Source organism: Accipiter gentilis, chromosome 15, assembly GCF_929443795.1.
Source record: "Accipiter gentilis chromosome 15, bAccGen1.1, whole genome shotgun sequence".
NCBI lineage: Eukaryota > Metazoa > Chordata > Aves > Accipitriformes > Accipitridae > Astur > Astur gentilis.
This window is the reverse complement of record NC_064894.1, coordinates 17247316-17319404: the sequence shown is the minus strand read 5'-3', so window position 1 is coordinate 17319404 and position 72089 is coordinate 17247316. Positions and strand designations below refer to the sequence as shown.

The 72089-nt window shown below is 39.2% G+C and overlaps 1 protein-coding gene across 1 annotated transcript; it reads left to right on the top strand.

Annotated features, from left to right (window-relative positions):
- The first annotated feature begins 16542 nt into the window (after positions 1-16542).
- Positions 16543-56748, top strand: MCHR2 (melanin concentrating hormone receptor 2). Its single transcript, XM_049818015.1, is given in 9 exon segments — positions 16543-16585; positions 19115-19296; positions 20441-20665; positions 34227-34433; positions 42594-42810; positions 53282-53337; positions 53339-53467; positions 55464-55583; positions 56424-56748. Coding segments are annotated over 6 exon segments (1029 nt in total). The 5' UTR covers positions 16543-16585; positions 19115-19296; positions 20441-20665; positions 34227-34251.
- Positions 56749-72089: the final 15341 nt, after the last annotated feature.

The following is a 72089-nucleotide window of genomic DNA, read 5'->3' as shown; positions in this document are numbered from 1 at the left end:
GGAATCTAATTCAGTTTACCATTAAAATGGTATCTTTATATTAAAACTACGATTTTTCAGAAAGCCCTTACCTGTAGTAAAATACACAAAAAAGTGATCGGTTACAGAATACCTTAAAGGCACTAGTCTGAGCTGCTAAGGAAGAATTGTAGATAATGGAATGCCAGATCCCAGTCAATAATTAAAAGCAAATTTATCCTTCTGAGTAAAATAGTTAGTCCATTTCTAAAGCTACTATAAAAAATTTAGTTTCTTAATTTAAGCACAGAAATGATTATGAGCATCCTTCAAGCAAATAGCAAGACAAAAGTAATTTGTTGCAAGTGATATCATTTAACCACATTCTCAAGAATTAGGCATGACATTGTATATATCTGAAACCTGGGTGCTGGTGTTTTGTCTACTCATTGTTTTCTGAATGAATTTCCTGATGCAGAATGACATGAAAGAAAGAATTTTTAAAGGACAGAAAAAAAAACAAAACTAGAAAAGGTACTGCTTAAAAAGGCATCCCATATACACACAGGATCTTATGTAAAAATGTGCGTGGAGGCATTCAGTCCACTGAAACATTTTCCATATTGCCTGTTTTCTGTCTTCAGTATCAAAGATTTGGAAATACCCTCTTCTTTCAGAGTAATTATTGCTTCACTGGGAGGCTTTTCTTTTCCTACTGATGCAGTAGTCAGCAATTTATAAATGCAGTCTCTTCTCTTCTGGAACACTTAGCCCTTGTGTTGCTGTCAGTCACTCTGAGCTGCAAAAGAAAAGTAATTCAGAAGGGACCAAATAGATAATGTGCAGCTTACCTGGTCATCCAGTGTGCACAAGGAATCAAGTATGTTTTATTCAAACAGCATGTAATGCAAAGCCATCAAACTATTTCAACTTAAATTTGAAATCTTTTAGAAGAAACAGGTATGACTGAGCAGCAGTGTTGTAAAACCCCATTTTCAAAAGCTTAGTACTATCAGATGAAAAATACCATTTGGAAATTTCCAATGGTTATTGTCAGTCCAAAGACTTGGAGTGTGTGTTTCTGAGAATAGTTGGTAAAAGTCTATTCATTTATCCTAAGACAAAGTGTTTTTCAGCTGCTTTTCATCTCCTGCCTTCCAAATTCCTCTTCCCAGTGAAATGAAGTACTGTCATCTGTCAAAAAAAAATGGCCAATACATCTTGATAGATGAAGTAGAAATAAGAGGAGGAGCTCACACAACACAAGGTGGCTGGAAGCATGAGAGAATTGCTTATCCAAAATGAGGAGAGAGGGTGAAAGAAGTAATTCTGGTTTGTTTAAAGAAAAGTGGTTGCATAACAAAGCAATACGCCTCTGAAATTTAATCCATATGCACAGTATTATTTTTGCTGAAAACTGTTGTAGTAACCTGTGCATTTCTGCCAATTCTTATGAAAGATATGTGGGATATATGTCATACTATTAAGTGTAAACTTATAGAGTTATACAAAAGAATTCCTAGTTTGCTTCTTGTTGCTGCTATTGTTGTTGGTTTCTACTAACTGAAATGGTAGCAGATCAAAACCAGGCTGAAAAAAATAGCTCTTTTTAATGCAGGTTCATTATTTTTAGATTCTGAATTATACCTCTACAGATCTTGGTAGTTGAAGGTACCACATAGTATGTATCCTTGTCAATACTAACAAAAATGTTACTTATTCTTCAGTAACTCCTTTTGGCCCACCTCCTGCAATTTGAAAAGCAAAAGCAACAAAAGTGTCCTCTGCTCAAAAGAAGGTGGGTACAAGATTATTGACTACTACTATGATCATTCCAGTCTGCAGACAGGATATGTGACCTTGGCATGCCAGACATTATTAAGTTGGCCATTATCTAGATGATTTGTGCCACTACACCGATGAAGAGGAGATGGCAGAGAAGGTAATACTAGGACACAAGCTGCTGCAAAGTCAGTTATCTTGTCTGAGGAGGTTCAGCTCTCTCTAAGGTCAGAGAGAGACAGAGAGATGAAGGGAGCATCCTGTAAGGTAACTCATTTAATCATAAAAACAGTATCTAAGATAGGCATTTCCAGAGAAATTTCATGTGGCTAACCAGCTTCAACTTCTCACCTAATTTTCACCTGGTGAGAATTAAGCAAGGCGGCAGTCAGTCTACCTGTACAAGCTTTCAGTGTAATTTACTTTAGCTAGGGTGTGCTGAAGCCTGTAATCCCTCATGTCACTTATTATTTGGGACAGTTAAAGCTTCTTCAAATATGTATGTACATCTTGCAATCAGACATGTAATTGCAGCCTCATTCTGTCTGATGCAGACCCAGGTGAGATAAATTTCAACAGCTTTGTGAAAGAGACCATTCCAGTAATCTGATTGGAACTGATGCTGTATTTAAAGGGAAAATAGTCCTTTAGAAATGAGAACAGCACCTGGTGTTTGTGTGACACTTTCAGAAATGGTTATCCTGAATAAACAAAGTCTGAAAATATTTGAGTAGGCTGATAATTTGGCTGTTTCTACCAGCCCAAATAACACTTAGCCAAGATTCCTGGAGGTACTGAAAACAGTCTTCTGAGCTGTTAGGAGGATAGAATTAATCATTAAAATATAATTTACACTGGAAACCTGGAAGGTGGCCAATAAGTCCTTGCTCTTCCTGTGAGGTATTAATAATCAGTTTTAGAATTGCAAGGGGCATACTCAAGCCAGGGAGAAGAGTTGAAAAAAAAAAATCGTTAGTGACTTTCATACAGCACACAAAATATCTGTAAGAATCCATGGTTAAATGAGTGAATTTTCTGTTTTCTCTGTTATGTTTTCCAGAAAACAATATTCAAAAGCTCTAGAAAGGCCTATGGAACTACAAGTCGTTGTTAACAAAGCCAGTGCTCCACAGTTAGACAAATCCCGTGTGGCAGAAGGGACATAAACCTTCAGCGTGCCTTCAGGATCTGCCCTTAAATCTGTGGAGGAAGCAAAAGCAACTGTTTTTTTCTGGTTGAGTATTTCAACCATCTTTGCTAATCTCTGTCATGCATTCACCAGTGCTGTCCCTCTCTTTGAATATAGGGTTTCTGTATCTCTAGGAAGCCATAGATACGCCGGTAATATAGACCATTCAGATATGAAGTCTAAAACATATTAAGCCAACTGAATTCCTTGAATACGTGCTTACTGTCAAGATACACATACCCACCTGGAAAGTGCTGCATCCACCATGCTGCATCTCTATTGCTGGCTAATGAACTTCACCAATGCAGGGAACACACCTGGGGTTTGTGAATATTGTACAGACATGCAGAGACCCCTACAACAACCACACAGCCAGAATCCTCAGTAGTTATCCAGAAATCCTCAAATTCTGTCTCATTAAAGTTTCTAGCTGGGCATAAAAGTTGATTCCATTGAAACAGAGACATAGTAGCCCTCTCTGAACATTAGTCAGTGCAGTGCTGTGATAAGATTCTATAGTGTGCACATTGATGTTAATAGCAAGAAAACGTTAATAAATAATATGTTAATAAATGTTAAAATGTCATGTTAATATTAAATAAATATTCTGCATCAGCAATTCCTTGCTATTATAAAATAGCTCAATTTTTATCTTATTTTTAAAATTGCAGCATTGGCCAATATTGGCTAGATGAATAAACTGCAGGTAGAAAACTTCTTTGTTATTGATTGCTGTATTTTTCTCCAACTTTATAGAAAACTAATGAGCTGTGACAGTTCTGTTGTTTCTCTCCCCACTCCCAATGCAATTTGAGTGTTTTAATGTTCAGCCTCTTTTTGCAATTTAAACTGTTACCTTTACATGAAGTGCCTGAGTGGGTCCGTACAGCATCTCAGGCTAGTTTATATCCTCTGGCAATTACTGACTCCCAAAGTTTCATACCAGTGTCAAATTTCTGTAACACTTTCTTTTTCAAGCCACCTTCAGCTATAAGGAATTCATAATATATTGTAGAAGGCCGTTAATTTTAAGTGTGGTGACTATTCAGCCAGCCTACTTACTGGTTGCAGCAATTCTAAACCGATATTTTATCAGGAGAAAATAAATCCTATTCCTCTCCACTTTTACAGCATTATGACCTAAATGCAGGGGCAGGACTGTAAATTCTCACATGACTGCAACCCTGCTCTCCGTGAAGACGTGTCCTAGAACTTAGTGGCAGAAAGAGTCCAATTTGTGGGGTGACATCTTGGCCCCATTAAAGACAGTGGCAGAACTCCCGCTAGATTCAGTAGGGATTTTACTGATACAGTACATTTCCTTGTCAATGTGGTAGTTCTTATTACTCTATAGGCCACAAGGCATCGTCCTTCATACAGACCCAGACCACACACCATTTTCCTAGCATAAAAAACATGGCCCATTAGTTCCTTTTTACTTTTTTCTTTACTGCTAGCCCACATATATCCGTACTCATCTTAGAAGGTATAAATAAAAGGCAGGAGAAGACAGAGGATGGCAATAGGACAGTGGAGCACAGCTAAGTCATGGCACACCTGGTTGACCTCTAGGTTCCTACTGCCTATCAGATCCTAATCAACTTTGCACATTGTAGCAGCCTTGCCCAAAGGGCACTATACTTTCTTCTTCAGCCTAATACAAGCCTAAATTCTTGTAATGCTGTCTCAGCTCCTATCTGTAGTACGTGACTTAGTTTTTGGTTTGTGTCAAGCTGTAGGTATACTTGAAGAGCCCATTATCATCAGGATTTCATTAGATGAAATAAACAGGTGCCTATACTGCACATTTCTGAGGAATTAAAGTCGTAGCTATTTGGAGAGAGAAGAAGAACTTACTCAGATGCACCTTGATACACATATGGAAATATTTAGCTACTCGTTGTCACATAGGCATATTCTATAGATTTGCCATAATACACAGTAGTAAGATTGCAGCATTTCATAAAATCTGCAAGTATGTTCAAAATATTTACAGGACATATATTTAAAACTGCCAGGAACAGAAAGTCTAGGTCTCAATATTTTGTTTGCAGGTTTTTTTGTAATTGTGACCTTTTAAAGCAAAGTATAAATTCAAGATGAACTGATGTCATAAAGTTAGCCAAGTAAGGAACTAATTTATATAAACTCACGTACTAGATATCAAGCATCTGGCTCTTGCTGTAAAATGCATAAAAAGCACCTAAAACCAGTATTTATGTTGGACACTAGAGATTCAGTTATCAGGCTTTACAGTGATTGCTGTCACTTTATTTTTAGCTGCTCTTTATTATATATCCTCCGCTGAGTACTTATTTTCCCCAGGTAGCTGGAATTCCAAGATTTTTGTCATCAATCAAGTCCTGTGGAATGATAGAAAATAAAATAGGACTCTTTTTGAGGCAGCTGATATATATCTGATTTCCTGCAGTTCTCACATAAACAAAATTTCTTTAAACAGATAAACAGACTTAAGCAGGAGAAGTAGAAGTTAAGAATTGCAGCTGTGGTCCTACAGTGAGAACTCTGTGTGAGATCATGGCAAGAGTGGAGCCTCACTCATAAAATCTTTGGAGTAAAACGATACAATAGAATTGTCAGTAAGGATACAACACTGAGCTAATCTCTAATGGTGGAGCTGGGAATTCATTTTACACTGCTCACATTTTTAAGAATGCACTCTGTGAATATTCTTCAGAGATTTAAATAATTGCCAAGATGTCCATCATGATAAAATATCTCTCTCTGTTGGTTTGGGGTTTTTTTTTGGTAACTTTGAAATGGAGGAATTAGTTCATTTATATCCATTTATCTAATAGCCATAAATGTGAGCAAAATATAATTTGCTACAAATCCTTGATAAAAATCTTTTTGGTAATTATGTCAAGTAGTCATATTATTCTAACTTTGTCATTTTCTGTTATTTTATATATGCTGCACCTGTAGAGTCATCTTCAAGAAGATGTTATGAGGGACTGTGCTGAATTGCTGACTCACATTGCTGCTGCCTCAATGTCCTGCTGTTGTAGGGGAGTGCGCACAAGACGTCCCCGAAGAAACCACCACGCCTGCGCCTGCCAAGCTGTGCTTGCCCGATAGGGTAATGAGTTCTGTGGAAATGGGTGGACTTTTCTGAAAAATTGTGGGGACTGGGACAATAAGAGAACTGCATACTCCCCTCTCACGGACGGAAGACCCGAACCTGGAAAACATCAGAAGGACTGTGACACCTGGCTCTGAAGGAGAGACACCTGACTGGCAGCAGAGGAACCCGACCCTCCATCACCGGCATCGGAACCGACTCGGCGGGACGTTGCTGGCTTCGTGGTGGTGGTAACTAGTCTTGCTACCTCTCTTCCGTTCTCTTGCTTAGGTCTGCCTCTTTTTCTCCTTCCTCCCTCTGTTCTATCGCAGTTATTGGTTGTTGTAGGAAATAAAAGTTGTAAGGTTGTACAGCATCTGACCTCGTTTGTGTCTTAATCTCGCTCTCGGGATCATTTAACAACCCTCCCTGGTATTGGATCGGGACAGATGTGGCCCAGAATTATTTTGCTTCTTCATATAACTATTCCACTGTATAGTAACTGCTTTCAAAAATTTGATGCAAAAAATTAAATGGTTTTAAGAATTCATCCCTGCCTAACACAAACTTTTAAAATAATAAAAATAACCTTATTAGAATATATGTTTGCGTTTTAAATGTAGGCTTAATGTCTAAAGGCGATGCAAGTTACTTCATTATACTTTTACTGCCCAGGCAGTGTACATAGCTATATTTTTTAGAGATTTATGTCTTCTTGTACATCCCACTTCCAGCTATTTGTGTCCAGATTGTGTTCACCAGAACCAATTAACTGGCAACACCTTAAGCATGGGTTTTCCAAAATACATACATTTCTCAGCTTCCAACACTAAATGCTTAGAGACAACTTATTTCTCAACAAAACAAGTGTGCTCCAACACCGTCTAAAAACTTCTGGCTATTCTGCCAGCATGCATTCTTTAAACACTCCTAATGGAGCAGATGATATAACAACTAATACCTGGCGTGTCCCCACGCTCTCTGTTTCCTGGGAAAGAAGTTATGAGCTCAAACAGCAACAATGGAGACTTAAGTGAGGCATGAGGAGAGTAAAAAGTCTAATCCAGGAGTACCCACGTATTGTAGCAGGCGAGTGGTGAGCCTGTGGGGTGCTAAGTGAAGGATGTAGCTTCAGAGGTTGGAACTGCAGGTTGTCTGTCAGTCATGCAATTAGTAGTCACTTGGAGATACTGTCATAGCAGAAAAATTAGTTTCACAGATGACTGGCAAGCATGTTCCCCTGGAAAGAAAGAAGATTTGAGTTTCAGTCCCTTCTCTAGTAAATAACTGATGGCGTATCTTATGTAAAATGGACACTACATTTAAAAAATTATGTCATTCAATTAGAGTATGGGCAATTGTCCTTACAACAAAGATAATTTGCCCATTTTGCCAACTGTCTTGGAACTCATCTCCAGGCATGTTCTACCATAAGCTAAGAAGACTTATTCTCCATTCCTACTTCCTTGTAGTCCAGAATCACAATTTATTATTTTGGGACTGTCCAGTGACCCCAGCTGAAACTTCTCTTTTAGCCAAAAAAGGACACATTGCAAATAGAAATCTTTTCCATCAACCACTCTGCTGAATTGTGCATGAAAACTAATTCCAGTTAAAATATGGAAAGATTCAGGATCAATGTTCCTCTACTGGTAGAACATCCAAGAGAGAACAAACAGTGTAAATCATACTGCAAAATTTGTCCCTCTATGATGTTATCATTTCTTTGGGGCAAAATGATGTAGAAAGAAATTAGGTACTACCTTAGTGCTGACTGACCTTGGTTCTGACTGGCCATAGTCTCATGGGTTTTACACAAAGGAGGCAGAATCTGGTATGAAAGAGCACATTGCCTCAAAGGACCATTCATCTCAAACACGTCTCAACCATCTCAACTGCATTAATCTACAACCATTGCAGCCAGCTATAATGGGATTCTTCAGACAGTGAATGGATCACAGGGGATCTTCAGAGGATCATTCAGCTGAAGACAGTCCAGAAGTTTTTGAGGCAATGCACCTAGATTTTCTCAGACCAGTTCAGCTTTCTTGACCCATCTGTTCTACTACATCTAATTAACTCCATTTCAGTTCATTAAAAGGGGATCCCTAAGGTAGGAAAGAGAACTGAGGACACCTTTGGATAACCGGTTGTCTGGAAACAGCCAAAAGTGTCAGAGGTTATGCACTTGAATTATGTTCTGCCTTATTGACCAACACTAAGCATTTTAAATGATAGGCATGTTATCTTGTGTAGGCGCATGGCTGCAGGGTGACGCAATAGGTCATTGTTCTTGGCACACTACTACAGCAAGCCTCCGAAAGCGTATGTCAGCTTCTGGCTGTAGCTTATTCTGGTCTGGTCAATACAACTGTTGCCATGAATCTTCTTAGAAGATACCCAATCCTCACACTAGAATGGCTAGACTTTTCACTTAGAAATTCAGAAGCTGCTTCTCCCTTCTGTGTCTGGCTGATTGTGCATTCACTGTTCCAAGAGGATGGTTGCCATCCTTGCTGACCCGCCTGTGTCTCAGCCTACCAGTACATGTTCATTGATGAGCTCACCTCCATTTTGCAGTAACAGCATGAAGCAAGTCTTGAAGAAGAATCCTATCTCTAGGTGGACTTTCTACTAAGAAAGTTTCTTTTTGTCTCTTTTCAGCATATATTTTTTGCCCTGTTCTCCATCAAGTAATGCATATGGGTAATAATAATCATCTAAATATTTATGGGGGAGTGGGGGGAAGCTGCCAAGACATTACTTAGGAAAGAATATGCAGATTATAGTGGTTCACAAGCTGACATGTTTGCAGTGTGATGCTGCAAAAAAAAAGAAATTATATCCAAAGATCACACTGTAATGTATAAACAGGGGAGTAGCTTGCAAAATACATTAGTAGTAAGGCCCATAAAGACAGTGTACCTCAAATAACTTTATTTATTGAGGAGCAACCTTAAGGAAAAATGTTAGTCCATATGCCTGCTCTCAGAACAGAATCTCCAACTGGTGCACTGCTGCTTTTTCTGGGTATAGTCTTGGGAGACATCAAGCTAAGAGTGACTGTAGTTTCAGCAGATCTTATTACTCATTCTCTGAGTTTACTTAATTCTTTATTCTTGAAATGCAGTTCACATTTCTTTCACCAGTTTCTGTGAATCATGAATTCTTACCATATTCATCATCACATCACTGTTGCCCAAACTGCTCTTACCTTTTGATTCTCAACCACTTCTTCCCAACTCAGATCTTCAGCAGCTGTAGCTCTTTCAATATTGTGTACCTCAGACAAAGTGTTTGAACCCTTAATATTTCCTTCTCTCTCACCTGTCATTCTGAACAAGCTATATATTTTTTATGAAACAGCTAGTCATCAGAGTTACCTCACCACCTTTTTGCAATGCCAGCTCAATCACAGTTTTGGTCATGCATTAAGCATCTCTATGCCTCTTGCTTATTTCTCACACTTCTTACATTACTATCCAGGTGTTTAAGTTTGATGGATAAATTTAATCATGATAGAGCAATGGAGGAAAGCATAAAAAAGAGGACAGTGGATCAATGTCCCCTAGTTTTAGACCTTCAATCTGTTGTGTGAACTTTCGGATGCTGCTTTCTGCTCCCAGTTTAAAGCACTAGTCACTAGATTAGAAGACAGGTGCACAAACTTGCTTTTCCCCTTTCTCATGAGGCAGAATATACCCTTGGTCAACACAGTATTATTACATGTTCAAGATAAGCAAAAGCTTATTGGTGACACCATCTCACAGCATTCATTTTCCCTCAATCTCACCTGTGGGAACTGAAGAGAACATCTCCTGAGCTCTCTGTTCTCAGCTCTGTTCCTAGAGTCTGGTAGCAAAATTCAGTGACTCCTGAAAATATTATTGACCATACACATCTGAAAAAAATACAACATACATATTCATAATGCATGTTTCATTAAATAAGTGCTCATAATGTTTATTCAATAATATGACTATTTGTAACTTGTAGCATTCATTATGGTGTATATGAACAATTTGTTCTGGCATTTCCTACCTTTGAAAATGTGACTTGCAAAAATAATGAAGTTGTTTAATGTGATACTGTGTAATAGTACACATCCTGTTAAAGGAATATTTTCAAAGGCGATTTCAGATCTGGTCACAAAAAAAAAAAAAAAAACAACAAAACAACCAAAAACAAACCACCAAAATAAATGTGTAACATTAGCTGGTTTAGTCAAGCAACTTCTTTATATTGGGGTATTCTTATTCTGAACTGGAGCCATACTGGTGTAGCCAAGACATTATAAAATTTGACTGTATATAACACAGAGAACATCAGAAAGAATTCATGAATTTCAGGGCCACAAGTTCTGGTTTAGTTGTGCATTATTTCAACTTAATCACAAAGATCAATAATGGATGCAAAGGAGAAATTCAAGAATCATTTTCATTAAATATTAACAAATCAATATTAGCTTACATTAATAGTGGTCCCTATAGGTAAAGTTCACTGCAAAAATACAGAGAATGAGCAACCGGTTGAATAAAGTCATCTGCTGGGCTAACAGAATTGCAAGACTTTATCCAATGTGGCATTTAACTATGCAGTTTCCCAGCCTTCGCTTATGATGACTTTTGCTCACTTTAGCAGTGCATGCCTCTAACCCATTAGATCTGACAGTCACAGATGGTTTCACAGAAGTTTTTCTGGTATACTGGCTACAAAAGCTGGTTTGGATTGGAATCAAGCTGTTTATTGCTGAGTATGATGTAACACACTGATGGTGGTGAATCAATTAGGTGTTGCTGCAATAGCCTGCACAGCAAAAATAGCATTTACTGCCAAGTAGTAACATAATTAAGTAGAAAATCTGGAATCTATTTTTTTCAGGTGACTAGAGAGAACATTAACTTTTAGGATCACCTGGAGTTCCCCGTAAACAATCCAAATTTACAGCAATGTAGGCAGGAGGATAATCAGCTGATGGGTATAATGGATGAATTATGCGTTAGTTGTAGTAAATCTGGGTGTATCATCATACTCAGCACTCCAGTGACCAGATTGTCACAGACTGTTTGCACAGACTTTCCTCTTCCTCAGGCCCATGCATGTTTTACCTTGAGCATATAGCTAATGCAACAGCAGTACGTGCTTGTCCCTGAGCTAGGCTGCTTCTTTCTTTTTCTGTGGAGGATAATTGAAAACCCAGTGAAGACAGAGAGACTTCCATATGCCTTAGAACCCACTTTTGATGTGGGGTTTTTTTCCTACCTTGTACACTCAGTAACTTTTCTCTATATAAATTAATGTTTCTGCCACAAATAACCTTCATTTATTTTGTTCATTGCTTTTCATTACGTCTAACAAGAATGAATTTAGTCCAGATTCTATCAACACACTAATCTCCATACTGCTAAAATCTAATATAAGATAATAAACTGTTCATTAATCTCTGGACTGGAACTCTAATCAGTGTTGGGCTGAGTATTGGGCTTAAACTTACTGGTAGGATTGAGAGTATTTGCTTATTACAGAAATCATAGCCCTGAAAACTTGACTACCAGAAAAGCAAGCAAACAAAGAACCAACCAAAACAAAACTTAATTTCAATAGAAAAAAAGTAAACATTTAAAAAAAAAGAAAAGTAAGAGAATCATAGCACTGTTATTTAATATGGTCTTTCAGAATTCTCTTCCTTAGGCCATTGGAATACTTGGTATACAGATTCTACTGGTTGGGTCCAAAATTCAAGACCTAAAAAGCGTTCAGATACTGTCTTACACATTTATAATCTTTACACGTGGGACACAATAGGTTCTAGGTAATTGTTAAAAATTCTCACTCTTCTGGTTTTGTCCTTTTTACTACTGAAGAACAACAAAGATTTAATGGTGTTATTAGAAAGTAAATAAACAAATGATTGATCAGAACTGATTTCTTAAACTTAGCCAGCATGTAAAAAGAAAGTCGGTTAAGAGCCCTGCATGGTTTGTAAAATGGGAATGCATAAAGAGAATCCCTTAACATACACTCCCTCATCCAAACAGGAGCTCTATGTTTAGCTTTAAATAGCATAGAGACTTTCTCAATGAAGATGAGATATAGAGACTGGATTTCTTATTTTGTTTTAATTTGATCAAATTTATGGAAGAATTAAAAAGACATTCCATACCATTTGCTGCATGTATATTGTCCCCAAACACATCTATTACATTTCTCTGTCTTTAACCAACTAGGTACTCAGAGCTATATTCTATGCACTCCATTCTTCTAGTACACTGGACACTTGATAGAAGAAATTCCCCTGGCACAATGTCTTATTGCAGCAGCCAGACATACTAGTGAGTACTAATCTGCATCTAACATTACTCAGATTCAAATAAAATTCAACTAAACGAGCTTAGGTTCCAAATTTCCTTCCTCCTAGTCATTAGTGGCCCAATTTCAAATATGTTGATGGAAAAACCCTCAAGAGCTTTAGTAGTCTTTGGAATGAGCTGTCAAATAACCACATTATAAATCCTATTCCTTTCTTCTTTCTTTTTGACTGAACAGTAGAAAATCAGGTTATTCAAAATGCTTACCACACACAGCATATATTCTGCGATAGGGAAGAATCTACATTTCAGATACATAACCCTGGGGTAAAAGGAGGGGATAGAGTTCATTAGCCTTTATATACTCATTGGAGAGGTGAAGGAGGGTTTGATTATACCTTCCATCCATCAGAGAAGATGCAATCAAAGATGGACTCCCCTAGCCAATGCATTTAGGAAAGTCAAGAACCTGTGGAAAATGATCCAGACTACTTACTGTAGGTGTCTACCTCTTTCATTGGCAGTATAAGAATTCTACAGGAAAGGCTACAGTTGCTGTAGCTACTTGAGATTCAGGCTATCTAGTGGTACTAATCCATTCTAAAATAATATCTAAGGGTTAACTCATACTCTTTTAGTAACAGAAGATGGTGACGCACCTTATGACTTTCTCAATAGCTTTGCACTTAGAAGACTTAGTTCAGAAGCATAGATCTCAGCTGCAGGACCTCCACCTGTGGGTAGTGAGGTAAGACCAATGTCTCCTACATCCTAGTATCCATGGCATTCTGCTGGGAGCAACCCCTGTGCTCTAGACTGTTCTGGTTTGGACCCTTAACTCTTTTGGTCACCATCTCTTGAAGCTGGTCACTGCATTTGGTGTAAAAAAAGTCATAGAGCCTAACTTTCACTTGACTTTCACAGCCTTTATTGGAACGTTTGTTCATCTAAAGGCTCAAAAGATAAAATTTGAAAAACTTACTACGAGTAGGGCAAAACTGTAGGTGTCTCCTACCTTGTTTAAGAACCCTAAACAAAAGGCAAGAATCAGATGTCCTCTTTCCCACATTCCTGCTCCATGATTCTTGTATTCCTGGTGACACGGTGACTCAAACTGAACAGCAGCACTAGCCCGTCAGGCACTCCATGTATCTGCACACTGATGACCAGCACAATTTCCTGGCTATGTGGGCATATACCTTCTAGGCGTGAGACACGCTCAGAACCCAGGTTTCCTCTTCCTGGACAAGTGTTTTAGTTAATGGCATTGTACAAAGAGTGCAACACCCCATCACTATGAGCTGAGATGCTTATTCAGTAAAGCGTCACTGGAAAATATGTGAAAAGTATCCCGTGTCTGCATTTGGTCTATTAAAGGGAGATTCGGCTCTGTGCTGACTGGGGAGGCTGCACACCTTTAGAGGAGTCTGCACAATCATGGCAGAAAAACTATTCCCCTCCGCTTGCTGCCCTCTTTCTCTGTTTTCCATAAGACTAAACAAAAGGATCACAATATCCCTTCACATCATCTGCATAAGAAGTTTCTGTGTGAGTATGCTGTACTCCTGTCATTTCTGTCAATGACATCTGTTATATTCAAATTTTTCTTGGGCCGTGTAAAGCCACAATACTTTAAATTACGCTATAAATCAAATTGACATTGGACAAAACATCACATTGTCACACATTTTCTAAGTGAACAGTATAGTACATGTGGTGTTGTTCAAAAATCAGGTCTTTTTATTTGTGAATTTTTAAAGATAATTAAAAAGCCTTAACACTTTTCAGTAATTAACTTGTTATTTTGCCTGTCTAGCTTTATTTGCAGTAAAATGGTAAGTGTATCTTCTGAAGCATGTTCAATGCCCTGGCTGCAATTAATTGATTGTAGTTTCTGCTACTACAATTGTGCTAAGCTTTGCAACTGAAATTAGAATATGCCAATTAAAAGATTCATCCAGTTGTAATGTATCAAATGGTAGGTCTATAATAGATTTTTGTAACTATGTTTAGTGGTTCAGAAGCCACTGAACTTACTGTAATTCCTAATTATGAGAAGGTCACAAGGTTTAGTTTAATCAGCTAGTGTCACAAAATATATTTACATACTGTAGTAGGTTATGGCCAGGCTGCACTAGTCTGCATGTAAACACATTTCAGTATTCAGTAAGAAAACTTGGTGGGTCTGAAAAATGCTTTCTAGGGCTGATGTCTGTTGTGTAACAATTCATGTCACCATTTTTCTTAAGCTCTCTGGCTTTCTCTGCTAGACAATATATTGTTTTATACAAAACTTGGCTATGATATTTCATTCAAACAAAACACGTCAGTGGGCACTATGTACAGTTGGAACTAAGCAAGGTAGTAAAATGTTGGGGGTTTGATGATCTAAAATTAAAGGAGAAACAAGGTGTGCTCTGTTATGTCTAGATAATAAAAGATATCAGGCTCATACTTCAGCTCATTCAATGACCACTAGAGAGATTCCCCTGTTTATTCACAGCACTGAACAAATGATTACATCTTTACAGAGTGTGAGTACTAGAGCTTTCAAAATGTCATCTTGTTCTAAGCCATTGCTGAAGTCAGGACACTAGATTAAATTAGCAAATACTTGTACTCTTTAATACTCTTTTATTCTCATGATTCTTTTCTTTACATTGCTAAAACATACGTGTAAGGGTCAGGTTCAATGAATGAAATTCAGAGTACTACTAGAATGTAGACTACTGAAGCTAAAACCAGAGTCTTGAAAACCCTCCCCCATCGATGCTTTTGAAATTTGGTGCCACTTGAACTTCTAAAACTTCTTGTTTTGTGACTCTGAATATACTCAGAAAATACACAGTTTAGACATGTCTAAGAACTCATGGCCAAGCTCAACCATGGCTCAAGCTCCAAAAAGCTAGCTAATCCTCTAAGTTTCTGGAGACACCTCCTCTTGTAATTATTCACTGAGGGTGGATGTTTAATATACTGACAGGCTCAAACCCCCCAGAAAATGTGCCAATAATCTTTTTTTTTAATCTTAAATCAGAACCAGAAATAAAACCACACACTGTGGAAGGCACCCACCCAACGTAGAAGACATTTCTGCAAGGACTAAGGTCCATGCTGTGTCCATGAGAGCACAGGGACTGCCTTGGCGTATGAGGGACAGGGGAGGAAGAAAGGAAGGAAAGTTTCACCGTGAACTGTATTGTGGGGTGAGAATGCAAACTCCCCTGGGCTTGAAGGAGAGCACAAAAGCAAGTTTAACTCTGTAAATTGTGTATGTTTGCAGAGATACTTGTATTACAGACTGTCCTTTTCAATAGCAAACAAACCGAAAAATCTCTGGACACATACTAGATCCTCCTGAGGGCAGGATATCTTTGGGCTGATGGACAAATTAGGTTAGTATAGCTACTTTTCCACTGTACCGAATTACACTGGTCACAGGACACTCCCTCCAGTATGAAGCCACCCTCACTGTAGTGCTGGTGTCCTACCCAGTCACACCAGTTACCGAAGGAAATTGTGTGCATCTCCAAAGGAAAATGGCCGGGTATTGTTTGTAACCTAGCAGTCCTTGGTTTCTCACTTTCTTTCCTGACAATCAGAAGTCAGCCAATTATTTGACATCAAGCATCACAATAAAAAAAGGACTTTAGTTTGTCCAAATAAGAAGCTGTTTGTAATTAATTGTTTCTAATAGTCTTTGTGTAACGACTGTCCTTATTGTGGTATGATTGGACCTTCGTTTTAGTATCATTCACTTTGGAAATTAAAAATGTCTTTGTGTTAGAGCAGAACAGTTACACCTCACTTAACTGCCAGCGCTAGATCATTTCATTTTAAAATAAAGCACTCTATTTTTAAGTATTTTGCAAGTAAAATGGGTAGAATTGATAAAATCGTGGATTGTTACAGAGGTGAAATACAGTCTCCCCAGCATTGTTGCAAATAGTGTATTTTGCACAGTGTATTTTTTTTTCCTGTTCTGTTCTGCTCCATTCTGTGCCAGTAAGGAGGCAGCACACATTGGGGGCAATTCATTGAACAGCAAGAGTGACCGAAGTTAGGAAAATGTGGCCAACAAGGTTCAGTGAAAAAACTAGATTTGTTCAACCAATGAAAGGGAGTATTCTTGACACAGGCCTTCAGATATGTGAAAGGTTTCTCAATAGATTTGTTTTCCCCAAGAGGCAGGTGTTACCATGTACAAGGGAAACACACAGTTGCAGAAGGTAGAGGAAGTTACTGAAGCAATTCATTTGTTTTTCAGTAAGTTTTGAAATCTATATACAAATGTTCTATGTACCTTTAAGTCTTAACAGGCACGTATCCTTCAGTATTTGTCATATTCTTCTAAAATAGCTGCATTTGTCATATTCTTCTAAAATAGATGCATAGTTGAATGACCATATTCTCCCTATTTTCTTCTTCTATTATATTCTATTCCATTTTAATACAGTAGTAGTTATAAGAATATACATGGTCATGCTGAAGAACTAAAACTAATCATTAGTAATCTCAATGTTTTACCTCAGTAACTATTGCAATCTAAGTTACCAATATAATTGAAAAGAACTTGAGATACTGTAATTTTTACTTTATATTTTAACAATAGAATATTTAAAAAATGTTGTATTTTATCTGAGGTGTTATAAAGAAATGGGGATGTTAAAATTTCTTTAAACTTTAAACTTTCTAGGACGAGTCTGAAAAGCTGTGAGAACTATTTATTCTGAATATTTCAGATACAGAGTAATTTCTTCAAAATAGTTCTGATTTCCAAAGATTTGTACTTTAAGTAGCCTAAAGAAAAAAATTTGCTCCCGAACTGAAATAAATTGCCTTCTCCTAGAAGTGATATGAATTATCATTACCAGATTTATATATAATCTGAATTTCTTATCAAGGAAGTTAATATCCATCAGCAAAGTTAAATGACTGCAGACCTATCCAAGCATGTACTACTTGTTAGAAATTGTTTCACTGTTCTTAAAATAAATTTTCACAATGGGCTTGAAGAAATCCACTGAACTCAAAAGACATAGTTTCCAGTTTCCTGCAGACAAAAATCTAAAAACTTATTAACTGCTAAGACTTACAGATCTCACTTCAAGATGAAGTTTGAAATGCAATTATGATTATGATTGCGTTTTATCTTTGATGGTAGTTGCCAGCAACTACAAGTACTGAAGTTTTCTAACCAAGAAGTACTTTTCCTGTTCTCATTATTCAGGACACGCTTTCAACATTTTTCCTTTGGATTGAACATCCCACTGTTAAGTGCTTAAAAACAACTACTGGCGCCTAACATTTCTGATTATTTCTTCTAACAAATGAGGTCATATCAGTGTTCTCACGCCATCATTCATTATCGGCTAACACAGTTCTCTTCCAGTAGAGACTAACTCAAAGTAGGAGTGGTAGCTTGATGTTTTGAAGAACAATGGATCTAGATGGAGAAACAAACTCCCTACATTTTCAGTGCAGCAAAAAGTATGTCACAAAGTGCCTAGCTTTTACGTACACAACTTTGACTTTTCCTACTGCAGTATAGGGCAGCAAAGCACACTCTCTTGTGGACTTTTGCCTTCTGAGGGACACCTACATTACCACCTCCTTTTGAGTTAGCCTTTTATCCTTCTTCTACTGGCATTCCTGGGCAACTCTTATTCTGACTTTATTCCTTTGCCTGAGAAGAGCTGGCTGTCACAAACCAAAGCTGCAGAGGGGGATCAGGTCTCAGTCATGCAGGAGCCTCTGCTGGCAGAAGTGGAAGTGTGTAGGCAGACCCCTTATCAAGGCAGAAAATTTCACATCCTTCAGATCTCTCAATATTAAAAAAAATAATTAAGACAGATAAATGTGGAGGAGAAGTAGATTCATAAAACTAAGTGCAGGACAATCAGAAGGATGCATCTGTACAATAGGAATTGGGGTTTAATAACACATCTCTAAAGATACCAGGTGCACACACTAGAAGGAGGGCCTAGATGTACACTGGAATTTATTGTTTCAGCCACACAAGTGGAGCTAAAAAAGATTGAATTGGCATAGCTTTCTAGCCTCGCTACTGGTTCAGATTGAAAGCTTTCCCATTTTGAATTTGTAGCCTGCACTAGTTCTGCTATGTCAGTGATTGTTACATCAGTCACGGGAAAAAGAACTTACCTGCAGAGTAGTCAACACCTTGGTGTGACTGCAAAGAACTAAACGTACTTCCTTTATAATGTGGCAAGGGATACCAGTAAGGGGTTTGAAGGAAAATATGTTTCTGTTGTTCTTATTAAAAAGCAACAGCCCCCATAAAAATACATATTTGGCCTTGCTCACATGTACAGAACAGTTGTCATACTGGTTTCTATTGGCAAGTGTTGACTGAACTGAGAGTCTGAAACCTGCTCTGCAGATGTCCTGATGCTGTGAAAGGTTAAAATTAAGAGGGCAGATTGGAAATTTGGTCATAAAGAATTTGCTCATTGGCACTGACAGCGGCACTGTTCATCGGACCTTCTCACCACTAGGACAATAATATCATGGCTGCAGACGGGGTCTCATTAGGCTTATGAGCAGGTAGAATGTCCTTGCACATTGTTATTTTGGGTGTCCTCTCCTGAAGATGGTAGCTTGCTGCCACACCTATAGCCAGATGGCCAGACAGACATTGTGTCCTGAAGCCGAGATCATTTTCCTAAACTGTGTGAGCAGGTGGACAGATGGTTAAATAAAGTGGTTTTTGACTCTCGGGGGTTCTCTTAAAGGCTACAGACCTGTTTTCCATGAGCCTTTTTTATTTTCCAGATATGCTCTGATTTGCCTAACACGAAGCAGTAGCACGCTGCCAATTTCAATAAAAATCAACATTAAAAGGAAAAAAGGAGCAATAAATAAAGAACTTCTGAGAAGGAACTTCGATGAAACTGCCAGGTAGAGACATAATGAAAAAAACTTATGACTCCAAAAAGAAAAGAAAAGTGGCAAAGGTGAGGAGATGTTTCTTGGGCACAGCACCGGAGTGCTTGGCTCTGAATTTATGTTATAGATGACTGTTGCTGTGCAGGAAAGTATGCAAATAAATGCTGAGAATATATCTTTGAATCCACATCAGCAAGGAAAACAGCTTCATCAAGTCTCAAATCATGACTTTCCATGTGCATTCTTGCAAGTTCTTTGGCTATAAGATCATAAATGAACTGAGGCATAAATAAGAAAAGTCAACTAGAAGGAGAAAACAAACAAACAAACAGGATAATGAATATCTGAATGACCTTTCATATTTCTCGCAAAATATTAAGGATGGTATGAAAATATCTCTCTTGATGTCTCTGAAACTTTTCCTCTGAGAAAAGATCACTAGGAAGATTTTTTTTTTTACATAATGTGCCATTGCTTCTAGCCAATGGTAATATGAAAAATACAGACTCAAGCAATAAACAATTGCTTGCTGTGAAAACATTACCTCAAAAAATGTACAAACGGGCCAAGACATTCTGAAGTACCAATTCATTAATAAAAAAAAGTAAGGACACAGAGGAATTTATTAACATTTGGTACTGTATTTTCAATAAATATTTCTCACCTCATATGTTACTAGCACACACTTCAGAAGTAATAACAGCTCCCTCCAATTAGGTATTTTGCAGATAGAAAGAGCTTGGGGAGTAAACCTGAGATTTATTATATAACACCAGGATTATATTGCTCTTTCACTCAGGCACATTGGAGCAGTAGGAGTATCTAAAGGAATCACACAAGAATGCAGAGTGAAAAAAGCGCAATCTGTGCTTTCTCTAGAGGTGGCAACTATTGTCTTTATTCCAATTCCTCCAGTTTTCCCTTTAAATCATATCTACCTGGAACAGTGCGATCTCAGTAAGGGAAACTTATTAACAAATATTTTATTTTATTATCCTTTTTCCAAACTTGGTATCCAAACTTATTGCTACCCCTCACTCTCTGTCGAAGAGAAGGTAATGGCTGGACCCTGCACACTGGCTTGGCTTTGCAGTAGTAATGAAATGTATTTACTTCGTCTGGGAGAGTGGTGGTTATAATGCATGTGTACTTTCCATCTTTCAAAAATGCTCACGTATCAGGCAATTTGGCTCAGGTGTTGATTCTCCCCAGGAACCCAGGCAGAGAGGACGTTCTCCTACTCTCTTCTCCCCAGTGAGAATGACTTCTTTACAAAACCGAGCAAGCTCAAATGAGTTATTGGGTAGACCTCTAGAACTACTTCACTTTGCACAGGGATGAAAAGGATGTGGAAAACTATGTTCACCAGCACCACCTGGTGGTATTGACTTCTTGTAGTTGCTTGATGGTGTGAAGCATCCTACCTGCGTTGCAAAGGTAAGAAGGGAATCGTATGAGGGCAGTAGATGGAAGCAATGAAGAGCTGTAATACTGGTCTTAGCAATCCCTTTTCGTGGGGAAGTGAGAAAGCAAACTGTAGGCATGTGAAGCTTTGTACTGAATGTCCTATGAAACAACAGAGCCTCCTTCAGTGTAGAAATGTGTCTGCAAAGAAACAGGGTGTCAAACATGGCATTCCTTAGGAAAAAAAAGCAGATGTTTCAGCCCTCTTCTCCAACCTGATAAAGAAATACTGGTCAAGAAGGGTATGATGTTTTCAGAGAAGTCAAATCTGGAGTCTTTCAGTGCTTTGGGAGGGAAAAAAAAAGCAAACTAAACTCCTGTGAATTGTACGTGATGTTTGCTATTAACTTCTAAAATGCCAGTGAGTGAGAACTAGAGGCTAGGACCAAAACCCTAGATTATCCAGAGAAACTTGCCTTTCTTTCAAAGAAAAGTTTTTTTAAGGGAAACTACTTTGAGGGGAGAAAACGGCTTATAACAAATAACCCAAATCAATACGAGATGTTACATCAACATGCTGATGGATAACCTTAGGGAAAGTAGAAACCTTTAGCGGAACTTCAGCCATCAGGAAAATTCTAAGTCAAAGTTTGGGGGTTTTTATCTTGGGGTTTTTTTTTTCTTCTTTTTTTTTTTTTTAATTAACTTTCTTCTTAACCATTTCTCAGGCTAATATATTCAGAAAAATAATTATTCACAGAAAGTCACAACCTCCCTCACAGACTATCCTATAAGATTTACATGTGCCACGTGAGGAAAGATCTATGCCAAAACCCAGAAACTGCAGAAGCCTGAAATGCTGATGAGAAGGGCTTATCACCTGCTTCTCCGAGGGAATGAGGTTCCCAGCACCCATGGGAGGGAGGCAGCACCCTCCATCCAGGAAGCATGTCTCTAGTGCCATGCATTCCTCTCCCTTCACCTCACCTCCGCAATAATTTCTGGTTTAATTGCCTTTAGAATGCAAAGATGATGACCACGAAACTACTTCTATGATCATAGAGATGCTGAATAACTCACCCGGATTTGGTAGACTTGGAATAAATTAACCTGTGCTGCCCCAGGGAGTTTGTGATGAACGTGGTCTAACCATGTGGGCACTCTGAGGTAGGAACTCTGCCGATTCCTCCTCGTGCTCTTCCATTTCTCATGAAATAATTAAAATTCATTGTACCAAAAGGAGAGCAAGGGAAAGAATGAGTACACAGAGAGTCCAGCGCATCAGTCTCTGCTCCAGTTAAGTCTTAATTCAACATACTTACTCCTCTTATTGCTCTGTTCCAGTTAAACATCCCCCAAATCATCTGAGATTCTTTTTCATTTATTACTTGTCCCAAACCAGATACAATGTTTTGTGTGCAGCTCAGATCAGCTAAGGAGTTGATAACTTGCAACATGTCATCAATTATGAGTCAAAGCTATTATGAATCAAAACCAACTGTCAATTGTCTCTATTAAAGATTAAGAAGAGAAAGAAATGAAGTAATGTATGGGCACATAATGGTTAAGACAAGCAAATAAAATCTTTCACAGCCAAAAATAAATTGCCAGATTTTGAGCTTTGTCGCAGTAAGCGATGAACAGTGCATTTACTACCTTTACAGACTGACAGATCTTAATTGTACCTTGTAGTGATTTTCTAGAGGTTTACGTTTTCCTTTTGAAAGGAAAAGTTTTTTTTAGAATTGCTCTAATTATACCATGCCTGGAGAAAAGAGTAAAGCAGTAATGGTTTTCAGTAAGTTACAGAAACTGTCTGGTAGCCTGGCCTCAATTCACTTCTCAGTAGGTATTTTTATAGCTGCCACCTTACTTGCTTTAAGGTACTCAGCATCACAAATTATTAAAGTTCCAGGATTTCCATTCTGCCACTATGTGCAAAGTCAAAATTTATGAATCCATATCCAAAGCTTCATCCAAAAAGATAGGTACCATACTTCCTAACTGCTGCATCAGCTTTCTCATGGATTAGAAAGCTAGTGAAGAAGCTGTAAGCAGTTGTCTGCCATGTTGTAAAATACTGCAAAATATGTAATTTGCAATTCATTCCCATTTGAGCAAGAACGTATATTTCAGAAAAATACCTGAACAGCTTTAAGAATTGTTTCAGAGTTGCAGAACCTACCTTTCAACCTGGTGAGTTGTCACAATGGCTACTAACCACCAAGCTCTTAGCTGTAAATTGATGTCTTATTTCCAATGTGTTTTTTCTCTAATTCAGTTTTCAGATTTTAAGTTTAGTTATATCACCATCAGCTGAACAAAGAGCTTTTTCTTCTAAAACTTTTTTTTTTGCTCATGTTGATGTTCATAAACTGATGAAGTTAAAAGCTTCTAATTTTTTCTTTAGTAAAGAAAAAAGATTCAGTCGTGTGTATCCCCACCCCCACCCCCCTTTGTCTCTCTCTACATGCCTGTTTTCCAGTCTTAAAATTCTCATCTTCCTTTTAAGTCTTCTGTGATTTCTGCTACGCTGTAAAAACCTGAACAGGGCATAGTACTCCCCGTACCAAATAAAGATAGCACCTCTCCTCCTCTCCCTCCTATTGGTATTAATATTGGTATGTTTAAGGACTGTATTAGCCCCTTATCTGCACTGTCTCACCCGAGCACCTGTGCTTATTTGATTTTCCACAATGACACACAATGCTCTCCACCTCTCCTCTATAATCCTTTCAGCGGTTTTGGCTGCCTGATGACATTTGCCCAGTTTACTTGGACTTTTCTTCACAGAGGACTCTGACCAATGCTGGGTTTTTTCCCTCCAGTGCCTACGGAGGAGAAAGTAGCTTGATCCTTTCCACTGGAGCAGCCACCGCTCCGGCTGCCCATCGCCTCCCTCCTGCCAGGGGTTACTTTTCACACAGATCTGCAGGCGTTATGTGTTTAATCACCTCCGTCAGCGGGTTCTGTCGGATTGACAGGACTTCATTTAAGTTCTTTTAAAACCAAACTTTTCTAGCCCTGATCTTTTGACAAGAACTAGGTAAGGGAGGGTTGAAACCCGCAGTTATGTACATCTGAGGAGGCAGAAATCTCTGCTAGGAGTAGCAGGGGCAGCTAAAGGCAACTGGGCTGGCCCAGCCGTGGGCAGGGCAAGGCAGCTGGCAGCAGTCTGAGAAACTTTCATTTCCAGAGCACAGGGCTGGAAAGGGGCAGACCACTGAGAATTGTACCCCTGAGGCTTTCTTCTCCCTTTGGATGTAAAACTTCTTTCCCAAATGGATTATGTTTTTCCTAGTAGCCTTTCTCATGTGTCCACTCTACTGAAACAGTTCATGTTTCCTATATTCTTACGTGAGCCGCAGTTCTCTGAGAGGGTGTCTGGGTTTTAAAGATAATTCAGAACTTTGGGGTAAGGTTTTATTTTATACGGGAGCTGAAATGGCAACGTCAATTCTGAATCTAGTCAGCAGAGATGTGTCTTTGAAATGAGAGAAATCAGGAACGTTTCAGCAAAAATAGATTTCCATCAAATTTGAAATACTTTTGCAAAAATTAAGTATGAAAGGCAGTCCTTACAATAATCTTCTGTCAGCACTACAGTACTGTTTTGTCTTGGCTTCAAAAGTCTTCCATTCGGGTATTTATTGCATATATGCTATGAAAACTTAGCACACAAAAAAAGAGGGGAAAAAAAAAAGGACTAACTGTACATTTAAAACAAAGCATGCGTTCACATACTTCTATGAGAGGGGCAATTAAAAAAAAAAAATATTTAGGTCACTACCTTTGCCTATCAGAACCAGAAGCAGATGTTATAATTTCAAAAGCCTGAACCAGAGCTGTCTGGTCATCTCTGCTTCAATACAGTTCAGCAACTGCCGGGGTTCTTCGACAATTATTGTGACATTACGCAGATATGGCCATTTCCCTCTGTTCTTCTTTCCTGTTTCGCAAGCAGGAGCCCCTGAAATGTCCGTGGGGTTTAAAACCGCGAAGGTGTAAGTGCTGCGGCACTTGGAGTAAGCAGTGAAATAAGCATCGGCTCTTCCTACGATCTTTAAACTTCTTTCCCAGAGTGGGGTTTTGCTGTTTGTGTGCTTTCTTTCCCCAGGGTGACTCTCACGCTGCTTTGTTGCTGTTGCTGGGTTTTATTTAACCTTTGTGTAAGCGCTTGGAGCCGGGCCCCGCAGCAGGCTGTGCGTGGGGTGTGACACGCCGCTCCCTCGCGTCCCGCCGCAGACGGCCGGGCGCACGGCGGGTGGCCTTCCAGCAGCGCCCGGGAGCGGAGCCGCCGGCGGCAGGTGAGCCCTTGCCCGGGGCGGGCAGCGCCTACCGCCTCCGCTTCGGAGGGCTGCTCGCTCCGCCGCCGCAGCTTTCGGGCGGCGAGACGGCGGGGCTCCGCGGGGTGCGGGGGGCTCCGCGGGGGGCGGGGATTCCGCGGGGGCTCCGCGGGGGGCTCCGCGGGGGCTCCGCGGGGTGCGGGGGTTCCGCGGGGGGGGGGGGGCTCCGCGGGGGCTCCGCGGGGTGCGGGGGCTCCGCGGCGTGCCGGGGCTCCGCGGGTGCCGGGGTTCCGCGGGGGCGGGGCTCCGCGGGGTGCGGGGGGCTCCGCGGGGGGCGGGGGCTCCGCGGGGGCGGGGGTTCCGCGGGGGCTCCGCGGGGGGCTCCGCGGGGGCTCCGCGGGGGCGGGGGCTCCGCGGGTGCCGGGGTTCCGCGGGGGCGGGGCTCCGCGGGGTGCGGGGGGCTCCGCGGGTGCCGGGGCTCCGCGGGGGGCGGGGGCTCCGCGGGGGCGGGGGTTCCGCGGGGTGCGGGGGCTCGGCGGGGCGCTGCCGGGTTCGTGGGAGGGAGGGGGGAGGCCGTACTGAGGAGGCGGCGGGTTGCTGAAGTTTTGTGCTCTGTGTGCCCTCAGCCTTGAGGGGTTTCTTGCTTTTTCCTTTTGTTTTTTAACGGAACAGAATAAAAAAAAAAAAAAAAAAAAAGAAAAAGATCTCTACTTTTGGATCGATGCTCGTGTTTAGCGGGGAGGTGTGCGGGTCCCTCAGTAAAAGCTGAAGGGGGTTAGTTGCCTGGGGGAACGGTGAGAGTCAGGATCTCCCCAAGCCTGTCTTGGAGAGAAGCGTACTGTGGCACTGTTTAAGGCAAAGCGCTTAGGATGGTGATTTTATGAAGAAGAAAATAGGAAGGCTAAGAAAAGAGTTGTGTGGTACGACAGCTACGTTTTAAGTCGGCAATTCAACCTCTTAAAAGAATTTTCCAATCTTTCCTACTCATTAGAATGAGACAGAACGACCTTTTCTGCTGGTCATTCATCGCCTCACGTTTATTGAAGAAGACACAAATATCTGTAATTTGCAGCAAAAATTGAGTCAAAAATGAAACGTAGGGGGGGTCGTTTAAAGGCTATTGTGCAGCATAACCACCAAGCATTAAAATCAGCGTTAAAAATCAGATGGGGCTATTTTGTTTAAATACGCTTTCTCCTGATACTTATTTTCTTGCATTTTGATATCAGTCATGTGGAGTTAAGTCATAGCACGTGAAGAAAAATATCTTCCTTTAATAGTTTAACTCAGGTTCAGTAAATATCTGCTTTGTAATACCAGCTAAGGAGTAGTTAGGGATTTACAGAAAAATTCTATGAAAGCAATTCTTTTATTGGATTTCTGTCGGTCTTACATAGAAATCTCCAAGCAGAGCTTCAGCTATGATGTCATTAAAATTCTATGGCTCAATGAAAATCTCATATACTGAGCAACATTTTCAGTATTTTCTAGGTTTCTGTCGCTACATTCCTCCCACGCACACCCCAAAAAAAAAAGGATCTAGCAAAGGGATAGGCGTTTGTCTACACCACAGCAGTTTATTTATACGGTTTTATTATTTTGGATTGGAGTCTTATTAACAACATGAAAATTTTAATAGTTGTTGGGAAAGTTACAGTTGTTATCTTAGGTGAGCATTTGCAAAAAGAGCATAAACCCATATTATCTGCGGTTGTCTCTGATGCAACCGAGTAGGCAAGTAGACTGCATGGGAAGCCAAAGAAGGGCAAAGAGAGTCTGTTGTGAGTAAAGGAGGAACATCCAGAAGGTTTCTTACCTCTCCTAGTGGTAGGCAGTGCATCACACACAAAGCTCAAGGAAGATTATACTTGACAAGGAAATGTGGCACCACTTAGCTATGACCTGGTCTTGAATTTTTGTCTATCAGATTGGTTATGTGGGGGCAAAGGTACAGTGGAGCTGTATGTGTAGTGAAACAGGGAAACATAAAAGAAACGTCAGTAGCACTTCTTCCGGTTCTGTAATAACATCCCAGTGGGTTAAAATAGCAGGACAGACCCTAAGCAGGCCAGAGATTAATATTTCTGTGTTCTCATTTAACTTGGTGTCCAGTTCGTTGCTCATTCTGAAACTTAGTACTATCCAAGTAATGGGAAGTATTCTGTATCCACTCTTATAAAAAAACGTGTAAACTGTTTAAATATACGTGCTACTTCAAGGTCTTCAGCCTCAGTGGATGTAAATGGATAATCTTAGTAAGCAGTAATATTTACCTTGCATTTCCAGCACTCGTCTTGTCATGAAGGTGCAGATGGGCTTATTGCATCATGGTGGAAGGGCCTGTCATAGGAATGCTTTATAGAACTGAGGCAGTTATCCTGTGGTCCAAATTTCTTCTTCAGTTCTTGGGCCAGGTAGGTAGATCTCTGCTTAATTACTTTCTTTCTCCTCCGCTCTTCCTTTGAACACAGCTACCCTCACCCAATTGTTAATACACCCCAGCCCCCAGATGGTTTATGAACAATCTCATACATTTTATTTTATTTTTTTATTTTATTTTATTTTTTATTTTATTTTATTTTATTTCTTCCTATGAATAAGAAACAAAATTGTATCACTTTCAAGAAGGGCATCGTTGATACACAGGTAAACTGGTATTTCTCTCACACTTGTGTCAGCAAATTAAATTGACCCATTCCACAGCTGTTATTCACTTCGACTGCTTAAATAATAACCCCTTGCCATGTAATATACAGCACACTGCTCACAGCAAACAGACTGCAAATTTTCCAAGGGAAACATGGTCAGGACACTCTTGTTAACATAGCAGCATCCCAGCATCACCAGAGTCCTAGTATACCCATTCAAACCGATTTATGGTGCAAGATAACAGTTTTGTTTAGGTGGAAGCTGACCAGGTCAGACAGTGCTCAGAGCGTACTTATTTTAAACAATTTTTAGGCAGATTTTTTAAGGACCTTTAGCAGTGAAGTTTTCACAAATGTCAGAGGAAGCATAAGAAGGGAAGCAATTAACGTGTTTCAATATTTCAGAAGTAGAGAATGTAAAAGGTTAATCAAAAGTAGGATGAATAGCATACTTCAGCACAAATCACCAACATTTCCTTGGACAACAACCTTAGAAAATACCAGTTAACTTTTCCCCACCTTTATTATCACATCAACAAAAAGGGAAGGATAATTCTTAGCCTTTGTAAAGTCAGAGTTTAGCAATCTCATCTTGAAACGGATATAGTAAATACCGTCAGTGTTGTCACTTGCTCCTTTGGGCAGGAGGATTTCTGGATGCCCCATATTCTTATGTAACTGCTCCCAACAAGTTTGCATAAATTTCAAATTTCTGCTCTTGAGTTATGGTCTTCAGACGTGTAAGTTCAGGGCTCTTTTCCTTTCCCAAATCTCTCTTTTCCTTTCTTCTTAATTTGTTCTCTTGTAAGTTTTGTTTTCCTTCCTACTGTGTAAAATGTTTTCTTTCCATGACAACAAAAATGATTAAAATGTATCAGTCATTTGCGGGATTCATGCCTTTACCGCTTGGGATTCAAAACACACTTCAACACTGGAGAAGTAATTTCAGAAAAGGAGTAATTTCACAGATTATTATTCCCCAAGCTTTGACCATGTACTTCAAAACCAGAATAACTATGTTCCATTTCCAGCTTTCTAAAACATGCTGAATATCATTCTCCACCTGCTTATACACAGGTTCCTGCATTTTCTGAAATATGCCTACTTCACACAAGTTACTAAATGACTGACAGTAATTCCTAGCTGAGAAAAATTAAATACTAGAGGAGGTGACTCTACAAACAATAAGCATATTTTCCAATAAACATCAAAGTATTTGTTCTTATGAGTCCTTTATAGTTGAACAAAGAAAACCAATCTAAGAGCTCAACCGGAATTAGTACCTAGTTTTAAATAGATTCCTGCAAGATACTTATCTAAGATACTGTGTCAGGAAGTTTGCCCTTATTCCAAACATCCCAAATATATTTTGATCTAGTCATAGGCTGTCCCCTTCCAATCTACAGTTGCTATTTTCTTCTCTATAATCTGATGGGGATACTTTCAAATGTAGTCATATGTTGGTTTAAAGAGAGTCAATTCAAATTGTAAATACCTATTTCTAGAGAGATACAATGTACTAGATAGGAGATAATCTGCCACACAAGAGAGAAATTATCTAAAACACACTATTTACACCATATTCACATCTGGTGGAAATCTGATGAGTCCTCTGGTAGGGTTACCTCCATCTTTTCCTGGACATATCGGTTTTTGTGCCAGAAACTGTTTCAGTCAGGCTGTAGGAATCACCAGAGTTTCTTCTATTGTCTTCTTTTTAATCTTAAGTGTGTTCAAGCACAGAGGTCTCGTTTTCAAGAACCCTGAGGTACTGTTGCATGTGGAAAAGGGAGAGGTTCAGTCAAATGCCTTAGAAGCTGGCTGGAATTTACTCTTACACTTCTTTTAAGAAATGGATAATCAGGAATGTCCAGTAATTAATAAATATTGTAATGAAAATGAGAAGTAATTGGCTCAGAGTTAAGAGAAAGTGAAGTTTAAAGTTCTGTGTGAAGAAGAATCAATGAATTCCCTAATGTGAATTACAAATATACTCAAAGCTGTATGTGCCATTTGATCAAGCAGGATAATATAAATAGTCATGTAGGTATTTATTTATTTTAATAAGGAATAAAACCCAAAGAACTACATAAGAATTTGCAGTCTATGACTATGCAAAAAGTACCGAAAAGCTGTTAAAGGCACTGTAAAAACTCCCACCGACAATAGCCCAAGTCAGAGTTCATGGTTGCCCTGTACAAGCACAGGTCGCACCCATTTCTCTCTGCTTTTCTCACTCTTTATTAGAGCCCTTATGACTATGCAGCATTGTGTTTGAGACTATAGTGTATTTGTAAGATGTAGATTGAATACCAGTATAAAGAATATTTTCTGTCTCTGGGTCTTCTGTTACTTTACTGAGGTGTAAGGAAAACGTGCTAAGTGTCTGCATTTTGCAGATGGACTAGCTGAGCAACAAAGGACATAATCAACATGCCTAAGGTCAGGCACTGAATCAGTGGCAGAAGCAAGAATTAAATCCACATCTTCTAGTTTTTCTAGAATATGGGCAGTGGAGTAAAGGGCAAGACAAAGGATCAAAAAGCAATGAGACAAAAGATGCCTTTCCCTAATAAACAAGATAAGCTTCTGACTCAAAACATTTCAAGTTAAGGCCAAAATTGGTACCAAACTGCAGAACTTTGCCATGGCAAGATGTGAACATGCCCATCAGACAAAATCTGAGCATGTCAAAGGCACTAGAGAAAGTGAGAATAGTTGTAAATGACACCAAAACTAAGTCAACCAGTAGTCAAATTCTACCAGCTGACTTCTTCCATGTAGGAGTCAGTATATAACTGGATGGAATTGAATGAAAAGGTGAAATTCTTTTGTTATTTGATTAAGCTGTTGCCAAGAATTATTCCTTCAGAATGCATAAATTGTAGATAAAAGAAGCCACTCTTCTTGATTGATTTTGCCTCTAGGAAAAGTGTGTCATGTTACTAAAAACAGATCAGGGTTAGTATGCGCTCACTCCTGTAACAGTCCCTGGCAGTTATGAGGAGGAATAAATTCACAGTATAAATTTAATCTGTTTTAAGTGTCTGAACTGCTTAGTAACAGGTAAGATATTTAATAAGAAACACATCTATATACGAGAAGTTAAATTAGAAAACTTGTATAAACACTTCAGTTGTGTAACTGTTAAATATATACAGGAGAAATCTTAAAGACACTCATTAAGAGTCACAACTATTCTGTCCAAATCTTTACCTACTTTCATTAGCCACTTTGATCCAGCCCTCAAGAAGAAGCCTTACTCCATGTCCTAAATATCTGTTCTTTGGTACTTAAGCAACCAAGGAGCCAACTTCCTCTTTTCTGACCTTTTAGGGTAGTTTTTTTAAAATAAAATTCACTGTCATTGTGAATTTATGTGCAGCTGATTTGTGTGACCCTAAGTGATGAAAAACTACTGATTTGAATTTCCCCCGTAATTCTAGTTCTTCGTGTAATGAGTTTTGTTGATTTTACTGCAGATGGCGGCTTGCCATGTCATAGAATAACAACAGGATGGATTGTAAACCCCAGTATTCAGCATATTACCTTGACTTATAGAGCCATGATAGGTCTTGCTACACTCACAAGAGTTTGTTTTCTTGCCAGAGTTTATAGGAAGTGAGGTACAAGAGTTATGCAACTAGATCATTAGGGCCCGTGAGAAGACATCCCTTTGTCTATCTTCACAACGTTGACTATATGGGTTTTGCTTTTGTAGTTGAACGTAGGTGTGCTAAGGTGTTTTCCTTACTGACTCAGCCTTCCATTTTTGTATGGTAATAGCTTGTCAGAGGAAATGCAGACACAGAACAGATGTATTAAAAACTTGAAGCTTCAGAGAGTATATTTTAGCTTTTATATTTTGTCACTGAAAAAAAAAATTGATGATACACTTTTGAATAGTCTGTCTTTTCAGGGAGGATGTTAATTTAATTATAAGGTTTTTTTCTACTCCTCAGCTGAAATTTGATGTCCGTAATTTTGGAGGCAAGCCCTAAAAATAATGCTTTAGAGAGTCAGAAAAAAAGAAGGGCTTCTTAGCTTTAAAGCTGGTCTGTTATATCTGACACTCTACTTACAAGAGTAAATTATTATCCTTTTCCCAATTCTTTCATGAAGTGCTTGCTGATCTTATATTTTCAAACAGAAGGAAATACGATTTTTTTTATTGGATGAAAAACTCTCATCTGCCCTTTTTAGAAAAAAAAGCAGCACTCATTTACTTCATAGAAGCTAAGCACTAAACAGGCACCATTTTCTTTTTACCCCAGTGTAGCTTTTTATTACTAAATGACCATTGGATCAATCACTCATTATGAATAGGAAGTTATACCAATAACAGAACCAATTTGGGGTTTTCCGCTTTTTTAATTCCTGAGAAGTATGTGATTTTGCTATAATATATATAACAATCATGCCTCTAATGTATCTTATAAACACCTTAGTAAGGCACGGTTTCAAGGTTATTTGTGAAGAGAAATTGTTTTCACTGTGGTAGCCAGATTTATTTTGTTTTCACCAATGTAAGTAACTGTGTTTGTGATCACATGTGATTCACTCAGGCTTCGTACGGCACAAATGGTACTTCACCATCAAAATATACTTTCCTATGTCATGGCTTTGCTGTGAAATATAGTTTTTTAAGTTCTCGGTGGTCTTTGAGTTAAATGCATTATGCAAGTGTAAAAATTACCCCCCTATTTGTACTCAGGGAACATGCTGTTGCAGGTAAGTTTCTTCTCTGTAAACAACAGGAAACTGGTTATTTTAAAATTTGATTTTTAAAACTCTGTCCCTGCATTTTATTTTCATTATTTTTTCCTATTTCTGGTAGCCTCCTGGACCCCCTGGTTTTGGCAAGTAAATTAAGCATTTATTACCCACTGCCTTACTTGTATCTTGAACAGCAGAACCCTGCTACTGTTAATTTGATGCTATTGAAGAGCAGTGACTCATCATCACTTAGTAAAGACTGAAATCTGGTAAAAGGGTGATTTTATTCTCAAATGCATAAGGGAATTTTATATCATATAAAGGAATTTTTTACTTCATCCCAGGCTGCAATTTTGCTTTAAGATACTGTATTTACTGAACTAACGATCAAATTTGCTACAGACGTAAATTTATCTCAAATTAGGCTTAAAAATACACAAGTATGATCTGCCTCTCAATTTACTGGTTTTTTAAGTTGGGTATGGGTGTAACTACAGGGCAGTATTGTTCTTCAGTGCCTTATCTGAAGTTGCTGGACTCTCAGCAGGGCTTACTGAATTATTTTGAGCAGGGTGCCTTTATACACTTGTTCAGATCCTGCCAGCCTGAAGTGGCGCTAGGCAAATAAAGCAGAGACTGAGGCTATAGTTGCATAGCTGAACTGGTCGGGCAAAATGATCTAAGGAAAAATATGTCATCTTTACTTCAGGAAGTATAGGATTGCACATCTAGACGATTAAGAATTTTGAAGGTAAAGACTTTGATTTTGTTCAGTGTATTATGGAAAGCAAGTGTGTGGGGTAGAGGATGGTTTTGCTGCAACAGCTGGAGCTGCTGAAGAAACGGGCTATATGCATCTGCACCAATAGCTTTGTCCTCAGGTATAACTTATCGCTAAGAAAACTATAGGTTTCTTGTAGCTTCAGGCATCTCAAAATGGACACACAAGATTAGAGGTGATTTTGAATAAAAAAACCTAAATCTAACATCATCTCATATTTCACATATTCAAGAAATCACAGAACAGGTGAGGTAGGAAGTGACCTCTGGAGATCACTTAGTCAAACACCCTTCTCAAAGCAGGGTCTGCTTCAGCAGGTTGCTTGGGGCCACATCCAGTTGGTTTTTTAACATCTCCAGGAGATACTCGAAGAGATTGAGATATGTGGGGACTCCACAACATCTCAGGGCAACCCGGGTCCAGGGTGTGATCACCCTCACAGGGAAAATTTCTTTCATGTGTTTGGATGGAGTTTCCTGTGTTTCAGTTTGTGCCCTTTGCCTCTGTGCCACTGAGAAGAGTCTGGCTCCCACGTCTTCACTCCCCTGCAGTATTTACACACATTGCTCAGATTCCCCTGAGCCTTCCCTTCTGCAGGCTGAAAAGCCCCAGCGCTCTCCGCCTCTCACGTGCCAGATGCGCTAGTCCCTTCACCAACTTCACGGCCCTCCAGTAAGTCCCCGTCTCTCCTGTACCTGGTCCCAGGACCGCAGCTGTGTCACCAGGGCTAAGTCGAGGGGAAGAATCACCTCCTTTGCCCTGCTGGTAGTGCTCTGCCCAATGCAGCACTGGATGCCATTGAACTTCTTTGCTGCGAGGGCACATCGGTGGCTTGTGTTCAACTTCGCGTCTACCGGGACCCCCCCCAGCCAAGAGAAGAAGTGGACAGTGGGCTTTCTGAGAATAGAATAAACTCTGTGATACTCAAATGGTGCATCTTGGATGATTACAAATTTGTTTAAATTATAATGGCGTTATTACATCAGAGATTTCATTTTGAAAACAACATCATCCAGATCTTTTATGTACAATCCTGAATGTACAAAGGGTTTTTATGACATTCAGATAATCATTAAACAGTAATGTACACTTAGATACCAGACTTAACTAATGATATTCAAATTATTCGTCCACAAATAATTTATTTTCTCTTGCTACTACAGAACTAAGTCCTAAAGTCGCTGAAAAATGAGTGGAATTCAACCTTCCTGTCAGAATGGCACACCAGGCTTCTTTAACAGATCTTGGACTGGATGGCACCATTACCAGGTGACTGGAGCTGCGGAGACAATCATCCTTCCCTGTCTGATTGGGATTATCTCTTCAACAGGCTTAGTTGGAAATATTCTCATTGCATTCACGATAATAAGGTATGGAATCGAATACATTTTTCAGTAAGATTTATTGCTGAGAAAATAAATGGTGACTGCACTAAGGAAGTGAATTGCCCAGCAAAGACAAGGATAGCAAGATTTTCATGTTCTGTTTAGTCATTGACATTTACTTCTCACTAAAAGAAAAAAAATTAAACCATGAATATGGATAGTGGTAATGTATGCCTGCTTAGCCTTTTCGGTTATGAGAAAGCACTTAAGTGCATGATTGAATTCAAACATATTCAAGGAAACTGAAATACATGCCTTCTTCCCTGCTTTCCGTTATAATTGGCAGCAACCTTCCCACCAGCATACATAAAAGCTAGACTAAACTTTAAACTTTAGTTATGGTGCTAGCCAGGCATTATAACATTTTATAGAATTCTTTTAAGATCAGTTGAAATATAGTCTTTACCTCCTTTGAAAACTGTACTTCTACCTCAGATTATTTTAATAACAGAGCTCTATCTAACTTTTGCCCATTCACAGCAGCTTCCTAGAACTCATTGGTTTTGTCCTACATCACCTGACTTCTTACAGGGCCTTAGTGCTAGTCAAGGATTCTCACACAGCAGGAATGAATACCTTAAGGTATTTTTGTGGCATAATAAGATGGTAAAATTGCTGAAGTTGCTTAAGTTTTTTGGGTCATAAATCTGACGCAGCCATCCTTTATGCAAGAAAATACCTTCTAGTCTCTTAATTTTAACAAGAGATTTCTTTTTCTATATAATAAAGTATTTGCTCTCAACTGGCTGATGCTACCACAAATTCTAAATCCATAACTATGTATCTTGAAAAAGTGGCTTTTATCTGCAGTGCAAATTTAACATAAAGAAATATGACAGCATAAGGCTAATATACGTCACACTCTACAAGGATTAATAGATGGACTCCACCCCAACATACTGTGCTTTTAAAGGAAAGATTTCCAAAGGCCAACCTAGGGCTAAGTGTCTGTCAGCCGTTGAGCTTTAGTAAACTTCCCTTGAAACTACCAGAAATGCAATGTCTGGTACACTCAAGAACACTGTAGCTCATAATCTGAATGCAGAAGGGAACAAATGTGGAAACAGTATGTCTGAAGTGAACATAATGGCAATATGACTTTTTAAATGTATGAATGAATGGAAAGGAAAGAAGAAATCATTGAGTTTCTAAAAACTAGTTATAGAGTCTCTAAAATAATAGAATGGAAGGAAACTGAGAAGGAACAAAGATTTATTTTTTTCCCCCTGGTGAAAAGCCTTTGTCTAACTTAAATAAAAATATGAGAGACAGAGGGAATAGACACAAACAATGACTTGAAAAAAAGAATATAATTTAAACCGTATTTGCTTGACAAAATTACAAGCATTCAAATTTATGGGCATGAACATTTATACACAGGAAGAGAATTTGGAAATATTGTGTTAAAAAGTTAATGTGGTATTTACCAACACTAAAAAAGACAGCCACAAACCTCACATTCTGTAGATTAATGTACATTTAAAGTGTAGCCACGTTTTGAAAAATAACCACGTCAGATTCTCACCTTCCACTAAACAGATCTGATTCTACTCGATGGTTCTGCCTCAGAGTTGTGCCTTCTCTCTTTTTCTCATGCATACATTTTAATTTTGTTAGCATTACAGAGTCAATTCTTTTAAGAGAGAAAGAAGCTAGATTACCTCCCTAATTAAGTAAAAAGTTATTTACTTTCCAGTAGAAAATGCCTTACTGATCGTAGAACATGATAAAGAACTTTGGAATTTCAGCTCCCCAATTTAATTTGCAAGTCTGCCAGGTAGGGACAAACATTTTTAAGTGTGAATTAAAATTATATTATCTGCAACTTACTGGGAGAAAATAACTAAAAGTCTTAATGAACCTTGCATGTAATATATGCCTATGCAGTGAGACTTAATTTAAAAATTACTAACTCGATGACTTTTAGCTGGCCCTCCTTGTGTGAAGGAATTTCATCCCTAGGGAATAACAGAGGCAGTTGAGATATGTTGTTATTTAAATAAAAAGAAAATGGTGAAAAAAATGCTGCAAGAGTTCAGCGTCAGCCAGAAGTACCCAATAATCTTCATCCCAGCAACCTAGAAAAGCTGGTCCTTAAAATTGCAGTTCTGCTAGCAAGTATTTTATGTAAACCTACTGACTTAGGTGGACCAGCTGCTGGGAGAATGGCTATGTTTTTGTGTGGAGGGGGAAAATGTGATCCAGACAACCCCAATTAGCTGCACTAGTCTGACTTTATATTTTTAAGGAGTATGTTACAGAAGAGAAAAGGGAATCAAATATCATTTCAATTATCTATTAGTATGTCTTTTCAGATTAACTTGATTTTTAATAAGATAACTAATAGCAAGTGGTAAAATAACATTTCCTAAAATAGAGATTGCAAATAAGTGTCACAACACTTACTACTTATTTTCTGACTCTTCAGCTGGAGAAGTTATATTTGCAACTGAATGTAGAGTCATCAGCAGAAAAATTTTGAAACCGCGACACACAGCTAGTCTCTCCAGATCAGAGAATTTATGTTATTATATTTTGTAAGTTATCATGCTGGAAGTTATTAAGTCAGCTAAAGAACAATCTAATGTGCTCAAGAATTATAATGTGAGAAACAAATTAGCTAAAGTGTGGATGGTACTAGGCAATGTTCATAAGAAACAAGTTTCCTGACAAGACTTTCAGGGGAAAATAGGTTCATGTGGAACTTTCAGGGACTGATCGTGGGGCCAGCCAGATTTCATATTTTCCCTCAGAGACCTGGGTGGAATACCGTGTCAATAGTATGCCTAATGACACACGCTGGGGAGATGTGGCCGATATGGAGGTGTATTAAGACTGTCATACACCAAGAACCAGATAAAGAATAGAGGAGGGACGAGAGCAATAGAAATGTGGTAACTTTTAATAGCACAAAGCCATAGAATTTTTTTCTTATTAGTATTTTTTTATAAATAGGAAGCACTGCTGTCAGTTAGAAAACAACAGAGGAAAAACTCCTGGGATTGCTGTGGGCTGTCAATAAGCTAAAGCTGCATGAGAAGCACATGCAGCTGTAATACATGTAAGGCTCAGCCTTTCCGGGGAAAAGAGGGAAATGCTAATGCCGTTCTCCAGGCTTGTAACAAGGCCTGAAATACAACTCTCGCCAGCTGTTTCCAGGAAAGATAAGATATTCAGACTGGAATAAGATCAGAAAAGAACAATTACTAGAAACAGAAGAATGGAGAACTGTGAAAATTCACCTAAATTTGTTTTTTTAAAAAAAGGCTCAGAGATGTATGCTTGCTCTCTATAAATCAGATTCAAATACGGCAGAAAGGGTAAAGGACTGTTTAAACTAAAAGCCAAAACTGGTACAAGAGCAATTGGGTAGACCACGGTCAGGAGGTATTAAAGGCTTATAACTGGAAGGTGAGTTTTACCTTCCAGAACAGTGATGTCCTTTGATAGCCTTCAGTAGGAGTAGGGGAAGTAAAATCATTATTTCTGAGATGAAATTACTCTGGTATAAGGAGGTCTTTCCTGATCTTGCTGCCTGTGACAGCCGATAGCTCAGTTCTGTGGCAAGGGTTATCTCCTCCAGTCTTAGGTTCCTGCTTTTCCTAAATCTAGCAAAAAACCCCAACATGGTAAACAACATACCAAGTGCCCTACAACATATCTCAGCTGTCTGTTCTTTATTCCTTGCCGAAACGGGAAGCTAAGTATCTCTGCACTGAGACAGCATGCTGCCAGGTTACTCTGATTTCTATCATTCTGGTTTAGATCTGTTTCAGAGAAAAAAAAACAAGCTGGTGTTAGAAATGTGGGACTTCCCATGATGACATTTGGCACAGCAACTGATATATATCTCGAAGTGATGTGATCTGGGTTGACTGTGAGATTCAGTTAAACAGTAATAGTTTTTTGGACCAGAATATCTTGGACAAACTTCTGTAGCTATTGCTAATTTAATGCTAAACAGTAGGTAATGTTGTTACCCAACAACAAATTAGATAGCTGAATTACTTGGAAGTATTCATCACAAGATATGGTTAAATGAGGGAAGGTGCAGAGGCAGAGATGTAGAACAGAAATGACTGCCATTTCTTTGTGCAGTTTTTCATAACAGGTACTGAGCAAGATTCAGTCTCACAAGATTTTACAGGCCTTACCCAATTGTACAGCTGCAAGCAATTTTTTTTCAGCCTAACTTTGATTGTCCAAGCAAGTCATCTGGGTCTCTCCATGGAGTGGCGCTACTGAGAGTAATACGTATCGTCTTTGTCATATACCTGTCTAAAAGAGGATAAATTGCCCCTGGAGTTCTGTTTCTCTGCAGTGATTATAGGAGCCAAGATCACTTGGAGACATTAGAGGTCTAGATTTCAAACTAAGAAAAATAGCTTAGAAGAATTCCACCCTCAATTAAAGGGAGAAAAGATAGTCCAAGTCTTTCCTGATAAATATTGGGATGTTTTTTCAGCCACAATGGGAAAAGAACTTTTACAGAAATGATCCAAGAGGGAGCACAGTGTGCGCTTACCAGCACAAAAGGGCTACAAGACGGTGTTAAATAGGCATAGGACTGCTGCTGTTAGACCTACTCTTCTTAAGGATCAAGGATCTAGGTAAATTCCAAGTGAGAGCAGAAGGGAAGTGGACTATGGTTAATGTCAGAGCTGGAAATTTAAAAAAGCCTCCTCCAAGTCAAGCTGGTTTGCTGGGAATGGTTAGATTTTGTAGGGGAGGACAGGCCTAGGTGGGAGGATGACTTTAAAGCTAGTGCTACTTGCCGTTGCAGAAGTAGCCTATTAGAAATGCTGTTTTCACCTTTCCTATTTGAAGAAAGAGTATGTGCTTGTGTTGTTAAATATGTGATACCTATAAATCATCTTGTCTTTGACCTGAAAGATCACTTCCAAATTAACACTTAAGCTTCTAGTTAATGAAGATTCTCTGTCCAGGAGGGTATAAATAAATTCTGATGACAGCACATAATGCAGTCAGAGGGGATAAATAATGACTGATGACAACACATAATGCACTTGTCATGTTCCTTGAAGTTGTTACAGGAGCGTCAGCCAGTATATGGATTATCACATTGTCGTGTCTGCTCAACACAATGGATTGGGATCATTCAAATCAATTTTTTCATGAGTTTGATCTGTAGAAGTAGAATTGAAGAGAAGGTAGGCTAACCACAGATTTGACATATTCACAGACTTCGCAATTGTGCTTTTGTACATTTTTCATAGGGTGTTTCAGAGATGGGAATTAACCCAGTATGGGTGGAAGGATGAATTGACGAGCTGATATCTGTGGCTTGAGACACTGCTGAGAAGCTTTCAAATCTGTGGTGAGAAGGTAGAAAACACTGAAAGGACAAAAAGAAAGGAGTTTGAAATTGAGGCTATCACTATTATTTTCTGGAAAGTAATACTTTAGCAGAAGGCAAGCACCACTGTCTTAATAAAATATAAGATAGTTAAAAACTATAAAATCTGGCCAAAATTATTTGAGATTATGACGTTTACTTTAGTCTAAACACTACTGAGCAACAACTGAAAACATCAGTGTTATCAACATTCTTCACATGCTGAACTCAAAACATAGCACTGTACCAGCTACTAGGAAGACAGTTAACTATCCCAGCTGAAACCAGGACAGTTACCATTTAAATATTGTGGCTTTGAGCCACCACAGGAAACGATATGAAAATCTGTATGAAAATAAGTCCTGGCCTCTGGACACTGATCTAAAAAGGCATCGTTTTGTGAACCTCGTGTAAAAGCATGAGACAGTGGATATTACAACACTTCCCTTTACATCAACCATGGGACAGCAGTTCAATGTGTATTCTTTGTTGATTAAATTTAGCCTTGTGCTGGTTTTGGCTGAGGTAGAGTTAATTTTCTTCATAGTAGCTGGTATGGGGCTATGTTCTGGATTTGTGCTGAAAAAGGCGTTGATTGATCGATAATTCAGGGCTGGTTTCGTTACTGCTGAGCAGGGCTTGCACAGAGCCAAGGGCTGTTCTGCTCCTCACCCCACCCCACCAGCGAGGAGGCTGGGGGGGGCACAAGGAGCTGGGAGGGGACACAGCCGGGACAGCTGACCCCCACTGACCCGAGGGGTATCCCAGACCATAGGACGTCATGCCTAGCAATGAATTGGGGGTAAATTTGGCCAGGGGACCGCTGCTCAGGAACTGGCATTGGTCGGTTTGCGGTGAGCAATTGTCTTCATTTACATCACATGTCTTTCTTGGGTTTTATTTGCCTCTCCTTGTTATTTTCCTTTTTTGTTATTGTTATTATTGTATTTTATTTCAATTATTCAACTGTTCTTATCTCAGCCCATCAAGCCTTCTCACTCAACCCATCAACCCATCTCACTTTTACCCTTCCAATTCTCTTCCCCCTGTCCTGCCCGAGGGTAGTGAGCAAGTGGCTGTGTGGTGCTTAGTTGCAGCTGGGGTTAAACCACAGCAAGCGTAAAGTATGCAAGTTTAGAATTTGAGATTCTCATTCTGAGTCCAAAAGTAATTTCCAATTTAGTAGGATTTATCTTGTTAACATGAACAAAATAAAGTAGAAAAAGACTATTTTAACTTTTTCATAAAATGACATATACAGGCAGATTTCAGATGCTTTGAAACTTGTGTGTTTGAGCATAATGGTACCATTTGATGCCTTGCAGGAAACACAGTTTGGGGCTTTTCTTTTCCTGGAGATTTTGCATCCTTCAATGTTCACAAAGCTAAAGGCACTGGAGGAAAAAGATCTCATATGCGTCATTCTCTCCACAAGCACCAGTCATTAGTGCCAGCAGATATACTTTATAGATGTCTGGCTTTGGTTTCAGCATCATAACCAGATGACAGTGAATCATACTTTATAATTTATTAAAAGTGTTTGAAAAAAATACTTTTGCCTGGCTCATTCCCTCTAGCTTTAATTTGTTTCTTTGGAAACAGTTATTTCATAGCTTGTAGCATGCAGCAAAGACAACGTGAAAAATATGAAATTAGGAACTCTTCTCACACAGGTCCTTTTAGGAAATTATGGTCATAGAGTTGGACTTCCGAACATGGTTTGTGGGTGGCCAGCTGGAGTTGTCCCAGCTGCAGGTTATTCTGTGTCTTCCAGTAAGAATGACAAATAAATTGGTATTTTGCAATAGCTTGGGAAAAAAAAAAATTAGTTAGAGATACTGTAAGGGAGACTAGAGAAATAGCTTAGACTAGGCATCTAATTTTTAGGTGAATTTAGGTAAGGTGATTTCTATATGGAGACTCTGGTTAAGGACCTTTTAAATAATGTCCTGTAATTTAAAAATATTTTATAAATACCAGTACCTTTCAAAGATGCTTTGTGTTGATTTGTATAGAATAAGACAATTTAAAGTTAGGAATTCTTTCAACTGCATGAATAACATTCCTCCAAGCCTAAACCAGGGGTTGTACTATGGTAAGGATTACATTTTGGTGAAGGAATGTAGAAAAGCGTAGATATCACACAAAATCTATGCAATATAGACACTACGAAACTGGCAATGCCAAACTCTCAGTACTTAGATGAAGACTGCATACGGTTTTAACTCAGTTGCATTCCCTATGTACATATGAACTTCATGAGACTATCTTCAAATATTTGATTGCATGTTACTTTTTTTCCCAGAGGATCATTCCTCTTTCAGCAGTTCCCTTTTTACCTTGAGCACTCAAGAACCTCCTGTCTGTATCTTTAAGCAAGATTCAGCCCTGGGTCAACTGCATTGCAGGAAGGCTTTGATCTCACCTCCCATTTATCCTAGACTGATATTTCTAGAGTTCCTATGTCCATCAAACCTGTGTTTATTTTGAACACCTTATGGTTTTCAAAGGCAAATATGGGTAATTGTGTTGATATTAATAAATTAAGTAGCCCATTCGACCTCACTGGAAAGTAAAATTATGAACAATATATTTTTGTTGACCGTAAAATGTTTAGTTTGAAATATCTTTGTGTTGAGAAACTTCCCTTGACTCTAAAATAGTGATTCTGAGAGCGTACTTATTTCTGCGCAGTTCAGTTTTGAGGTCTGCTCTATCAACAGTGTAGTTGGAAAACAATAAAGTAACTATGTCAAGTAATCATATTCCTGTCTTCCAATCTATTTCAGAACCCAGAAGATATCTATTCCCGATATCTGCATCTGCAGTCTGGCTATAGCAGATTTGGTTCGTATCATTGGCATGCCCTTTCTCATTCACCAATGGGCACGTGGAGGCGAGTGAGGCCTCGGCAGCCTTCTTTGCACCATCGTTACCTCCCTGGATGCATGCAACCAGGGTACATGCAGTGCCATTATGACTGCAATGAGTTTGGACAGGTACATGGTTTCACATTTTCATTCTGTACCCCAGGACAATAATATCCAATTGTGTTTATGCAAAGCTGTGTTAATTCAAGAATGAGAAATGCCATCAGTCATGGTTAATGATTTTTTAAAAATGGCAGGAATCCTTTTCTGATGTTTGTGGAGGTGGCACAAGTATTTTAAGTCTCACTATAGCATCACATTATGCACAAGGCCTTAAGCGATCCTAATCACCACCACTGTTACTGTTCTGGGACTTATCTTTAGAGGTGCAGCTTCTAGTAAAGGCTTAATGTCATTAAAACTAGATTTGTTTTAACCATTCTTGTTTCAGATAAAAAATTGGCTTCCAGGCAGACTGCAGAAACCTACTGTATCTGTTATTTTTAAAAACCTTTATTAAAATGCAGTAAGAGTAGAACAAGAATTTTAGCTTTTATCATAACTACAGATTTCAAAATCAGCTTCTGTATGTTCTTGATCTTAAGGAAAAAGTGACCAAATTCAGGAAAGAAAAGTCTACTTTGGACGACAGAAGTCTTCTTTCATATGTCTGAGAGAGTATGAATGAAAACAAAAAGACAAACTTTCCTGCATAGCACGAGGCACTGGTCAATCATTAAAAAGACTCTAGGGTAAATAAACAGAGTCAGTGGGAAAGATGGTAGCTATTGAACTTGTAACATACAAGACAGTATGCTTCCGTGGAAGTGGAATGGAGAAGGAGAGAAAAATTACCAGAAAACAGAAAGCAGAAAGTAGAAAACGGAAAGGTATAAATCATTTTGAAATGGATAAAGTATGCCTATCATAAAGAAGCTACACTAATGCATGATATTAGAAGTCTTACTTGGTTGACATGCAGTTAAAAGAGTCAAGAAATTATCAATTCTTGTGAAGTTCAATTTTAAAAGCTCTGTTCTCTTTGCATGAGAGTAATGTGACAAATGATGGTCTTTTCCTACATTCCTAAAGAATTTACACACAGCAGTATCTTTAATCTTGTTCAGGAAAAAAAATTTATGCAAATGACAGTAAGTATTAAGGCAGGAAAAAGACATGACATCCTAATGAGGAAAGACAGAATATCAAAAACTGGTATAAAAAAAATAGTTTATGTCTCAAATAAAGCCTTGTCTTAAAATAGACATTTGTTTTTTTCCAGATTACTGAGGGTAAGCCTGTGCTTTCTCTTCTATTTTCAGGCAAGATTTTCCATCTCAAATAAACTTGCCTAGGGACAGCTCTTCAAATTACTTCTCTCCCATTTGTTTTATCACTGCTAATACCAATTATGACACTATAGCCAAGAGAGCCAAAGGTTTTTCAGATAACAAGCTCCCAAACTGTTTAGTGCTTGATTTTCAGTAAAGCACCTCTGAATTCACCTGGGAGCTTACATTAAGTGAAAAGATTAAACCAGCTATTTTGCAAAAAATCAGCAGAGTTTATCAGACTTTGTTTGACTGTAAAATCGTCCCGCATTCCCAATAAAAACAAGAAACATAATTACGCCTTATTAAATGCTACATCTAATGCAGCATCGGACAGCTTCGTGTTCTGTTTCACATTTCTCAAAAATAAAAGCACTTTTAAAGGAAGACAGGAGCAGGTCAGACCTGGGAAGACAATTCCAGAAGAAGCCTAAACTGAATAAAATGACTACCACATGCAAATTAATATATGTCATATTGCTGGATAATGTTTTCATTCCCATAAATCCTCTGCTTCGTAATAGGAGTGAACTATGTCACGCAATGGTCCAACAGAGACTTTAGTTTTTCAGCATTTCTTTTCGCAAATCAAATTTCTTTATAAGGTCTGAAGAAGTGGCAAAACCAGCTGTTCTCTCCATGGAGCTTTAGGGGTCAATTTATGAGGGGTACAATGTATAAAAGCTTGCTTTTCATTACTCACTTTAATATGAAATAAAAAATATTAAGGAAAGCTGTAAAAACTATGCAAGTTGAGTAAGCATATTAAAATTTATGAGAAAGGTTCCTAAACTGACATCAAACACATTTTTTTTAATACAGATTCATGTTTATGCCACAGGCAGACATTACATAAATTAAACCTGGATGAAACTTTGGTTGCAGAACTTTTGTCCATTGGTTAAAAGAAAATTTCATAAGAAGCAACTCACAGCGCCTCCTCTCTGTATGAGGATGCACATAGGTACACATGGACAAGAATCCTAATACAATTTACCCCCATGTACTTGAAGAGTAAATCTGACTGTTCAACAAAAATATCACGATGCAAATCTGGCCTAAGTGAAATCAGAACTGTGTACACTGCAGACAGCATCTCCTTGAGCCCAAATATTGGTATACTCTTATGTTGCAGTCTGTGGTGAGACAGGAGACATGGTGACATGGGTGAAAAGGGGGTCCAGTATGATGTCGTACACTAATGTCGTTACTTGGAACATTTCAATAAGCCACTTGACTTAAATTGAAGATGAACATTGCAATTAGCAATGTTAGTGACTTCTTTAAACTGGCAAAGGAATGCTGTGGCGTAGGAGATTTAAAAAAAAAAAAAAAAAAAAATTAGCCAAGACTTACACATTCAAAATAACTGATGCAGATTCAGCAGTCACATCATTCCTTATTTCTTCATAGCACACAAGATACAGCTGATAAAGCCTGTGCCGGGTTTTCTTTCTGTGACAGGAGGCCGTGAGGCACATCGCATTCCCTGTAGCGTCCATCCACTGGAGCATGTCACAGAAAAATGCCACTCTTTGGGTCCCTTCTTACAGAGTGCACCTACTTTGACTACTTTTTCTACGTGCTTTGGTTATAAGAAAAGGTGTAATCCTCTTGATAGGGGTTCAGTTGCCTATGATCCAAGGCATGCTTTTGGTATGGCACAGCTATACAATCTTGTCTCAAGTCTCCTGAGAAAGTTGCTAAATGCTAAGCTGTGCGAAAGTAGCTAGAGTAGAACCATGTGTGCTAAGAGAGGTAAGGCAGATTGAAGCCAGAGACAAGATTATTGAGGTGGCGACGGTTAGCAGTTCAAAGGTTCAAGAAAAGAAACACTGGCACAAAGAGGTATAAAATACTAACGAAAATCAGGGAGTCTGAAGATGCCCCTTCATTCCCATTGACAGTTGTCCAGCAAAGACTCAAGGGTGGCATACAGGGGTGGTAAGAGTACCAACGCTTAGTCTAGGAGCTTGCTAGTCCTAGCTGTCTGTTTTCTATTGTAATAGCCAATAAATAATTGCTTTTTGTGCATATCCTATTTGCAAAGTATCTCTGTGCATGGGAAAAGTCCCCTGAGCAAGCTCCTGAAATCCAGGAGTTACATAGGGTACCAGTCAATTTTGAGGGCTGCATAAACAGTTATTTAGCCTAACCCCTTAAGGCTTCAGGCACATAAATGGAGAGGTGAAGCTGGGCAGATAAATCTGGAGTAAGTAGCTCTGTGACGGCTGAGAAGAAACAGGCAGGTGTTCCAAGTGTTTGCAGCAGCCGAGACTGACAGGCATGGGAAAATGTGTTCCTGGTTTGCCCATTGTGGTAATGTTGCACTAAGAAATATTTACCAAGGCAGTACGACTGGTAGGGTGGGGCCATATCTCTATGAAAGTCATGGGCTTTCAGTTATTTAAAACCAGAACCACTTGATTTGCCATGGACTAATCCATTTACTCACTCTTCACACTCCTTTTTCTGTCGCTCCTTGCTTCACTTCACATGCAGGCACAAACACCCTAGCCAGAGGAAAAGGTAAAAGCCCTTTCTTTAAAAGCTCAATCTTCTGAACAGCCTTCATTTGCTTTTGAGTGTAGTACACTTTGCTGCCCCTTGGGGCAATCCTAACAGCAGTACATTTTAAGCCAATTCAGATCATATATTAATAATTAACATTAATCAGGAAATTTATACTAATTAGTCATATCAATAATAATAACAGTGTCAGTATACTATATTGTGACAATATGCAATACATAGTAATAATGTTAGACCGTAGGATGTCCAATATGACAGGTTAAGATGTGTCCAGAGGCAGGAAGGAAAAAAGTGAGGAAAAGCCCAAGCTCTAAGACACATTTCCCCTCTCCTTGTCCTATATGCATGACAGAAGTATGACCAGATGTTTACAGCTTTGCTAGAAATCAGACAAGATGACATGCAGTTAGCTACAGCATTAACTAGGAGTGCATGCTCCCGTGAAATATTTTCTCTTTCAAAGAGTGACCGTGGCTTCAACGATCATACCATGTACTTTGTTGATGGTTGGTCTCATAGTTTGTGAATAGTCTGTGCCAGGCAGATGGATATTCCTCCCAACAACAAGTCTGGCAGAAAGGTAAAAAGAAACGTCGTAAAAGGCATGGGTAACAGGCACCGCATAGCTTGTACCTTTTGAGCGCTCTGCAGGCTCTGTCACTGCCTCCTTCTCCAGCTCTCTGTGTCAGAGATGCAGCTCAGACACTCCCGTTGTTGTTTGTTTCAGGTAAGTATTCTTCAGACTTTTCCCAACAAAAGACTCTTTTATTACTGATAATTACTTTGTCAGATGAGGGCACATGTCTGCCTTAAAGTTCCACTCTCTGTTTGAAGTGGAAATTACCCCTTGTTTTCAAAACAGCATGTTTTCCCAAATGCACCACTCATGTTTCATTTCACAAATTTATCATCAGACAATAGGCAGGTTTGAAATTTACATCCAAACTGAAACAACCAGTAGAAATCCACTGCTGAGAAAGAAAGGAGACAAAAGCTGCTTGATAATGTTTAGGGTGAGATTAATTTCTTATTGTCTGGGGAAGAGGAAGTCAGAACACCAGCAGGCTGGAATAAGTTTGAGTTCTATCAAGAAAAAAGAATAATTTACACTGAATTGAATTTAATTTGTGCTGGTGTGTTTATTCCATCCAGCCTAATATTTTCCCTTTCATCTTTAAGTTCATTAAATGACTTTTTTCCTTTGCTCAGATGAATATTAAAAATGACAGTTAGAAACCCCAGGAAATTATCCGTTATAGTCACATATCAGTATACAAAAATGTCCAGCAAACTAATTGATCCAGAAAGTGTGAAAAGTCATCTTACGATACTTGGGGAAATACACTTATATGCAGGCCAGATTTTAAGGCATCGTTAGTAACCTGCCCTTTACTTTGTGAGAATCCTACGAAAATTCAGCTGCGTATCCAGGAAAACAATGTCCACGCAGCAAAAGGAGCCAGGATCAGCCAACGCATAGGCAGTGACGGGCGCCTCTGGAGCTGGAAGATGTGGATTCCGTACCCACCACAGGCTCGAGGGTTCCTCTGCACACGCCATTCCTTCCCTTAATGATCTTCAATGCCCACTAGCGCAGTTAGTTTTATTACAAACTACATTAGTCTGATAACCGCTAGACCGCAGCTGCTATCAAAACGAGTTACATTCACTGGTGATAAGTTCTGAGCTGCGCTGGGCTCTGGCCCTTTGAGCAGAGGCAACATCATCCGTTAAGCCACACGTCGCATGGTGCCTTAAGAGCCTCAGCCTTTTGCATTGCTAACAGCCCTCTCTCTGAAGCCCTGTAGCCGGCTTTCTGCTGGCAGCTCCGCGCCTGGTCACCCAAGCTGCCGTGGCAGCCTTTCCCAGAGCGCCTGGGGCAGCCCTTTCCCCTTGTTCCCACGCTGTGGGTCTTGCGCTGTTATCCTCCCAGCCCTGCACCTGCAAACCCAACAGCGCTGTTACGGTGGGTTCTCGTGGGAAGTGACTGCCAACAGCGTGAGAATCGCCCCTTCTTCCCCTCCCCTTTCCTACCCTGTGGTCAAAGCTTCTGGTTGACATTAGTGGACCCAAGAACACACATGCCCCAAACTTAAGAGCAAGTCGGTGTGCAGCGTCAGCAAAGCGTGCTCTCAGCTGCACCAGCAGCCTCATAGGCAGGAGCAACCGGTAAGAAATGAGTCTTGATGAAAACTATGTTGTTACTGTGGAAAAAGCATTACAGGGTGAACCACGTACTGCACTGGAGAAGAGACCCAGAGAAGGATGCTTGCCTGGACCCCCCCCATTGCTCCTCTTCCACTCTTGTCTCCTTTCATTTTGATTTTTCCCTTAAAGGAACTATATGCCGCCAGCTACAGACCCTGCTAATAAGTCTCTGTGCCCATGAACCTGTCTCAAAACACTTTGTGCAATACATAGTTACACACTCTTACTGAAAGAGCAAATAATCAATGTTTTTACAGTTAGGTACCTTGTGAGCTGAAGCAGATTGAAACAAAAGGGAGATCTCACAGAAACCTTCCTACTAAGGAGAAGCATATATAAGCATTAAGGAGTTTTTGTATCACCCAACTGTAGGCACCAGCTGAAGTTCAGCCTTTCATTAACGGGAGGCAGTAGGCTTCACAGGGTGTACAGAGAGCACGACACAGGATGGAAGATCATGTCCTGTCCTGGCAGCCAGCGGGAAGAGGGGGGCCTGGTTAGGTGCACTTCTTACTCCATGTCAGCTACTAATGTTACTTTTCTGTGCCTCCCCCATGCGTCCTATTTCCATCTCACACACTTTCATTTTCTCACGAACGCTTCCTTTAATTCACAGTTTATTCTCTGATGTTTTTGTAATGTCCATTATAACTTTATTTGGCATTAATTCTTTGGAAACATCGCTACTGCCTATTTCAAAAAGAGTTGTAGTATTGTTCCCTTACTTTGCACAGAGATGTTTGCACCACTTGCAAATGAAAGCAAGCTCAAAGCACACATAGTACACCATGCTTACATGCAGACTAAGAGGTCAAATTATGTGTAAAGCAGGAGTAACCACAAGTTTTAAGAACCTGAGAAGCCTGTAAATTACTCTCAATTACACAGATCCTGTAAGAAGTATCAGTGTCAGAAGCTATTTCCATGAGGCAGCCAGTGAAACAGGAGAGGTAGCTGTACCAAGTATGGTACAAAGTAGTTCTACCATTGCAAATGTAGAGGATTTCTGTTCTTTCTGTCACCGTCATGAGAATTGAGAATAAATGCATGAAATTAGACATAGCTTTTTAAGATATCATATACCAGAAGAGCCTTTTGCTGATTCTAGCAATAATGGTCATTACTTTAACCTTATTTACTGAAAAGAACTTGATTGTTGCAAAGCTTCAATAAGGAGAGAAATCTATTTCATACTCATATTCAAGCAAGACTGAAAATTATTTATTATCACATGAAAAACGAATCTTTCTTGATCTTATGCAATGGTTCCTAATCTTCATTGGCCCAAGGGCAACAATGCCAAGCAACTGAGGTGCTGCAGGCACCTTCTTCTGACAGGCTTGTGAACCTGGTCTGTTCACAAGAAAAACAAGTACAGGACCTCGAGCAACATCCCGAGGTCTTGCAGGCAGCATGTTGCCAGCACCTACAGACAAGGATCCTCTGATTTGTATCAGATATTTACATCGTATAAAATATACAAGTATGGCTATGTATTTATAGAGATACAGCAACGCAGAAAAGGAATGACAGGTTTTGAAAGTTATTGCTGTCCAGTTAATGATATTTCTGGTTATTTACTGGTACCAGTACTGGAATATTTGATCCACAGTCTAATTAATCTTGAGCTTTCGGCCTGGAGAACACACTCTTCAGCAGTCAGTCACTTGTTAAGCTTCTGCTCTCAGCTGCACTGAAGAAAATTCACAGCAGTGATCCTGGTTTTAGTAGAGTAAATGTAGAATTATACCAGGATATCTGAAAACAAAATGCAATGTCAAATTTGCACACATTGCAGTTGGTATTATAAATGCCTCTCTGGCTTCTTGTGGTTTTAACAATGTAAATCTAGAATATCTCCACCAAACTCTGTTCCTTTCTTTCTAATACTTTAATCAACCTAATACATATCTACACCTCTTTTTCTTTCATAAAATACATTTAAGAAGGAATCACATTATTATGAAGACTGTTCCTTGCAGCCTTTTAATTGCATTTTTTTCTGCATTTTTCTCACTTCATCTGTGAACAACGTAAATAGAGAGAGAGTCATTTCTAGCTAATGTATAGGTTGAGAGTGGTAGAGAGTTAGTCTCTTATGTTACTACCTATTTAATGGCCCTTCTTCAGAACACACAAAAAATACTAATTCCTGGGGAAAAAAAAGTCTTCTGCAAGAATGATGAACTTTTCAAATCAGCTTTCTTATATAGCTGAGCACAAGCACTGTGGGATTCCACACGTAGACGATGACCCTTTAGAATAAGGATGCTGCCTGAGGCAGTACCTGGAACCATCTTAACATTCATATTACACTAGCTTGGACTGTTTGGTTTGGTTTGGTTTGGTTTGGTTTGGTTTGGCTTGGTTAGTTTTGTTGGGCTGTCATTTTTTTCTGCTCTACAAGCACTAAAATTCAGTGAAAATTTCACCAGTATTTAAATATTTCTCATTTTTATCCTTTCAACTTGTACAGGTTTTAAATACTCTAACATGAAGTCTACAGGATGTAATTTGGTAGAGAAGCTACTAATAGTCAATCACCAAGAAAATTATTTCCAAGTATGGTTTAAATTCCTAATAATTTGTCATTCTCATAGCAGCTAGTAAATCACTTATTTTCAGTTAATTTTAGAAAATTACAGTTTCAAAAGATTTCTGTGCCTATGATCTGGAGTTTTCACTCTTTTTAAAAGAAACTGAGTCAATCTAACTCCCCCAAGAGAGCTGTGTTTCACTCCTACTGCCTAAAACACCTCCAGCATTTTGCATGAAAAAAGGCATGTGTGATATAGTTGAAGAGGCCAGAATGAAATATCTGATAGGCTGGTCATGAAATAGAGATTTTCTATCAAAAAAAAAGCCCTAAAGCTTCCTCCCTCCTTTTTTTGTGTAAAATGTTGACATTTGGAGATTTCATTTAGCTGTGTTACTCATTATTAATTGAAGAATTATGAATTGATAAATGGATGAACTAAGTTTTCTTCATGAGTTACATCTCCCCCATTTCTCTTCAGCGCTGGGGTTCCTCACCCACCTACCAGCTCCTGCTGCCAGAAGTTAGGTTCTTCTACCTGTCCTTTTGCCTGTCGTAGGGAGCAAGCTGGTGGGCATGGGACCAAGGCAGAACCATAAGTCTCATCACCCACAGTCTGGGTGGTAATGGGCACAGATGCCACCAGCAGGGCCAGGACCTCTGTGGTAGACCTCTCATAACATATCGGGGGGAACCGTAACTGATCATATCCTTAAGCTGTCAGCAATGTGATGAAACTCACCCCTCTGCCAGGGTCTTCACCAGGAGATCCTGCTGACAAGAACTGTATCTGTGCCAGCTGGCCTGTGCAGCAGCAAAGTGAGGTCGGTTGGAGCTGGTTTCTGGTTGTCTCAAGTGGTTATATCACCTCAAAGCGATCGCAGGGCAGTGCTGCAGCTCCCTTCAAAGGACTTTGCAGAGCACAGAGAGTTTGACAGCCAGAAAGCAGTACCAAGACCCAGGGCAATGGAAATTTTCAGCCTCTGTAGCATACTGTCTGCACCCAGTACCTTTTAACCAGGCCTGTGGCTGATCCCCGTATGCCAGATTCTGCATGTGCAAAGGATGGAAAGAAAAAGGAAGAAATTCATTGTTAGGTTTCTTTACCTTTGTTGAATTTATTCTAAGATGATCTGATGCTATTCTTCCTCAAAAAGTTGTTAAACTGTGAATTAATGGTCATGTTAGTAGGTAGTCTGATCTCATCTGGAAATGAAGAGGTGTACCACATGCAGGGGACTTTGTACCTACCCTACCCACTCCTGAAAAAAATAGAGGGAAAATACACTCCCCTTTAACATCCCTTTTTTATGACATGTGAATTGTTGCATCTGACATTCTGCTTTCAGCTCAAAGATTGCCCTCTTTAATCCATTTTGATCTCATGGATTAATGTTCACCCTAACATTTTACAAAATGTGGAGGTGATGAAACAGAAGTTGAATGTGCTTTGTATCATAAGCCACTGCTAACTGAAGGTTACTTCTAAGGTAGTAAAGTCTTTCAGTTGTATCTTCAGTTATGTGGAGACTAAACATTAAAATTACAACTATAAAAGACTTGAGCACTCTTAGAGCTCAAATATTTCAGAACATTCCATAATTTTTTTTAAATAGCAGTCTTGCCTATATTAAATTATCTCCAGTCCTCTTCCAGAACTAATTGCATCCCAGATTTTGTCTCTGCTTCCTTCTTGTATGTCTGTTTTTAAATTCTCTCTCCTACATGCTAATCTACTATAATTTATTAAAAACTCCCATCATATTAATTAAATAGTGTTGTGACCAAAAGCATAATCAGTTGTAACAACACTTGTTGAATGTTAAGGGAATTGCTTCAATAAAAGCCATTCTGACATGTTGTACTTAACAGCTTTTTAAAAATACAGTTTCTTTCCTTTGCAATGGCTATTAGAATTTTTATCTTGCAGTCAACAATATTAACCTAAATATTTTGTTGTTTTTCTATTATATTGCTCTGTTACCTGCTTTTACAGGTAGCTCGCTCTTGTCCAGCCATTTTGCCTAACCTACCTGAGAACAAGATCAAAGACAATTCAATTTTTGTTTATGGGTGACATCACTTATTCTGATGTTCCCTGTGTGGGTCTACTCAAAAGTAATAAAGTTCAAAGATGGTTTGGAAGGTTACTCTTTTGATCTAACCTCACCTGATGATGTTCTCTGGCAAGCTTTCAAAGCTTCGGGGATCATCATGTCTTCAGCTGGTGTTGAGGATACCACCCATTTTGTCTTTGACATCCCTGACAGGCAGACCGATGGATGGACAGATGGATGGATGGATGAAACAGAACTAAAGGCTGAAGCTGAGCCTTGCATCATTCAAAACACTGCAGCTCAGATTGTATCAGTAATAGAGAGGCAGCCCCAGAAAGATCAAGTTCAGCAAGACAGCTCCCACATAACGAATGTAACAGTGAAGGACTTCTGGTTCTCCTTACCTTCTCTTGCTGCATTTAGGTAACTGTTGTTCACAAATGGGATCTCATTGCCCTTTCTGACCTCACAGTCTGTCATGTTTGGGCGATAGAGATCACAGACGAGATTAAACTCTCCTCAAATTGCACACATGACTTTCCAGTATCTCATGGCCAAGCAGATTCCTGCCTATTTGTTGAATTCAAGCTAGCTTGTTGATCGATGACTAGCAAGGGACATAAAAGAAAATTTTAAAAACCTTACATAACAGAGAGGAAATTTTGGCTGATACTGGGTGTTTTTATATTAGCATGTTCATTTGGATAAGGAAGGTATTTTTGGAGTGAGTATCCCAGTTGTCTCTAATTATCACACTTGAGTTCACATTATTCAGCAGTCTCAGAGCACATGATCTGTATTATTTTCAGGTGAAATCAGACTGGAAAAAGTGCTCTGGGCACTCGGTGAATGGACTCCAACCACTGTTGTGCACTCAGTCCTCAATCCACAGGATCCAATTAGAGAAAATTCAAAGTTAAACTCCCTAACATGAGTATAATGGGTCATGTCCTAAGCACCAAGTACTTCACTCTACAGATTTTCACTACTCATTTGTACTATTTGATAATGTAGACAAATCCTAAAATACTGTATTTGAGTCTTTTTTGTTCCAGCCTCCTTTCCCCCTCTCCCCCTCCAAATGAACTGCAACCAGATTTTTAAGGGAATTAATTCTAACTCCGGAGCACCATAAAAAGACAAAAAATGTGTAACAGTACAGAAGTTAAATATTTTCATGTCAGCAAAGCTTGATTAAATTCACTGCTGAAGTCTTAAGGTATTAGTAAAAACAGTCCCTGAAATATGACTATTTTCAAGAACTTATGAAGGACATGAGACCCCCCAATAGCCTGAAAAAATCAGAGAAAATAGGAGAAAAACAGGGTTGAAAGGGTTTCGGGAATTCAGTCTAGTCCATCCTGTCTCAGATGGCACAACCAGTTGTCAGAGGCTTGTTTAGTTCTACATTAGAGTTTTTAACACAGGAGTGTATGAAGACAAGCAAAAGGAGACTCTGTTAATACCATGAACTTCAATAACCAGAAAGTTTAAAAAATTATTAAGCTCTCAATCTGTAAAGTGATAAGAAAAACTCTATGTCTATTTGTCAGGAACAAATTATAACTTAACAATGCAATTTCCTTCTTTGATGGAAGTTCTCCACTTGATAAAGAACAAATAGAAACAAGATAACTTGAATTGTAACAAAATACCTGCAAACCAGCTAAGAAAGATGGTGGAGATTAGATTACACTAATGATGCAAGAATGGTTGAAAAAACTGCTCAGAAGGTAGTCATCACTGTTCTACTATCAGAATAGCAAAATATCAGGGGACTAAGCAGACTGTGTCCTGCATAAACACTTGCAGGAATTTTCACTAATTATATAGGTGCTGAAAGAAGCGCGCACACACACAGAATTTGGAAAGCTGAGAAGTATAATTTGTAGTTATCTTCTTGTAGTCAACAATATTCCTAGAAGCGCTGAACACAGACTTTAATACTTAAAAGTACTTGCAGCTCTAGGTATTTGCTGTTACCTAAAACAGGCTCCATGTATCTCTAACCAAGAATTGCAAATCAGAGACCACTTTATGAAACATGTCACTTACATTTTTTTACACCTAGGAGATGGTCTTTGTGTAATCACCTTGTTTGTTCTTTTTGCATTTTGTTGTACAGGCATATGCTTTATCTTACTATAACAACTTTCTTTTTTCCTTTACCACTGATATTTATTTGGTATACTTTAATTTTATGTTACACATGGGAGATGTATTAGCAAAACAAGAAAGCAGGAAAGTAAAGTATTATTCATGCTTCTTCCTATTTCACATGCTCTGCTCAGACTGTCAAGGTTTTACGTGTAACAGGCCAAAAGGAACAGTGCCAGGTCTGGTCCCAGTCGCCATGCCCCAAGGAGCTGCAGGTTGGGTGCCTCCAGGCTGCATTGCCCCTCCTGTGGGAAGGGGATTTCCAGGCCCCACAAGGATCCCTAGCCACTGTTCACAGCCTCGGGAAGTCTCGGCAATAAAAGAAAATTGACACATGAAACAGATGAAATACAATTTCCCAGTTTCCGTGACAGCAGCTTCTCATCAGCATGTTTTAGTTCTAGGACTACGTGCTTTGGATTTCAGCTTGTACCAATTTTCTGTGAAAAAGGAAATTGATTTCCATTTTAGTGTGGTTTTTAATTCCTCAGGCAGGAGGATCATTTGCTTCTTTGCTCTAAGTCTCCTTTAAGCTCATAATAGTCATGTTTTAACTGGATATTTCTGTTCCAGTTGTTAGCAAAAAAAAATAATGTAGTCATAGATGAAAAGGGATGCAAAGCTGTATAGCTCTCATGCTGAAAAAGAGTAAGCAATTTTAATGAAAATAAGTGTCAGTAGTTCATCCAATATACATAAACAATTCTCAGTGGCTCCTGTATGTGTGTGGCACAGGATCAAATTCAGCCTAAGCAGAAGAAACAATAATGTGCAAACAACAAAAAAAATGAAGTTGTTGAGAGTTGGCCTTTGTTTGCACTGTAGGTGAATTTGGTCTCAGACAACTGCCATTCATTAGTACACTCAATCCACACCATCATTTTCCCACCTTGACTTTCCATACTAGGGATCCTTCTTTGTTTTGCAGTTACACCACCAGTATCGCCAGGCAAAGAGCCATGAGGTTCACTAAGATGGTGCTTGCTCTGGCCAGTGTGTCTGTGGTAAGTGCTGCCCCATTCCATGTGATCCAGCTCATGAATCTTCAAGTTTCTCAGCTGACCCTGACTTTTTACGTGAGCTACTACATCTCCATGTGCCTCAGCTACACCAGCAGCAGCATTAATCCCTTTCCTTACATCCTGCCTACTGGGAACTTCCAGAAGCGTCTCCGGCAGTGCACAAAGGTGGAAGTCAGGATGGCAGAACAGGATGTCAGCATCATCGAAAACATCCTCAAGTCAAGTTTTTGAAAGGAAGGTCCTCTTCCAAGAAAAATGCATTATCTATGTGTAGATTTTATTAGTTGCAATAGATGGGCCTGGGTTCACTTCCTTCGTGAAAATGTAACTCAGAAGTGGCTTTGTTGCTGGAATTGCATCAGTGTCAAGCTGATGTAAGAAGAGGACCTACACCACTGTTTGAAAGGTTAGAGCTCCTAGAGGAGGGATTCACTGCAAAAATATTCTTCATTACTGTGCCACTGCCTTCTTTTATGATAGTTTGTACATAAATGAACCAAATGTATGGGGACAAAAGTGGATTTTAAAAAACTGTAGTCCTCTGGGTAGTAAGAAGATAGAATGACTGTGGCAGGCATTTGGGATCTGACAGTGTGTGAAGTCATGGAAACTGTAAGTTAATGACCAAAAGAGACTTAGTTGCTGATGACTTAGAAGGGAGTAACTATTGATTTTTATCCTATCTATAGCTGTTTCATCTGGCACTCACTTCTGCAGCTATTAAAGTCAGGGGAGAGACAAAAAAGGCCCTTTTGGAGGAAAACTACTTTTGAATTAACCTTTGTACATATTTTTGCAAAGAAGTGAATTCACAGTGTGCATCATTGGAAGTTATTAAACCTAAGTTTTGAAAAGAACTGTGTTTCAGGGCTATGTCTTTGCTTCTCTTTTCTCAAAATCCCTGCTTCCAAGACAGCCCTGAGAAGGGTCTTCAGTTAGTTGTGAAAGAGCTCAGTGCTGGTCTCACTATGAGGGCCAGAGGAACTTGGTGCTTGCCCAGGATGCACTCTCACTCATTTTAAAAGGGGCAGAAGAATACCTGCTCATTCTCAACACTGAATCTATAAGATTTCTAGTAGTAGGATGTAATCAAGCAATATTATTAGGACCTTGCTAGCTAATACAGAAAACCGGTGAAATAAAATATCTGTTGAAAAATCTAATGTTCTTGAGAGATGTTCACAGTTTTGGTGTTCACCACACTGTGGGTTTATCTGCATCATGTTCCTTTCTCAGACCACTTTCTTATATCTCAAGACTTCACTTATCACTTTATTGAATGAAGTTAACATTTCACTAGGACCAGAGGTTTTATGGCTACAGTATTCCTGTTATTCAGAGACCTGATGAATCTGAAACACTTAGGATACACCTCCTCACATATGCGTTTATCTATCTCCCGTCTTGTTGTCCCATGCCAAATGGACCTTTTATTCATTTATTTGCAGCACTGTGGGGGTCACACTTTGTGATCCCACTCTGTGATATGCCAGCCCACCTTAGGATCCATGACACAGGCAAGAATCAGGGGAAGGCTGGGCTGCACATTCCCGAAGTGGATAGAGGTACTGCCCTGTCTTCTCCTGCCATCACATGGCATCTGCAATCTCATAGGGTCTCACACAGAGAGAAAAAGGAGTTTAAGGGGTTTGAAATCACTGTTCATAGTGTAAAGATAACTTTATATAGAAAAAGAATCATAAAATGTTTGTGATGGTGTTATTGTAACCATAGTCGTCTAAGGGAATACTGAAGGTAAACTTTATGAGTGGAGGAAATATCATCATTAAACCCTACAGGTGAGCTGCAAAATTATAAGATTTCAGCATGTAAGGGTTTGTTTGAAAAGGTTGTCTGCTTTTCCCAGCTGTATGAATTAGTCTGTTAAAAGTATTATCTCTACCTACAGGCTTTGTCATTAAAAAGAAATAAATAAACTAATTAATTAACAGTCTCGACACAAGGTGCCTTACCAAGTATTACAAAAATATGGCCCTGCTAAGTGCAAGTTAGTTAGCTCGCTGTTCCAGTCTGTGCCTGCATGTGTCACCTTGCCTTCTGAGTTACAGCTATGACTTTACAGGTTTCAGCTCTTTGTCTTCTTTTTTTTCCTCTTTTTTTCCCCTTGCCTGGCCTTTTGAATCAAAGCAGATCACTAGATGTGAGTTCTCCCCCCAAAGGAGATTTTTCTCAAACTTGTTTACCTGTTCAGTAAGTTACTTCAGTTATTCAGTAGCTCAGGATACGATATTAACACTTATAACAATGATAAAATAGGGTTTTTAAAAGCCTTGGTGTTCTTATCTTTTGCTTGTCACACCTCCACTCTTAAAGCCTCTATGCTTCTGAGGTCATAGCAGCGAAACAGAACCACAGAAACACAACTTCATAAAATGATCCTAACAACAACAAGGTCGACAGAACATTGAATGTCCTCTTGTCTGGGACACTAATAAAATAGTTTAAAGTTCAGTGTTTTTCTCACCTTCTCCGTATTGCTTTAATTCTCTGTATCTGAAAAGAAAATGGATGTATTTCAAAGACATTTGTGGAAATATTCAAACTTTTTATTTACTAGTTACTAAATTCTTTATGTTAATGAAAGTCCATAAAGGAATATGATAGAAATAATTCTTTTTCTTTAATGTTTTGGAGCATCTGATCTTGATCATGTTGTTTCCCACACAACTAGAATAAGCAGTTCATTGGAAAATAAAAACAGCCTATAGATGTGGGGAAAAAAGGAAGATATTGAAATCTACTGAGTTTTAAATAGCTCTAAAAGCTGAAAAGTAGGTGATTTATCAATATGTCTTTCAGTGAAAATAGTACTGATGAAGAAAATCTGAATCTGAAGGAAGAATGCTATTGTGTGTCAAGGGAAAAATCACAGAAGGCCACGTAAAGGTGAAGTATTGCTGGAATCAAACTGGAACATTGAGACCATTCCCTGCTGGTGATATGTATTTTCTGTGTAGTTTTGCTGCTGCATCGTCACATGTAACTATAAGCTACACAAAAACTATAATTTCAAAAAGTTTCTTTCAAGATACTTACTTGCAATCTGGTGAGTAATATTTGTGTACAGACAAGGGGTACACTCATACCTTCAGATAATTTTTTTTATTATTTATTTTGCTTGTCACACTTGTTTAAAATGCAGCATTTTTAATTGGGACTCTTAACATTGTGCTGCAACCACCATCCAGTTCAGTATTTCAAGTTTTTATTGTATTTGAACTTACGGTAATAGGTTGAGGGGGAAAATATTCAGTCATTAAATCAGATCGTTCCAGCGGAGAGTTTCCAAACCATCAGGAAGCCAGCCCTGACTGTACTCCAGGGCACTGTGGACCTGAAACCGCTTCCAGAAAATTAAATGTCAAAGCTTTGGGATTTAATAACGTATCACCTGTTACATACATTGTGATGACTACTATAATCCCATCATCCAGTCTAAAACACTGCCTGCATGAGCAAACTGGATGCCTAAGTGAAATTGGATAGCTTAGGAGTTGGTAATGGTATGATATATGCAGCATTCCCCATCCAGTAAAAGCATTTAACAGACTTACTGCATTTTAAGCATGTAGATAGTCTCACAGAAGTCAATGTAGGCATGTGACTATGTGATTTGCCACACTGGGGCCCAAACCTTCTGTCCAAATGCCACTACCATCTGGAGATGAATTTACAGGGCATACTCAATTTAAAGGTACGTGCAGAGGTAGAAGAGAGAGAGAGGGTGTCTGTGCGCTGTTCCTAGCGGGTATGAACAGGAGGGATATAAAGGCTAGCATGCTAGTATTTTGCTTACGTCGTTTGTACTGAAAAGTAAAAAATACTAAAATCCTTAGTAAAAGTATTTTAATAAGGTCTTTAAGACAAAAGTAATGGTTTCTTCCTTTTATCATAAGTATTTCTGACATTTTTGTTCAATGAGGTTTTCATTTGAAAGAATTCTTTCCACATGGGATTTGTAAAACAATGTCTCTGCACTTCCTTGTTTTCTTGAGCAGTGCAACAAACTCTGCTGGGGGATATTCTCAGTGGTTAATAAATCACATTACAAACCGTGCATTGATGTCCTTTACCTTTCCATGGACACAGTCATTTCAGAAAAACAGATCTTTGTATATTGCAAATATTGTCTGTTCTAAATCTACTGTACTTGCAGCTCTGATTCAGCAAGATACTTAGGCACCTGCATCTGCCTATTCAGTTCATCTGGATTTAGGAGCATGTTTGACTATTTTGACAGGCCTATCTTCAGGTCTCCTGTAGAGAAATGAGAATACCAGCGCTATTTGCCTAGCTCTTTGTAAATCACGCCTTGAAGACGATGAAACTTTATCTTGGCTTTCTGATATGATGTACTGCTTTGTCTCCTGCGTGGTTTGAGATGTGGAGGGGCTTTGGCTAGCTCTGGAGCCACATGCTAAGAGGGAAGAGCGAGGACGCTTAAACCTGCACCCGTCACTTCAGCAAATTCGTTGGATAAAGCTGAAATTTGAGCAAAGATGCACCCCAGCAGATTTCAAGCCATTTGTCTGACTTAAGATGTGGGATCAAAATAGAAGTCTTGTGTGTGAGCGTGGATTTCCTGATTCCTCCACGTGCAAACACCTCGGAGAAAGACACTTTTGAACCACGCCCACTGTCAAGAAGTTAACAGCAATGCCACTGAGGGGCAGGGAGAGGAGCTCAGGTGAGGACCAGCAGTACGAAGTGTCGCAGGCAGACAGCCCTTCCCAGAGCTTCTTCCAGCCGCTGAGGGCTGGTGAAGGGTTTCTGGGCTGGGAACACGGGCTGGGCAGAAGCGTCGGCATTTGGGAGGGCTGGGCAGGGAAGGAGCTGGGGGCTGGCACCCGTCCCTGGGCTCTGGGAAGGGAGCGGAGAGAAACGCCTTCTCATCCAGTTCAGCCCTCTCCTTTTTAGCTTCAGGCCCCCAAATTCATCTCCCTCTCCATTTCTGTGATTCAGAAATCATGGCAAAGGACAGGAGAGAGCAAGAAAGACAAAGTAAGGAGGAAAACGCGATTCTTCAGTATTTGAAGAATCAGAACAGAGAACGTGGGCTTCTTGAAAGCATTCTCATTAAGGGAAAATAGAGAGAGAAAATAATTAATAACAAATGCATTCATTTAAACTTGAGGAGGGGTTTTTTCCATTTTTTTCATTAGTGGTGCTTTCAACTGCTGCCATTCATTAGACCAGCAGCAAAAGAGAACAAAAGTAACTTGAAGAGTCTCATAATCTGCTCTACTTAAATAAATCGGGGTAAAGTCTCACCAAAAAAAAAAAAAAGAAAAATTAAATTAAATCCTTGCTTTTAGCTGGAGAGAGAACTAACAGTTGCATTTCTGGGACATAACCCATTTTCTCTAAAATTTATATGTATAGTCTGAAAATTCAGTAAGCATTAGCGGCATAAAGAAAATTGAGAGGAGGGGGCGGGTCTGGCTTTTTCAGCACTGCTTTCTACACTTTCTGATTTGTGTGGATGAATAAAAAAAGCATTTTAACTACTGAAATAGTGATATACCTGCTTTGGAAGTAGAGCTATACAAGCAGAAAGAGAAATGTATTTACTTTTTTCCAATGATATCTTGTTCAGGATTCTGCTGTACAAGAAACCTGTAAGGGTTTGGACTTTAAGGCCTAATCCTTATAAAGCTACAATTACATCAATGAAATATTTAACCTTGCATTTTTTCCATCTGATTTTAGAGGGGAAAAAAAAATAATTGCTGAATTATAATCAGAGATTTTTAAAAATGTACACACTGCTTGGCATTTCCTCACACGTCCTTGTGAACACCACATTGCCTGTACTTTGACTTGTACTACAAGTAGAGAGAAGTAACTGGACTAACGTGAGTACCAGCTCTAGTCCAGCTGTAGCAGCATGGACTGCGCTAATTGGACATATTTACTGTGCCTTTTGGCCCTCTGCACTACATTAACAACAAGCTCTTTGACAGAGCATATTGGGCAAAATTCATACGACTTTTCTATTCTAGCAGAAACTCCTCCTTTTCACCGTGTTTTTACAGCATAGGGTAACTTTGTGAATTTACCCAAGTACTTCCAGCACAGCACACAGATCAAAATAGCCTTGTAACCCTTTTTCTAAGTTTCAATATTTCATTAGTGAATTCTGAAATATGAGCTTTTTTAAATAAATCACTGTGCTAGTACATTTAATTCACCTTTAGTAAGATAACTAGCCACTCGTCAGAGCTGCATCTAAATAAAAAGAAAAGCAGCACAATACATTTTCAGAAATTCTTTGCAGATCTAGGTGTTGTGAGTTTAGCCCCCAGTTTATGCATCTTAAGGAAGATTGTTACAAGTTTCTGAGCATTTATCTTTTGCAGTGGAGGATCCTTCACACGGGCAAAGCTCACAGTGTACCCCCCCACTCCATTTGCTCCAAAAATCAACATGAATTAAAAATTAATTAAAAATTAATTAAAAATCAACATTTCAAAAACTAGAGTATTTTCAGTGAGTCAGCTCAAAACTCCAATAAGTGAAAAGTTCCTGTAGCTTGAAGAACTGTTCTGTTTTACTAGAACAGGTTCCAAAAATCTTGATAACTATTTTCTGTTGAAAAATACAATCTGTTTCTTGGAAAAGAAAAAGCTGTAATGAAATTTGCTGTGAGCACAAGCTGCAAGCAGCAATAATGAACAGTGTGGTGACAAGCACTCAGTAAGTCAGTCTGTGAAAATGCTTGGTGCAATCCCAGTCTTCAAGCAGGTAAAAGATCTGTTGTGATGGGCTCAAGTGATTGGGAGTCTGCCTCTTCTGCTTTATGTTTAAACACTATTTAAACACCTACTTTCACCCACAGAGATCTGAATTTGTAAACCAATGCCTACGATTCCCCTGGGGATATGGGAAAACCATCCTTAGCTTGTGGCCACCATTACACAGCAGAGTTGAACCAGGCTGTCATCCCCCATAAAAGGGTGACTAAATGAACAATACTGAGTGCAAGTATGTAGCTTATTTGCAACTGCAGCTCAGCAATATTTTATGAATAACCTGATATAATACCTGGCCATAAGTCAATTCATACTGTATTGCATGAATGATCCTATTTACGTTAAAAGATCTATTCAAACTACTACTCAAAGTCAGTAACACTGGGAAATAATTGTTTGCTCCTATCACTATTACTAGTACAGAAAAGCAGCTTTTGAATGAAGCCACGATATGTTATTTCATGCCTCACCAACATGTAATTTAACATACTATAGTAGAAGATTTGTGGTGAAATGGGCAATAAGGTTTTGTCATCCTTCTGCTAGCATTTAAGAGCTAAGGAGGGAAAAATCTATCTCTGGGGCAATTCATATGATTTATTGTAGACATCTGTATTAGAATGAGATGAATCATACCCATTTACTGTTCTTCCACTGATCATAAAAAGTCTAAGGGGCCCGTTCAGATTAGACACATGCATCACAAATGCAGCACTTGATTAGATGAATCACACCCAATGTGTCTATTTATGAGTAGAACATGTATGGACTACCCGTATGTACTAAATATTATGCCATTTACTGCACATTTACTGTTCAGATGCTATCTTGATGACACTGAAAACAGAACAGAATACAATAGAAGACAATTTATACTAAATATACAGTTATGATCATACAACAGCTATGGTGATTCAATGTTTTCTCAAGCAAATTTTTGGGTCCTGAAAAAATATAGTTAACAAAACAAAAAACTGACTTACTATCTGTTTGAAACATTTGATCCTTGAAGGCTGGGTTTGGAAATAAGCTTGGGAAAGCAGATCTTGTAATATTGCATGTCACTTTGTGAAATGTATTTCCACATGCACGTAAAAAAGATGAAGTAAATAGCTTTGAAGAGTCTACCCAACACAAAATCCAGTGGTTCAAATGAACTTCTGTACTGTCTAGCACAAGATAATTGTTTTTAACTGAGAAAATGAATTGAATTAAATGCAAATTTAGGAAGTACATTTAAAATCTTTCGTATATTATTACATGCTTGGATGAAGTTAGGTGCATGTAAGTGTAACAGAAGAAAGGGTGCATGTCAGTCCTTTTCATCTGGACACCTAGAAATAGGCAGGCACTTTTTATTTGTTTATTTAAGTAAAAATAGCTTGACTTTTAAGAGCTGACGTTTTACACTAGTGTATATTATTATTTATGATCATCTCTAAGAGACTCTGCTGTGGTTCAGGACCTACCCAAAGCAAACAAACAAAAAAAAGAGCTAGGTATGCATAGACTAAGAAATACATGATTAATGAAAAATATTAGAGCACATGGTAAGCAGTAGTTTCAGCACCACAGCTCACCTGAAAATCAATCCACATTTTCTGGAGGTCCATTGTTAGGCACACTGAGCCTGTGAAGGTCAGACACTTCTTGCCTTGCCTCCTCCCCATTGCATAATCACAGCAACGAATATGAGAAGAGATATTCTTGCCTCTGCCTGGCCGAAGAAAATATCTTGAGTTAAAGGACCAATGCAGCATATTAGCATTACATGTATCACATTGAACACTGAAATGGTTATTTGGTTGGCAAAAATCTACCATCGCTTCCCTGCAGCTCTTTGAGAGAAAATACAGTGGCCTCTTCTGCACTTCCCAGGATCCAGCATTAGGTTTACTGATTGCTAGATTGGAGCGGGGCAGGGGTGTTGTCAACTGAAGGAGGTCATTTTAAGGGGCAGATAACCATTTAGGGTCCCTTCTCATGACTGCAGTGGTGGCAATGACAGTGGTTTCTCTGAGACTGTGTTGCTGGCAGCCAGGATAAGGAGAAGGCTTGCCCTCCCTCCCTCCGTCTTCCACCCAGGCTCTCTACAGAAAGTGCAAAGTGTCTTCTGGAGCCAAAATCAACACTGCAACTGCTTGTCCATTCTGCTACCCCACGGCCGTTCCCCTTTGCCTGTGTGGTGTAAACCAAAATGCTCTGGTCTTGGTCTTCCAAAGTACTGAACTTTCTGGGACACTTTTTGAAAAAAAGAATTTAAGCATATGCTTAGTGTTACACATATGACTTCAGTGGAGCTGCTCAATGTGCTTCAGAGCCCGCAGGTTCTGCAGGGTTCTCTCCTTTGGCGGGTGGTGCTGGTCAGGCACAGCACCTAGACTTCTGCGAAGGGAGCTGAGCGGTTTGTACCACGGGGCTAATGAGGTGCAGCTTTACAGATTTATGAGGTAAAACAAATTACCCAAAGAAAGACACTTTAAAAACGTAATTTGTGCTAATATATGCAACCAGTTGAAAAGTGTAAGCTGGTGAAGTGAAAAGAAATCCTAATGCTAATTCAGACCTTATGAAAAGCAAACTCTGTTCAGTGACAGATGGAACAAGTGTTGTCAGAATAAGAACTAATCTGCACTGTGGAGGATCAGAAGACTTACCTCAGTGTTCCTAAAAATATGGGAAAGTAAATATTGGAAAAGACTGGTAATGATTTCAATGACTGAAATGAGCATTTGGATTTGAGCAGATTGTTGTCATAAACCTGTAAGATATTTAAAAGCAAAAGAATATTTATCGGCAGTGGGATATGCAGTATATAGAAAAACCTCATTCAGACTTCCTTGTGCATCTTAAGCTTCAAGGGACAACTGTCTTGCAGCTGCAAAGAATGCTGCACATTGGATCATACTCCGTTACATTTCATCCAACTTAATGACCAGTCACTGAACCCAGTCAGGTCTGGGGTTTCCTTCTGCTGTCAGAATGCCCTGGCAAAGCTCACCAGATGAAAGTGTAGGTCATTATGCACTTGTCCTTTTTAACTGCCACATTCTGCCATATCCATTTTCTGCCATAACCATTTTTTTGTTACGTCCATTTGGTATCATGCTTTGTGAGTTTTGTGAGTTTCCTGAAATCTATAGCCAAATCTACAGAACAGGATTGTCATAAATCAGTTAGATGTGAATATTTCAACTTGACATTTGATGATAAATGGCCAGGGCATCCTTTCTCTGTAAAACTGCAAGTCGGGAACAAAGATAATTTGTGTAATTTGAACCCAGGAAAATTGTTCCTGCATCCTCACCGTTCAGCCTGGACAAATCTTTTACCTTAGAAAAATTCCATGAGATGCTGAAAAAAAAGGAGGTAAAGACAATTAAAGCATGCCCAAGTTTGCAGGGGCAGATTAGCCCCATCTTTTTAAGAGTGAAGACTTCTGACACCCTGAACCAGGTGTTGTACATGACTGCCCAGGACATCCCTGCACAGCTTGACTAGCTGGCCTACTGATAGCACTAAGCTGACAAAAACCCCACATGGACATGATTTGCAGCAGTAAAAAGGTCTTTCTGCTTTCCTGGGTTATGCTGTTTGGAGTGACTGTTAGCTATACTGGAAAATGAGTCAATTTTCCTGTAAAAGCCACAGTCCTATTAAGGAGCCTTGCTATCAAGGCAACACTGTGACACACCAGTCAAGTACTTATGAATGAAAGACAGGTCTTAACTTGTTCAAATTATTCACCTCCAGTCCAGAACAACTAGTATGTCAAAATATGATCATTAAGGTGAGAAAGAGAGGATTGATTCATGAATGAGCTATCATTTACAAACAGTAAAACAGTCTTGTTTTAGGAAGACTTAGGTTGGTCAAGCAAGCAAAAGCAGCTCTGAGAGCAGGGCATGCAGAAGTGGGGGCAGGGACGGGGGCTGGCCAGGCATCGGCACTGAGACTTTAGCATTGGACTTCCAACAGGCGAGGAGAAAGGAAAGGAGCCACCTGCCACATGGACATCCAAGACCATGTGCAGCAGCTTTCCAGAGGCTGTTTCTTCACAGATGTCTTGGGAACCAGCAGCTCTATTAATAGCCCAAACCATCTCCATCAATGCCCTGACTAAGAGCTGCAGGATGTAGATTGTAATATCCAAGTCCAAACTCAGTATTGAAGATACTTATTCAGTTTTTAAAGGTTTATTGAAGCTCCCACTTCTTTAACAAAATTTGATCTGCTGGACTGTCATTGCTCAATTTAAATTTATCACTGTTCAGCACTGGAAACCTGAATTTGAGATCTGCAGTGCAGTGTCATCTTCAAAACTGCACAATCTGTATTTATAAAAAGTATATGAGATATCGTTATGAATCTGAGGGGAAAAGTTTCTTATTTTCCCAGTGCTCTGAGCCGTGTTCAGGGTAAATCTAAATTCCCAGTCCCTGGAGCCACACTTTGTGAGATATCAGTGGGATACTGGGGACAAGATACCACTTCACTAAATACTATGCTGTCAGAGTGGAGAGAGATTTACTTCAGAGCAATTTGATGAGTGTACAAAACTAATTGGTTTTTGCCAGTTAATTTACACTATTATTAATTCTCTGTATTGCATGGATTCAGAGCTTTTTCAGTACAAAATTAAGAAAACACAGGGAAGAGGTTGGATTCCTAAATTTAAAACCAGAATGGACCATTAGACTGTTTTTTTAATTGCTTCAAGTTACTTCTGTACCTTGTGTTTGGCAAAATGTAAGTTATGTTCAACTAAAGCATTTTCCAAATGCTTTTCATATGTAGATCTCAAGACATGAAAAATACACTGCCTCTGTAGACTGTCCAATCAATGGTAACCTTCAGTATCAAAAATGTGTATCAATTCTAACATTTGCATGTATCTGATTCCAGATTTTGGCAGTTGATCTTTGTCACCTTTCTATGACACTGCCAGAGTCCTTCTTTAACAGGTATATTCTGTCTATGAGAGTATTTACAAATTTAATCAAGTCACTTCTCCATATGTTGCTTGAATAACCTAAAGGGAAAGAGCTCTTTAACTCTCTCACTGCAAAGATCTTCTTCCATCATTCAATAATTTTATGATTTTTTTCCTGCATTTTCTTAATTTATTTTTCAACATTTCTGTAAAAACATGGAGCTGAGAGCACTAATCCAAGATTAGATATAGGGAGACCTAATGTAGGACTTAGGCAGAATGTAGTCATTTACCCTCAAAAGTGTCATCTTGAAAATGCACACTCAGTTTCTGTCAGAATCAGGGTGTGCCTGATAACAATAAACACCTTTGGTTTTTACACTAAGTTCCCACACTCCTAAAATCACGTGCTCAGAAGTACTCTATGCTTAAGGACAAGGACCCTGGCTCTTGTCCAACCAGCATGAGTATCTTTAGGCATATTTCTGTGTATAATATCCAAGGATGTCATTTTGGAAACGTTCAAGGGCTTTTGCATAATATTTATCAGTGAACGTTCTCTCCCATTAAAATACTGACATTATTACTCATTGGCACACTCTTAGAGATGCTAACCTGCTAGGAAGTGGAAAACATGGTCTTTCTGTCTGAGGGAACTTGAGCTTCCCCTTCCCAGACTGTGCCTTAGCTCCCAGAGAGATTTAATTTTCTTTGAACTTCCCTTGAAGGACATTCCATTGACAGGAATACATGGGTCACTGCCAGCACTCCAGGAGAGTGCCCTAAACTTCCCTGGGGTGATGGGGCACCAGGCAAGTTCTGCACTGCTCAGCTTGCTTAGGAATCAAGAACTTCTGGGCATGCACAGGAGACACACCTGGAAACTTCTATGTGAAAAAAGGAGATGAGGAAGCGGCTGACTCCATCACTCCTACTGAAGATCTTCCACTTGCATAGAACACTTAAAGCTGCCCTCAGCCAAAGATAAATGTGTGGCCAGGTTTAGGGACCTGTATTGGAAAGGGCACCTTAGATTCTAGCACCTGTTTCTGGGACTGTCTGTGTATTTTGTGTTAAACAGATTCAGAAATTCCTCTGCTCTAAGCTGTTCTGAAGCCACCAGATTTGGTGCTTGTGGTCTTTTTCTCTTTATCTTAGACCTTATTACTTCTGAAGCTCCATTTTCTCCTCTTCACATCCAATCCCACCCAACGCAGTCTAAAACTTCATGGTTGGGACATTGCCTTTGAGGGAAGTTTGACTAATTTCAAGCAAATAAACTTCAATTCCTGTCTCCCATGTTCTATAAGAGTAGGGAGGCACAGGAGTAGACATCTTTGGGGAAGAAATAGGCACTCTAAGGATGTCGTCTACGGTAGAAGTAGCATTTGCTGGCACTTTCTTTTTTTAAGGAAGCTCATAATGAAATCTCACCTTGTCTGGTTATCACTATATGAGGGGATTTTCCATAGTGATCAAGTAAAGTTTAATTAGGATGCAGAAATCTTGGCACTGTGTTGCCTGGCCCAGTTTTATGACATTCATAATGCCCCTTAGCCTCAACCAACCAGTGCTACAAGTAATTAGTGACAAGTGGTAGATCTCATCACTATTATCATGTTCCATTCTCCTGGAATAATTCATTTTTTGAAAAATTATTCTGCAGAACAGATCGACATTTCAGAGGAAAAAATGCAAGAAAATAAAGCTTGAAGCACTGTAAATATATTAAGAGGGAGAGGTTTGATGTCAGGATCTCAGCTAGTGTGAGTTTTGCACTGAAGAGCTGGCTGAATAGAATTTGTCAATTTTTTTAAAAGACTTGAAATTATTATTTTAATGAAAAATGTTTAAAACCCCAAAACAAAACACACACAAAAAAAAGAAGCAAATTGTTACTTACTATGTCCATATACTTAAGTTGTTTGCTTTCAGCTTAGTTTGACAAAGTTACAGAGGAGTTTTTTCACAGCCTGAGGGAAGGCATCCATCTGGCTATGTGCCAGAGTAGTCATAACCTAGAATGACTGCCCTGAAATCAACTGCAAGAAAACAGCACATTTACTTCATAGTCCTACCCGCAGGGCCAAAAGTGTTAATGTTAAGAGTCTCATAATGTTTTAGAAATGGAAATGTGTTTTGAAAATGAAACTGTTTTTTAAAAAAATGAATGAATCTTTTCTCCTGATGACAGCTTAATAGGAAGATGAAGCAGGTAGAAGATTCCTTTTTCTGGTGATAAGACTAGTTATATACTTCCAGAAATTGTTATAAAAACAGGGTGTGGAGAAAACACTTGGAAGAAAGAACTGCATTTTGTGTTAGCAACACTGTGACCAAGAAATGTTTCTAAAACCAAATTGTGTGGTTAAATGTTGCTCTGGTGTTACTAGCACACTATGGTAAGCATATTGATTAATTCTTCCAGCCCTCCAATAATTACATGGGAACAGAATCTGTACAACCAGAACCATTTCTGCATATGATACCAGCATGGTCAGAAATGTGCCAGAACTACTCCATGGCTAGAACTGAACCATCATTGTGTCTACACCACATGCCAACAGCAGCTACATGAGCATATTACATGGTAGTGATGTGAGTATCCTTTCAACAAGCCTGAGGTTGTTCCTTTTGCCAGATGTGTATTTGCCCCAGTGTTTATCCATAAGCAAACTGTGACATGAGCTGTATGTTCCAGACTGACACCGTTAGAACTGGATAGGGAACTTTAAATTTTTAGTGTTTGTTTTTGTTCTTCTGCAAAATAAAACCTTGGGGTTATACATATTGTGCACATAATGGAATTGTGCGGCATTTATCTTCTTTAACATTTCAGGACTGTTGCACCATTGCTGAATCCAGTTACGATTCTCCTGACACCAACACTATTCCAAACTCCTCCTAGTCCACTTGGACTTTAGTAGCTTTATCAGTTGGAACCAGTCTTTTAGCTGGGACCAGTGTACTTAGTTTTGGTAGACTTTGTTATCCCACATGAATCAGTCACCTCTACGTCTGACAGCCACCACACTCAAAGTGCGAATCATTATGTCTTAAATCATGTCTCTATTTCAAAGGTCTTCACTAGTGCTGGAACACCTGCCATACACTGAGCCCTCACCTACCATTTTGGATGGCCTTCTTACAAGCAAAACTTCTTTATATATAATGTTGTGGATACTTGGCACTGCACACAGGAACTTTGACTCTCTTTCCAGTGATCACAGCAGCACAAGCATTACATCATCCAAGATCTGATTTCATTTCATTTGACTGAATGGTACTTCAGTGATCCATCAGGTTGACTGGCAACACAGATATCTGTCTGAAGACAAACTGAGAATGAAGTCCTGCTTAGAGTCTTCCACAGCATATGAACGTTTAAAGTCTGCTACTCACTAATCAGCTAGAGCTCTCTGAGATGTGTCAACTGCTCTTTATCTTTTACTCCCTTCATGTTGCTTCTCCTCTTACTCAAAGTTTCTTGCATAGTAATAAATAGCATTCTGGAAGACCCGTACAACATATTTAACCTCATCATACAGATGAAAATGATTAATATACCATTGCTGAAAAAAAATAAAATGGAAGTGAGAAAAATTCTAAGAATGTTTGACTTGTGTCATAGATTCATAGAATGGTAGACATACAGACTTCAAAATAGTTCTTTGAGACATCACCACAACCACCCTCCTCAGTCAGGATAAGGTAATAGCTTATGTCATGCTTGACAGGTGTTTGCTGAGAGACATGTAATGATAAAAAGTCTACAACTTCTTAAGCAACCTCGCTTACTACTTCATTATTCTTACTGCTAGTTCATACTCCTAATACCTAATCTGCTTCAATTTAAAACCATTAGT